This window comes from Argopecten irradians, chromosome 15 (genome assembly GCF_041381155.1).
Source record: "Argopecten irradians isolate NY chromosome 15, Ai_NY, whole genome shotgun sequence".
NCBI lineage: Eukaryota > Metazoa > Mollusca > Bivalvia > Pectinida > Pectinidae > Argopecten > Argopecten irradians.
The window spans coordinates 2,404,264-2,476,352 of record NC_091148.1 but is presented as its reverse complement, the minus strand read 5'-3'; the positions used below and the strand labels follow the sequence as shown (position 1 = coordinate 2,476,352).

Genomic DNA, 72,089 nt, shown 5'->3' with positions numbered 1-72,089 from the left:
GCATAGAAAAAGTATCAAGCAAGCATCCAAAACAAAATATAAACAGAATGATGAGCATAGAAAAAGTATCAAGCAAGTATTTTAAACAAAATATAAACAGAATGATGAGCATAAAGAAAGTGTCAAGCAAGCATCTAAAACAAAATATAAACAGAATAATGAGCATAAAGAAAGTGTAAAGCAAGCATCTAAAACAAAATATAAACAGAATGATGAGCATAGAGAAAGTGTCAAGCAAGCATCTAAAACAAAATATAAACAGAATGATGAGCACGGAGAAAGTGTCAAGCAAGCATTTAAAACAAAATATGAACAGAATGATGAGCATAAAGAAAGTGTAAAGCAAGCATCTAAAACAAAATATAAACAGAATGATGATCACAGAGAAAGTGTCAAGCAAGCATTTAAAACAAAATATGAACAGAATGATGAGCATAAAAGAAAGTGTAAAGCATCTAAAACAAAATATGAACAGATTGATGAGCATAGAGTTTTTGTTTGTTTGATTTATTAACATCCTATTAACAGCTATAAACCACAAAAAGAACTTAAAAGATGAAATATAAAAATGATGAGGAATATTCTGACATTGTAAAAAGTAGAGTGATTGCTTCAAGGAAATTAAAGAATGAGCAGAAGCACAATATAGAATTTGTGACAGCACATTTTAAGAAAGAGATAAGCGAGTATCCTGATCATGTATGTTCTATGGTCTGTTTGTCTCAAGTTGTTGTTCCGAAAGCAATTTGTTCATTGTAATAAAGAAACATATAGAGAAAAAGGAAGAGATATATGATCTTGATGAACTGTGCATTTCTGATGAGTATTTAAGTCCCTGTCCTGAGACAGACACACATAACTGCACAAGTAGATGTAAACTATAGATCTGTTACACATGTTACAGAAAACTCCTTGCAGGTAAAGTACCATCAATGGCTGGAATAAACAACCTTAAATTAAAAAACGAATCAGAGGAACTGAAATGTTTAAATGCAGTTGAAAGACGTTTGATCTCTGACACTATACCATTCATGAGAATGATACCACTGCCAAAAGGAGGTCAGTTTGGAGTTCATGGACATGTTGTATGTGTTCCAACAAACGTAAATAAATCCATCACTGTCTTACCATGGACTGAAAATGAAAACCAGTTGATACGTGTGAAATTAAAGCGGAAATTATCATACAAAGGACACTATAAGTATGAATTTGTAAATACAGCTCGACTTAAAACAACAATACAATTTTTGAAGGAAACAAATAAGTGGTATAGAGATGTAGAAATTGATGAATCATGGGAAAATCCTATTGAAAAGATTTGTGATTATACAGTAGAAGACGGTGTTGTTGTTCAAGATGATAGCATGATTGACAAAACAAGTACAGACAATAATGAGCTGACAGAAGATGAAGATGACACGCAACATGCCATGTCACTAGATACATGTCTCCAACCTGCAGACATAGCTCAAGAAGTCTTAGATCAGTATTTCGATAAGGTTTTTTCTGTTGCACCGTGTGAGAAAAATAACCCAATTAGTGTTTTGATGGAGAAGGGCATAGAAGCAAAAGCATTTCCTGTACTGTTTCCTGATGGCGAGAATGTGTTCAGTGATTAACGTGACACTGGAATAACATTAAGTAGATATTTACACAATGGGTTGATGAATGTTGATAACAGATTTGCTCGAGATACTAATTTTCTGTTCTTTGCTCAATACTTTTTGTTTGTTTGTTTCATTAATTAACGTCCTATTAACAGCTATGGTCATGTAAGGACGGCCTCCCATGCATGCGGTGTGCTGCGTGTATGTTGTGCGAGGTCTGTGTTTTGGGAGACTGCGGTATATTCATGTTGTGTCTTCTTGTATAGTGGAACTGTTGCCCTTTTTATAGTGCTATATCACTGAAGCACAGCTCCTGATGGTGAGAATGTGTTCAATGATGAACGTGACACTGGAATAACATTAAGTAGATATTTACACAATAGGTTGATGAATGTTGATAACAGATTTGCTCAAGATACTAATTTTCTGTTCTTTGCTCAATATATTGTATGTATCTGAACTACAGCAAGTAATATCGAGTGTCTCAATAGCTTTAAGAATTAGAAAAGATGGTCAAAGTATAAACGCAGGCATACTACAGAATCAGGAGCTTGTAGAGGATATCTTGAAAAAAGATGATGGATACAAATTTCTTAGACCAATTAGAGGCACTCCCCCATACTGGCAAGCTACACAGAAATATATATTTGCTATGTTGAGACAACTCGGGCTTCCAACCTGGTTTTGTTAATTTTCCTCAGCTGAAATGAGATGGACAGATATCATTGAATCTATTCTCAAGCAACAAAATGATAAGAGGAATGTTGATGACCTTAACTGGAAATCAAAAAATGATATTTTAAAGAGCAATCCTTTAACTGTTGCTAGAATGTTTGATCACAAGTTTCATAAATTTTTGAAAGAGGTAATGTCAAATGCAGAACCCATTGGTAAAACAAAGACTACTTTTAAAGAGTTGAGTTTCAACAAAGAGGATCACCACACACACATTGTTTATTCTATGTAGAAGATGCTCCAAAACTAGACAAAGATGATGACAGAGAAGTTGTGTAATTTATAGATAAGTATATCACTTGTGAAATGCCAGTAGATTGTCAACTGAAATGTATGACATAGTATCGGAGATAAATAACATACTGATAAGTAGTTTGTAACTCTGGTTTCTCGACATCGCGCAAAATAGCCATGTGAGCTTTTACTGTCCTTCCATACTAAAGTTCAAAAGGTGAAAAACCAGTTCGGTATCAACAGTCTTTACATCATATGCACTTACAGCATCACTCAATAAGAAATCAATAAGATTATCATCCTCATTAGTGGTCATCATAAACATCATCATTCAACATGGAATCACTGTATCATTACTATGCTTATCATTAACACATTACATTTTTCATCCTTATCAATGCTCTTGACTTTGATGTGCCTCGGCCAGGGGACAGAACCCAGAGTCTTCCTCACAGGGGCGAACGCTCAACTCAAGGCCAAAAGTGAAGCGGTGCCGAGGGAGGCATTAGGAAAGATAAAGTCAGTTAGGAAGAAGAGAAAAGATAAGATCCTAGATTTAGTCGCCTTTTACGATCATGCAATAGGGGCAGTAGGTACAATTCTAACGCGCTACCTGCATGGCCGAAAGTGTAATCTACAGCGCACCCCAAGAGCTTTAAACATACCATTCCTAGTCGTTTGTTTCTTACCTGTTGTTTATTCATGTTCAATCTTAATTGTTTTCATCTCTTATTGCGATGGAAGTTCACATATTTGTGCTCTTGATGCTCGCTTCTAATACACTTCTAATTGAGAGGTCGCGGGATCTGAAGATATCAGACCCAGATTCGTCTGACTTGAAGATCGGGACGAGGATAAAGAAAACTTTCCAAGTGGAGGACATATCCGATGAAAGCTTCCAAATCTCGTACGAAAAGATTACGGCGACTTTGTTGTGTTCAGTGGGGAAGGTAAGCAATTTCTGTGTATGATATGCAAATTTTCTGAAGATCATGTTTTATACATTGTTAAAACAATTTATTTAGACAATAAGTCACTGAGAATGAGATTGACCGTCAACATAGAAATGTTGACTCAGGGTTACCTCATCAAGACGTCACATACAAGTGCGTATACAAATCGCAGCAATCATTACTTCTCGTCTTAGTCAGTGGCCATAATACAGTACACAAGCATTGGTTTTACTGTTGAGTGGTTTTTACATTTTTAAACATTATTATTATTATCATATTTCAAATTAATAGCTAACTCCCTGGCGATAATAAACCTGAATAATTGTAAAATCTCTATTTTATCATACAATATACAATGTATCCAGTAGTTTTCAACTGGCATAAAACATATCCATACAATAATAAAAAGAGAATAGTGCAAGGAAATTGTTTGTCTCATGAAATACATGTACATATACTTCATGTACACTATTCCTATACCAGTTGATGAAAGTTGAATGTTGACTTTCTACATTTGTATGCGATATGCAATTGTATAACATGTGACTTACCTAATTCAAATAGAACATTGTTAAAACAACTACGTATTCTAACCAGGCTTTTGTTTAACGCAGAATGCAATGCAGGGCATAATTGAATAATGTCATACTGGTTAAAGCAACTTAAAAATACAAATGGAAGTTAAAAACACTAATGAAAAATGATGATAATTAGAGTTGATGTGATACTTTTTGATGAATTAGAGTGATGTGATACTTTTTAAAACTTTTTTTTTACTTAATTGATACATAAACAACTGAAATGCAAACTGATGGGAATTAAGGAATACGGTCGAGCAACAAAGCTGCTGCTTGGTCCGATGTTTCAGGAGAAAGAGCTGCAAGGGAGATCTGTGTCGGGGTTTGGTAGGAAACCAGCTATCAACAACCTGAAAACAGATGTGTTGTGTGGTAAGATACTCATTAATGATGGGTTTTTTTCTTGATTCATAAGCAGAAACTAGAAAATTACTTTTGCTCCATATTAACATAAAATTAGGGTGTATCCACAACAAGTTTTGCAGATTTATTAAAAAACCATCATGGGCTAATAACTAATTTTTATTTGTTTTCATACGTAATCCAACTCTCTGATTGGCCGATTATTTTTTCTTCATATACTATGAAAAAGAGAATGTCGCGAAAGCCCGACATAATTCTGACGTCACAATAGAGACGTCAACGTTGTGTATTGATTTAGAAAAAAATAATCCATCGGAAAATCAATAGAACGTTGAAATGTGTTTTATGTTATCAAGTAGTCTGAAAATTAATCATAAGCATTGATGTAACTATTTTCTAACTTCATAGGGTTATAAAATAAATTTTGTTTGCAACTTTTTGTGAGAACCCGCTACGCCGATTCAAACAGTCTGGAAACAAATTTTTGTTTGCACAGTTTGCAATCTGTGTTGTGTTGTAAGCTTTAAGTAAAAAAATTTTTATTCTATTTTCAGATATTATTCAACAACTCTAGCACTGCAGTAGGAATAACGTTCATAGAAAGTTGGCAGATATCTTTAAGCCATCATCCTGTCATAGATAACAATAATAAAAAAGTGAAGTGTGTGTTTGGAAGCTCTTTTGCGTCTTTTTTGTGAATTCGAAAAGAAGTGATATAAAACTACGGTGAGGTGTTTGTTGTCTGTTACAAACTGCCATTTTCACAGTTTCCAACAATTCTACGCAATTGCGTAAATATGCTGATGCGGAAATTTTGCAGAATATAACTACGTACTTTCTTAAACAGTATTTCAAGGCAATTATACGCAAGTGCGTAAAAAGGTGATGCACTATTGGAGAAATGGGACCTGTTCCTTTTTCCACATTAGTGCGTAATATATAAATACCAGTGCTCCACATTTGCGTTAAAATTGTATTTTTTATTTGTTTGTTTGTTTGATTAATTTGTTTGATTAATTAACGTCCTATTAACAGCTATAGTCATGTAACATGTAAGGACGGCCTCTCATGTATGCGGTGTTTTGAGTGTATGTTGTGCTAGGTGCGTTTTTGGGGAGACTGCAGTAAATTCATGTTGTGTCTTCTTGTGTAGTGGAACTGTTGCCCTTTTTATAGTGCTATATCACTGAAGCATGCCACCGAAGACACCAAGCAACACACCCCATCCGATCACATTATACTGACAACGGGCGAACCAGTCGTCCCACTCCCGTTATGCTGAGCGCTAAACAGGAACAGAAACTACCACTTTTATAGACTTTGGTGTGTCTCGGCCAGGGGACAGAACCCAGAGCCTTCCTCACAGGGGCGAGCGCTCAACTAAATTAGGCCAATAGTGAGGTGGTGTAAAGGGAGACGTTAGGAAGATTAAAGTAAATTAGGAAGAAAGAAAAGATAAGATCCTTAATTTAGTCGCCTCTCACGATCATGCAATAGGGGCAGCAGGTAAAGTTTGAGAAAATTTGAGAATGGCACGAAACCACAACGTTATCATGATGTCACAGTATTGATTTGGAAAATATAATCCATTGGAAAATCAATGGAACCGTACGTGTAAATGTATATGATGCTATCAAGTACTAGTAGTTCATATGCAGGTGTGTTCTGAACTTAATTCTGCTCGGCCCTCGTATGAATTTGGCCTAAAAAGTTTAAACGGTGCACATGCATATTCAACCACTACTATATGCATATATTAACTTTCATATTCATATTTATTTTTCAATGAAAAGGATTCAGAGGACTTATTTGAAGCACGGCCTGACACTCCAACAAACATGCCTAGTACCGTTGCACACGAGCCACGTCCGCACGGCGGGGACCGTCCTGCAGCCGATACTAGTGACACCGTTTCAAAGATATGTGAGTAAACTCGGAGATTTATGCTAGTCTTTGCTAGACAATTGCTTCTTGATAATTTAAAATACACAATAACTGTACTTGTAAACTAGTATTGCACTATCCAGATAGGTGATTACCCAAGGCTACCTATGATTCTGACCTGTGGATGTCTGGTAGCTACATGTAATCTATATGTTACATCTGGTTAGAGTGTTGTAAATTAATACTTTTAAGAAGCTATACATGTACTTACAGTTGTTCTTCTATTGCAGATTCTATCTGAAATTAATAATTGTTCTAGCTACTGTAGGTTATAGGCTTTTCATTTTAAATTACAGGTAAAATCATAATGCATTCATGGCAATGTGGTAATAATACACATGTATATGATAGGTATATAGGTTTCGAATGTGGGATAAGGGAGTTCAGGGGTATTGTCTTGAAGCATGTTTTGAATGCCGCAAAAGATAGGGACTTGAATTTAACTATAGTCTATGATACATAAACTGTTAATAGCTGTTCTTTTATTGGGTAACATCTTATCCTTAAGCAACTGAAAACATTAAAAACTTCAAAAAAAATCAATTATAATGTTTTATTATTTTAATTAGTGAAAGAACTTGACGATATCAAGAGAATTGTATTGAACCAGAGTTATAGACATGGACAACAGAACCAAAGCCAGGTCAACTTGACTGGTTTCGTTGTGGAACGCTCCCCAATAGATGTATGTATATTACTCAAGCATAGATAAATGTAATTGCTTATTGTAATTGGCAGTGCACACCACTGAACCCTCTAAGCACCCTTCAACATTAACTTATTTCTGTTGATTGTACTTTAAATTTATATTAATGAACAGAAATTATTCTTGTATTATCATATAATAATTCAATTTTGCTTACAAGTATGAAGCTTTTTCATTGGCTTAAAAAAATACTTTATTGCACCTCAGACAGAAATATCCCCAAGTGATTGGCGGAGAGCCGTCGCATGGTGACCCCCTATCACTTTATAGGGGTCAGTAAATTTCATTACGGTGCAATATGGTGGCTCTCACCCTCGCTTCAAAATTTAAGAACATTCTCTTCAACTAAATATACCATTTTATAACTGTAAAGCTGTATATTACCTGCAGTTACTTAAAAATATTAAGTAAATCCTTAAATAATTGTCTTTGTATTGAAATCTATTTTTCTATTAAAATAAATGTCATTGATTTTAAACACCTGCAAATGAAATATGACATGTTTTTGTTGCAGAAGCCGCTCACTGAATATTTGAAGAGACGATTCGTTGTCTACCCCTTCTTAAAGGGGACAGATGAGAAGTTGAAGGTAAAGCTCATATTATAATTTGTATAGAATTGGTATTTAATCGTTGACGCGACATTTTTTGTTATGTAGGTATTTGTAGATGTGTTCATTTCATATGAGATTTTATGAAACGAGTCAAAGAAGTTTTTTTTTTTTACGAGCCTTGGCTAAGCGGATTCACACAGTTTGCAAACAAAATTTCTTTCATACTCCTATGAATTTAAAAAATAGTAACATCAATGCTTAAAGATGCTCCACCGCTGACAAATGGTATTTTTGTCAATATCAAAAACAGGATCAGACGATTTGTCAATTTTCTTCAATTACAAAAGTTACTAATTTTACACCATTACCACCATTGGAAAGTTTGAGCTTCTAATTCCGTGGCACTATATAGAATGAAGTTCTGACTGCGCATGCACCAAAAGCAAAATAATTTTTTTTTTTTTTTTAAATATTTTTTTGCTTTTATTTATAGAAAAAGATAAACAAATTAATGCTTGAGATACATGTATCTCAATCAGCATTAACCGCCAAAACAGCGTGTATCCGGTTCAGTCTCCGGAAAATGACTGAATTTAGAAACCAAACCAAGGCAAAGGTAAGCTAACGCAATTACTCATTAAAATTTCTTTTGTTTTACAAATTGTATTAAAATTTCTTGAAAGATGTACATTTAAGCATAATTACAGTGATCATGTCTGTCTAGCTGTTAACGTTTTCCTTTTTTTTCATTTGTACAATTAACCAAAGGAAGTAGAACATTTTTCTCAAATCTGATAGGATGATTCCATTTGCCATTTAGATATGTTATATTTCATATAGTACAACTCATTGGAACTTGGTTTGTGGATCCACCTAGGTCAGATGAAAAGAATGCGGTGTGTCGCACACCAAATTGAGGTCACAGATATCCTGCATACTTCATCAGATATTCAGTCTGCAGAAATTAAATATTTAAATTATATAACAATATCATGCAAGAAATTACAGCACTTATTTATTGTAGTAATTTAGTAATTACTTATCATTTACTGTGACTAATACGCTATATTTAATATATTTGTATCCAATGAATTAATGCGTTCACTCTTCAATCCCTTTTTATATACGATGTAAATTATGAATACAATACAGTCAAACCTGCCTATAAAAACTACTTATGAGAGCAAGAAAATAAATGTCTTATGATCGCAGATGGTGGGGTAGTTTATGTGACCCATAAATAAACAATTAATTAAAAAGTACCCTTGTAAGGATTTGACAGTATGACCAAGACACATGTCCTTAACAGTTTAGTTATCGTTAGTGATAAGAGTTTATAATTTAATTTCATATGTTAAACTTTATTTCTAATTGGTTACAACTTTGTGGCTATTTTTCCATACATGGAAATAATTGTAAGTAAAGTATCATGGCGTCATACAGTACACACAGAACATTTTCGCGGGATATTTTAAAAGCGTCACGGTATTTGGCCAAACTGGACTAAAGGAAAAGATATCAATGCGCCACAAATGAATTCGTTTTATCCTGCAACTGCTCCACATACTTATGGATAGGATAACTATTGCCAGATAAACTTGTGCTTTATCTGTCAATACAAAATACTTTATCCATCAATACAATCACGAGAATTTGTTTCAAATCTGACGGTACTGGTACTGTTTGCGAATGCCACTTGTGCTTATATATTTTCCATGGTAGTAAATAGGAGTACACTCTCATTTAGTTTAGTGAATGACTCTTTTCCTCCACATTAAAGAAGCGTCTCGCTTCGACCGAAACCAAGTAAATACAATGTATATACCTGGCAATTTGCTTTCGTTTTGAATGTCATAATGGTTGCAGGATAAACATCATCTTGGCTTTCCTAAGTCTAGCAACAAAATAAACCTTTTATTGTAAGATACTATCCGTGTATTCTCTATTGTAAAAATAATTAAAAACATAGAAATTAATGCCTAATTAGTACCTCAATTCAAATATCTTCGCATGTATGAATACTGTCATTTTTTGTCTGTAACTTCATAAACCAAAAAGATATTGAGAATAATATCCTGTCTTGGTCATACTGTCAAATCTTTATTTTTCTGTTAATCATTTATTTCGGGGTCACAGGAACTCCACTACCACCTATGGTCTTGACAGTTAAGTTGTATTTATATATATACACATGTCAACAAATGTGCTAAAATTTACCATTTTAAGCAGATTATCTTTATTATTTGCACATGGTTTCTCAGGCAGCTTTTTCTGTTTGTTAAAATTTTGCTTATTTCAGTTTATTATAACAAAATTTTTTATCTTTCTAAAGCTTTTGAATCCTAGTACACAAAGTACTCATCCTGCTGCAATGAGCTTGCGCCAACTGCAAAATCATCTCTTTCGAAAGTTCAATGCATCTGACGAGGACTGCAAAAGGCTTACCACATGCCTTGTAAGTGTATTAGTGTTTTAGCTCACCTGCCCGAATGGTAATTATATAAGTCCGTCTATCTTGAGGTAATTTTTCCCTTTAAATAACTTCTCCAAACTTAGGGGACTAGGAATTTGGCTTATTGCATGCTGGGACGAAGGAATACTAAGTTTAATAAAAAAAATGACCTTGACCTTCATTCAAGGTCACAGGGGTCAAATAGGCTAAAATCTTTGAATATTTTCAATTCATTAACTTAAGAGTCCTATAGAGACCTGATATTGGGCATGTGACATGCTGTGATAAAGGGCTACCAAGGTTAAAGTAATTTACCTTGACCTTCATTCAAGGTCACAAGGGTCAAATATGCTAAATTCTTGAAATATTTTCTATTTTAAATATTTTCTTTGCAATAAGTAACTTAAAGAGTCCTAGAGACCTGATATTGGACTTGTGACAAGCAAGGATGAAGGGCTACCAAGTTTGTTCGAATAATTTACCTTGACCTTCATTCAAGGTCACAGGGGTCAAATAGGCTAAAATCTTTCAAATCAATTCTGGTTATTCACCAAGAGGCCTAGATATTTGTTATTGTGCCTGGTTATACTGAGATTAATAGCTACCAAGTTTGTTCAAATCCTTGATTTTCATTCAAGGGCACAGGGGTAAAATAAACCAAAATCTTTAAACAACTTCTTGTTATTAACAAAGAGGCCTAGAGACTTCATAATACCTGGGTCATACATGGAAATTATTATTGATTCTCTTATATCTTAAGTAAGTATGCACAAAAATATTGCCCAATATCAGGTGAGTGGTTCTGATCCATTGGGCCTGAAAATAGCAAGTGCCTTGAATTTGTACTTGTTAAAATATCTTTTTACTTATTATTAAATATCTGTATTCAATTACAGTTTTGTTATATGAAATTATTCATTTTAGCATGATGATGTGAAGTGTATAAGTGTATCAACAAGATTATTAGTAAGAACTGTGTGCCCATATTTTCCACCAAAACAATTTTACACAATCATTATATCCTTTTTACAGTTGTCTTTGATAAAAAAACCCACTTGATCAATAAGTAAGTGCATACATATTTCTTTCACTTGATATTCTGATGTACATGTATCTACTTGCAAAAAGCAAGTAAAACAGCCTGAAATTTGAGGCTGCCCTGCCCTTGTTTAGTTCATTGATGCATACTTATACTTTTGTTTTTCATTATTTCCAAAAGGTTTTTTTCCATAAATCAAAGTTGTGGTCTTTAATGAAAAAACAAAACAAACAAAGTTACAAACAAGTTGTTTGTTTACTGTGCAATTTTACTTAGCCAGCAAAACAAAAATTGGTCAACAAGATGGACGACAGGCCACCATCTTGAATTATGATAATTGAAGTTTGTTACGGCTATTTCTCAGAAAGTACTGAAGGAATCTATCACAAATTTCATGTGCAGGTTCCCCAAGGGGTCTAGTTGTGAATATTGCATTTTGGGACCGATCGGTCAACAAAATGGCCAACAGGTAGCCATCTTGGATTTTGATAATTGAAGTTTGTTACTGTTATATATCTCAGAAAGTACTCAAAGGATCTTTCTAAAAGTTCATATGTAGTAAATGTAGGTTAAGTTTGAACAACAGAGAAAAGATCCATCTTGCCATTGTCAGACGTAGATCATTCTTTGGTGGGCGCCAAGATCCCTCTTGGATCTCATGTTGCTAGTGTAAATTAAAAATTCTGTATCACATTATGGCATGTTTTAAAAGTGTTCTATTTTGGGTAGCCTTCCAATTTGGGTAACATCACGTCATATATAAATATATACACTATATATATATATATAAGGGCTAGTCAGATGTTTCATATTTCATTAAGATGTTTCATGTTTTGTTATGCTGGATTTTGAGAATTTTAAGAGGCCCAATGTACCAAAGTAGCTGGGTTAAGATTTTTGTGCATTGTGCAAGTGTTATAAAAATGTTGTCAGTCACAGCCAATGTTGATTAATACAGTTATTTTGAATATAGTGGAACCTAACCTAAATTATATCAACAAATTCTAGAGGCGAGCTTTGCTGTTCTCAAACAGTTGTTGTTAAATTTATTCTGTGTTTTAGATGTGTATGATTTGTGAGCTAATTTACTGTAAGAATGAAATTATTTATAATGTGTGAATGTATAGGCATGAACTAATTTATTGATATTTAGCATTGATATATCAATCATTTTAGCCCTCCATCATCAGATGGTGGGCTATTCAAATTGGCCCTGCAGGTAGGGCGTTAGAATTGTACCTGCTGCCCCTATTGCATGATCGTAAAAGGCGACTAAATTTAGGATCTTATCTTTTCTCTCTCCTACTGACTTTATCTTTCCTAATGCCTCCCTTGGTACCGCCTCACTTTTGGCCTTGAGTTGAGCGCTCGCCCCTGTGAGGAAGGCTCTGGGTTCTGTCCCCTGGCCGAGACACACCAAAGTCTATAAAAGTGGTAGTTTCTGCTCCTGCTTAGCGTTCAGCATACAGGGAGTGGGACGACTGGTTCGCCCGTTGTCAGTATAATGTGACCGGGTGGGGTGTGTTGCTTGGTGTCTTCGGCGGCATGCTTCAGTGATATAGCACTATAAAAAGGGCAACAGTTCCACTATACAAGAAGACACAACACGAACATACCGCAGTCTCCCAAAACACGCACCTCGCACAACATACACGCAACACACCGCATACATGGGAGGCCGTCCTTAAATGACAATAGCTGTTAATAGGACGTTAATAAATCAAACAAACAAACAAACAAATTCAAATCGGTTTTCGTCCGTGGTCCACCGACTGTCTTTCCGTCCATAAAAAAAATTCTTGTTACCGCTATTTCTTAGACTCAGAAATTACTGAATGGATTGTTCTAAAATTTCACATGTAGGTTTTCCTAGGGCCCTAGTTGCGCATATTGCATTTTGGAAACGATCGGTGAACAAGATGGCCGCCAGGCAGCTATCTTGGATTTTGATAGTTAAAGTTTGTTACGGCTATTTCTCAGATAGTACTGAAGGGATTGTTCTCAAATTTTATATGTGGGTTTTCCTAAGGCCCTAGCTAGTTGTGAATATTGCATTTTAGGACTGATCGTAGGTGAACAAGATGACCGACAGGACGTACGCCATCTTGGATTTTGATGATTGAAGTTTGTTACCGCTTTTTTTCTTAGTAAGTCTCAAATTTAATGTGCAGATTTCCCTATGGCAATAGTTGTGCATATTGCATTTTAAAACCGATTGGTGACCAAGATGGCAGACTGTCCGCCATCTTGGATTTTAATGGTTGAATTTTGTTACCGCTATTTCTCAGAAAATACTGAAGCGATCTGTCTCAAATTTTAAATATATTATGCAGTTAAAGTTTGAAAAGCAGAGAAGATCGTCAGACATAGATCATTCTTTGGAGGGCGCCAATATTCCTCTGGTTTAATCTTATAAGGGTATGGAAACAAGTTTTGTTTGCAATAGAAATATATATGTATTATTATGTTATTTATTATTATTTGTCCTTCTCCTAAATTACTTTAATGAAAGAAATTTGGCCAATCAAAAAGTCAATTTAGTATTTAGTACCACTCAATAATGACAGTTACGCTACACACAGCTGACAATGGCAGTGGCATGCTTCTTCTACATGACCCCGGGTTGCTCGTTTAATAGGACGTTAAAATAATAATCAAACAGCAAACAAGGACATATGTCATTCAGATCCCCCGCCTATGGAGACGGTAAAAGACTGAAGTAAGTTGTAAGATAGTGGATGCCTAGAGAGAGTGTATGAAAAATAACCCAGGAAAAAGGAAGTTGAGCTTAAGAAAGAGGGAGTACCTAATATCAAGGTATGAGCTGGGGCTGATTTATTGCAATTGTTGAATCATAGGTATACAGCCTTGACATTTATAGTAGACTATATACACATAAGATGGGTGGAGCGTTTTGCAAAGTAACATTTTTTTTTCCATGTACCATTGAATCATTTTCAGCAATGGTTTCGTCATCGAGGGAACCTTCAATGTATGGTAATGGTCCGCAAAAATTACAACAAAAGTTGAAACACCTAAAAATAGCAAAAGGTACTACTAGACCATATAAAGAATGTGTCTATGAAGTTTCGTGGAAATATCTCTGCTGGTTTTAGAGTTATGCTCCGGAAATGAACCTGCTACAAAAATATGATATTTTCAGCAATGTTTCTATGGTTACAGAAAAAAGCATAAAAAGTGAAAACCTAAAAATAGCAAAAGGTACTACTAGACCATAAGAACAATGTGTCTATGAAGTTTCATGGAAATATCTCTGCTGGTATTAGAGTTGTGCTCCAGAAACGATTCTTACACAAAAATCTGCCATTTCCAGCAATGTTTCCATGGTTACAGAAAAAAGTACAAAAAGTGAAAACCTTAAAATAGCAAAAGGCACTACTAGACTATAAGACTAATGTGCCTATGGAGTTCTGTGCATATATCTCAACCGGTTTTCCAGTTATGCTGCGGAAACGAACCTGGTACAAAAATATGATATTTTCAGCAATGTTTTCCATGGTTACGGAAAAAGTGCAAAAATGAAAACCTAGAAATAGCAAAAGGCACTACTAGACTATCAGAACAATGTGTCTATGAAGTTTCATGGAATAATCTCTGCCGGATTTAGAGTTGTGCTCCGGAAACGATTCTTACGTTGGAAATAATCGGTTTTGTAACAACACTTTGTCATTCAGTGATCGTGAAATTTCAGATCGATTATATCGATGAATCGTTACAGCCCTACTTCGGCGGCATGCTTCAGTGATATAGCACTATAAAAAGGGCAATAGTTCCACTTTACAAGAAGACACAACATAAATATACCGCAGTTTTATAGACTTTGGTGTGTCTCGGCAGGTAGGGCGTAAGAATTGTACCTGCTGCCCCTATTGCATGATCATAAAAGGCGACTAAATTTAGGATCTTATATTTTCTCTTCTTCCTAACTTAATCCTTCCTAATGCCTCCCTTGGCACCGCCTCACTTTTGGCCTCGAGTTGAGCGTTCGCCCCTGTGAGGAAGGCTCTGGGTTCTGTCCCCTGGCCGAGACACACCAAAGTCTATAAAAGTGGTAGTTTCTTCTCCTGCTTAGCGCTCAGCATACAAGGAGTGGGACGACTGGTTCGCCCGTTGTCAGTATTATGTGACCGGGTGGGGTGTGTTGCTTGGTGTCTTCGGCGGCATGCTTCAGTGATATAGCACTATAAAAAGGGCAATAGTTCCACTATACAAGAAGACACAACATGAACATACCGCAGTCTCCCAAAACACGCACCTCGCACAACATACACGCAACACACCGCATACATGGGAGGCCGTCCTTACATGACCATAGCTGTTAATAGGACGTTAATTAATCAAACAACAAAAGAACGTCTCCCTTAAAACCGTCTCACTTTAGGCATTTTTAAATCGCTCGTCCCTCTGAGGTAGGCTTTGGGTTCTGTCCCTTGGCCGAGACACAACAAAGTCTATGAAAGTGGCACTTTTTTTTCCTGCTGAGCACTCAGCATACAGGAAGTAGGACGACAAGTTCGACCGTTACCGGTATAGTGTGACAGGGTGGGGTGTGTTGCTTGGTGTCTTCGGCGGCATTCTGATAAAGTACTATAAAAAGGACAACAGTTCCACTATACAAGAAGGCACAACACGAAGATAATGAAGTCTCAAAACACACACTTCACGCTACATTCACGCTAAAAAACCGGATTCATGGGAGGCCGTCCTTACATGACCTGACTGATCAAATAAACAAAAATATGTTCTCTAGATAAGCAACCAAGAAACTTAACTATCTCACAATATCCTAATGTACTACTGCAGGGCGCTGAAGATATCATCATGTTTTACTCATTTTTAAATCATAAAAAATATTATAACATTACCTGTATATAATGCCCGTCTTGTTTATTAGCTGGGCACCACGCTATGGAACTACTGAATCTGACCTTATGTAAATGGCAAGGGGCGGAGGAAAAAGTAGAAGAAGCTGAAAGAGCAGCATTAGATACTCCGTAAGGCCCGGTCACCAAATCGTAGTTGCAGGGACTGCATCCTGCTGAAAAATATTTCAGAAAGTTCTTACATTTACGAAAAAAAAGTCCGTTTCCTTTTTGAAAACCATTATAATATTATGTGACTAGTAATATTTTTTCTGTCATGATGAAAACGTGTATATATTTCTATGGAAATATAGTTGTGCGACGTGCGTGTTTTGGAAGAGTGCGGTATATTCATGTTGTGTATTTGATGAAATGAGGATATATATAAAGAAATAATGGATACTCGACGAGCTTTGTCAGAGGAAATATATAGGAAAACGAGCGGGACCTTGTAATTATTTCAACGAATAAGCGGTATTGGAGGAATCCGATTTCGAGTTAAAGTGGTTATACTGTATGGTCTTTCCTCAAACCATGGAATGATTGTATATTACCATGGAATGATTGTATATCACCATGCAATGATTGTATGTCACCATGGAATGATTGCATATTACCATGGAATGGTTGCATATTACCATGGAATGATTGTATATCACCATGGAATGATTGTATATCACCATGGAATGATTGCATATTTACTTTAAACATTTGATTTTAGCTTTTCATATACATATTTTCACTGAGATATTTAAAACTCAAACTTATATGCAAATAATTCTATAAATTTTAACTGCAAAATATAAATGTACTAAATAGTCTGGTTATGCATTCGTGAAACATATTGTAATAATGTTGATGACCCCACAAGCTTTAATCCGGAAAACAAAAGTATTAATGAAAGTAACAACAAATAAACAAAATATTGAATTTCCATTGTTACATAATAGACATAACGTTTATCACATTAACAATAAACTCCGAAAAATCTTCTAGTAACGAGATGAAAAGAAATTATCAACGGATTAATATACATTTATTAAAGATGCTCCACCGCTGACAAATGGTATTTTTTCACTATCAAAAACAGGACCAGACGATTTAGTAATTTTCTTCAGTTACAAAAGTTACTTACTTTACACCATTACCACCATTGAAAAGTTTGAGCTTCTAATTTTACTTCAAGTTAAAAATATGAAAAATAATTAATTGCATCCCGAAAAAAATCCGTGGCACTATATCTTATATGGAATGAAGTAATGATTGCGCATGCACCAAAGGCGAAATAAATTATTTATGTATTTTTTGTGTTAATTAGGCATATATATACACGATTGAACACCAATTATTGTTCAAATGATGAATAACATTTATGCTCTGTCGGCGGTGGAGCATCTTTAACAGAAATAAATTTGAAAAATATAATTTCCCATATTTAAAATCCAATTAACATTACCTACCAAAACACAGATTTGCTAATGAAATGAGGTCCAGAAGCTTTAACACAGTCTTCATGGTGAAAATATCCAAGCAAAAATCCACATTCTGCTCAACCATCGCACCAGGCAGGTATCGACTATACCGTCGGAGTTATTGCATCTCATTACATTGCGTATGACTTAATACTCATTTATCCAATCACACGGACCAATCGATAGACGTTTTGTTCTGTGTGTAACAAGTAAGGGTTTTATTGTTATTGATACGTTCATTCCAATGTGTAACATTCCCATCCTCTATATTTTATTTATAAAAGTGAGAGTTTCTACGCCTGCGTGACTGGATGTCTCTAGCAGTATGCTTAAAGATGCTCCACCGCTGACAAATGGTATTTTTTCCACTATCAAAAACAGGAGCAGACGATTTAGTATTTTTCCTTGGTTACAAAAGTAACTAACTTTACACCATTACCACCATTGAAAAGTTTGAGCTTCTAATTTTACTTCAAGTTAAAAATATAAAAAATAATTAATTGCATCCCGAAAAAATTCCGTGGCACTATATCTTATATGGAATGAAGTAATGATTTGCGCATGCACCAAAGGCGAAATACACACGCATACATGGGAGGCCGTCCTTACTTTGGTGTAAGGCTCTGGGTTCTGTCCCCTGGCCGAGACACACCAAAGTCTATAAAAGTGGTAGTTTCTGCTCCTGCTTAGCGTTCAGCATACAGGGAGTTGGACGACTGGTTCGCCCGTTGTCAGTATAATGTGACCGGGTGGGGTGTGTTGCTTGGTGTCTTCGGCGGCATGCTTCAGTGATATAGCACTATAAAAAGGGCAACAGTTCCACTATACAAGAAGACACAACACGAACATACCGCAGTCTCCCAGTACACTCACCTCGCACAACATACACGCAACACACCGTATACATGGGAGGCCGTCCTTACTTGACCATAGCTGTTAATAGGACGTTAATAAATCAAACAAACAAACAAGTGTCTCGGCCAGGGGACAGAACCCAGAGCCTTCCTCACAGGGGCGAACGCTCAACGCAAGGCCAAAAGTGAGGCGGTGCCAAGGAAGGCATTAGGAAAGATAAAGTCAGTTAGGAAGAAGAGAAAAGATAAGATCCTAAATTTAGTCGCCTTTTACGATCATGCAATAGGTGCAGCAGGTACAATTCTAACGCCCTACCTGCAGGGCTCGCCCCTGTGAGGAAGGCTCTGGGTTCTGTCCCCTGGCCGAGACACACCAAAGTCTATAAAAGTGGTAGTTTCTGCTCCTGCTTAGCGCTCAGCATACAGGGAGTGGGACGACTGGTTCGCCCGTTGTCAGTATAATGTGACCGGGTGGAGTGTGTTGCTTGGTGTCTTCGGAGGCATGCTTCAGTGATAAACTATAGCACTATAAAAAGGGCAACCAGTGCCACTATACAAGAAGACACTACATGAATATACCGCAGTCTCCAAAAACACGCACCTCTCACAACATACACGCAACACACAGCATACATGGGAGGCCGGCCTTACATGACCATAGCTGTTAATAGGACGTTAATTAAACAAACAAACAAATTGTATACAATTAGCAATTGTGCCACATTATCATGACTTATGAAAGTTAGTTTTGTTGAATTATAAATTAAAAATCGGTCTAGATTACCATTCTTTAGCTTAATGATCATTTCATATTTAGTGAAATTCAAGATGATTCAACGACACTGTATCTCATCAGGTACACAGCTTCTCATGGAATGAAGGCTCCTGGTGGACACCTTCTCTATAAGTTTTGGCTTAAATGACATTCTTCTCTGTTGTTTCAGAAAAAGCACGGAGTACCCAAATCCTCTTGATATCTGCATAAAAAAGAACAAAAGGTTAAATATAGGTTTTAATTAGGATGGACTCCCCAAGAATCTAATGGCTGAAACTGTGATTTAACATGAGGAAATTTTATATGCAGATGTGCCTGTAACAGGCCTCTGGTATTCCGTCATTTACTACTTCATCAGCAGTGGATTCTACAGTGACAGAAGTCCCTGTTACAGCAATATCTTAATACGAGGATGACGATGTGCCTGTAACACAGGCCTCTGCCATTCCGTCATCTACTACTTCATCAGCAGTGGATTCTACAGTGACAGAAGTCCCTGTTACAGCAATATCTTAATACGAGGATGACGATGTGCCTGTAACACAGGCCTCTGCCATTCCGTCATCTACTACTTCATCAGCAGTGGATTCTACAGTGACAGAAGTCCCTGTTACAGCAATATCTTAATACGAGGATGACGATGTGCCTGTAACACAGGCCTCTGCCATTCCGTCATCTACTACTTCATCAGCAGTGGATTCTACAGTGACAGAAGTCCCTGTTACAGCAATATCTTAATACGAGGATGACGATGTGCCTGTAACACAGGCCTCTGCCATTCCGTCATCTACTACTTCATCAGCAGTGGATTCTACAGTGACAGAAGTCCCTGTTACAGCAATATCTTTATACGAGGATGAAGATATGCAAGTAGCACAGGCCTCTGCCATTCCGTCATCTAAGACTTCATCAGTAGCGGATTCTGCAATGACAGAAGCCCTTGTTACAGCAGTATTATCAATTCCTCATGAAGAGACTCTACAGAGTCCACACTATCTAAGTCTTGGGATTCAATAACTGTTGCAGAAGGGTCTTCTGAATGTTGGCCAGCTTCTCTCTGTATAAAAAAAACAAAGAGCAAGAGTGAAAAATAAATCACAGAAAGTTTAGACACAGGTAAATTCAATGAAGCACGCTAGCGCTTAATGTTGAATTTGCCTCAGTCATTGACATTTAAATTGACTATGGATGCAAACTGAAAGACATTAAACACTTATAATTACATTTGGTTTTAACTTCTGCCTCTACGTCAAGAATGTTCAAACTTAACGGTGAGATCTGTTTTTGAGGAATGCTCATACTTGTAACGGTGAGATCTGTTTTTTAATAATTTGACTTCTGCCTCTACTTGAAGAATGCTCATACTTGTAACGGTGAGATCTCTTTTTGAGTAATTTAACTTCTGCCTCTACTTGAAGAATGCTCATACTTGTAATGGTGAGATCTGTTTTTGAGTAATTTAAACTTCTGCCTCTACTTGAAGAATGCTTATACTTGTAACGGCAAGATCTGTTTTTGAGTAATTTGACTTCTGCATCTACTTGAAGAATGATCATACTTGTAACGATGAGATCTGTTTTTGTGTAATTTGACTTCTGCCTCTACTTGAAGAATGCTCATACTTGTAACGGTGAGATCTGTTTTTGAGTAATTTGACTTCTGCATCTATTTAAAGAATGCTCATACTTGTAACGGTGAGATCTGTTTTTTGAGTAATTTGACTTCTGTCTCTACTTGAAGAATGCTCATACTTGTTCTGATATCTCTGTCCTCTTCGAATTCTTGTGGGATATGTTTTGGACGGAACTTCCTTGTTAGAATAGGTGTGTCATTTCTTGCCAAGCCAAGTCGTATACACCGCTGCTCTATTGATATTTTTCATTTGGTTCCAATATGCTTGTTTCCTCTGATTAAGCTTATTTCTCCACACAGGTAAAAATCGCATCTTCAGTTCTTGTGTACACTTCTTTGTCATTTCCTTGTCATGTGTTGATGTTCTTTTAATATCAGAAGGTGTAAACTGTAGTGATTCTTCAATGGAATCATCCATCTGTGGTACATTTTGTTGATTGTCATCATCTTCATATTTTTTCGTTAATCTGTTTTTATTCATATTATGAAATATGATTGCAGGGTTTTGTTTTGCAATCCAGGGCCCAGTTGTTCAAAATGTGATTAGGTTAATCAATTTTCAAATCGAGATAAAAAAATATATTAATAAAGATTTTTACAAAATTTTATCAGAATCTTAAATTCATTCTTTACTTACTAGTCTGGTGAAGATGTAATCACAAATGTTGCAGTAAATGAAAAATGAAAATTTCACTAATCATGAAATTAGGCTTTGAACAACTGTTGGTTTACGCTCTGTATAAGATATCATATTGAAAGTGTAATATAATTTATAGAACTCTCTGGACCATTGATATCAATATTCTGTGAAAATAGAAATACGATTTGTCATCATACTGTAGGTTGTCATCTAGCGGTCTATGCATGGATGGAGGACCTTTATGTGTGAAGACGCGCAATCATAGTGTGAACTGGGACACCGCAAAAACACTACGCTAGCCATTTTAGGTAATTATTTGTCAAAATATACGAAAATGAATACTGAAATATTAGAAGGAGATAAGGACTTTAACAGTTCAATGTTGGTATTTCACTAGAAGATTCCTCATTGACATCATTTTTCTTCCATTGATACCTGAGATTGTCAAGTGTAATAATAACCCTTTGATTTGTTATCCAGACTGATTTATAAAGTTAAATTAGATATCAGTATGGTAACCTGGGATTTAAAATAGCGTTAGGTTTAGGCATAGGAACACAAATCTTCTGATGTCACTATTATACCAAGTGCACTATATTATTTTGAAGAAACATCATGTGAACCGAATAAATACCCTTGTCGAAATTTTAAAACACAAATTACAATCACCAGAGTGTTTCTCTCATAAAAAAATACTGTAAACCAACTAACTTTCGCGTGCGATTTATTTTCGGAAATTTGTGATCCAGGTAAATTCTTGAAAGTTTATTTCCACAAACTAAAATATACATCATTTACATTAATAGAAATAAGCTTTCAATATCTTAATCCGGAATCTTCCAAAATTTGTTTTTAAATTGAAATTGAGAAATTTGGCGGTCGTGAAAGAAAGTTTGTTTGTGGAAATAATGGTACATCTTAATAATTATGTAAGCGTATTGGCTGTCAGATTTTATGTCTTGCTATATGAGCATTTATGTTAATTAGGCTGTTAGTCTGGTACTGAGAATCATAATGGGTTAGCAAAGAATAGATACTGTTGATTCTCTGATAGGTATATAACAATGATTCCGTCCCAGTATTCCGCGTTAGTAAGCACGCTATATGAAGTTTACAGTATTTAAGGATCGTTCAAGACTCGTTTAAACATTAGTTTCAGATACTAATTATCTCAAATTGTTTCCTTATAAAAATATGTCAACAAATTAGTATTTTTTTTCCACAATTTTTAAGAAATGGCCAATTTGGCGGTTATTTGGAAAAGGTACATTACTTACACTTTGTAGTGTGAAATTTCACCTATTTTTACTTCAATATTTTTACTTAACTCAACTCTGCGACAACAGTTTAAGCTGTAACAAGTTTAGAATTTTTTTTTCACTTTTTAGCAAGAAATGCTGAAAAATAACAAATGTTTATAACGGGACAAAAATCAAGCACACTGTTTCTTTTTCTTTTTAAACTATAAAATATTTGAAAAAAATCGGGGTTTTTTTCGGTGAAGCGTTGTATCTGTCAAAATTGGTAAAAAATGAGGTATTTTCATCTTCAAAATATAGGGGATATGGATAACATGATTATTATTAGACCAGTCAATCTAGCCATAAAAATAGCTGAACCTCAAACTAATTGCAACAGAAGCAACTACGCATTTTTCTTACTCCCTGATATGTAGTAAATGATGTATTAAAATTCCCAAATAATCCCAAACGGGGAAAATTGAAAAATATCAGCTTTTCTAAGACCTATATATAGACGCAGATAAGCACTGTAGATTAAGGGGGTAGGGTAATAAAATTATTCTTTCTGTGAAAGTATTTATATGTACACAGTATATACTTGCAATATCACAATAAAGATAAATTAAACTTTGTTATGATATTTGTTTCTGTAAAAATCATTCTATTATGAAGGTCAAATAAAGGTCAAAACTGACGAATTGGTGAAAAAATGATGAAAAACCAGCAGTGCTTTCAGATTTTCTCTCTTGTAGGTTTATAATGCATTTATATCACTTATACCATTTCCATCTTTGCACAAAGTTAAAATAAATTCATACACACTACAAAATATAACCATGGCAACTATATAATGTCCCATTACGTTGTTAGCTCGCTACTCGGAGCTTACGGAATCACTTTGGTGTCAGTGTCGGCCTTAGAAATCTCATGTTAAGGTTTTGGTTGTGTGTTGTAATATATACTGCTATTTTTAACAACTGACATTAATTTCTACAATATACTTTGATTAAAATTGTTATAATAAGTATGGACAAGCATTTAAAGAAGGATATGCTGAATTTGGAGAATTTCAAGAGGCCCAATTGGCCGAAGTAGGCAGGTTAAGGTTTTGGTGCAAGTGTTGTAATACTGTCATATGTCAGAACTGACATTTATTTCTGCAATAATTTTGGTTTATAATTATGGTATATGGACAATGACTTAAAGGGGGAAATGCTGGATTTTGATAATTTCAAAAAAGGCTCAATGGACCAAAAAGTTAAATTACATAATGACATTGCTATATTTTATACTTTGGCCAAAGGCATTTCTTTGATGAATGTAGTCTAATACCAAGGTTGTATCTTTCCCAGCCTTTCGCACATAAACTTCGAACATTCTTTGTGTTGTCATTGGTAATATAATAGACCTCAGTGGCGTGATAACTAAAGTCACATAAAAATGAACATCAACTACAGAATATCTATTTATTAATTACCATATCCACCGTAATTAGCGCCCATTTTTACTCTTTCCACACTCATGGCACATTAATCTGTCACAGTAAACATACATACGCCTTCTTTCCTTTGATTACGCATTAGTACGTAATGATTCACATGTGGAAGACTCACAAGTTCATGGAATACGATGCCTGTAAGCATCACACAGTTGTACAGTGAACTGCGTTCAAGCGTCCGGAATTGCGTTTTGATCGTTCAAACCACAAATCACATCGTTAAATTCATCGGATGATTGGGGCATTTATATCAACTACAGCGTTAAGGGAGTGGGACGACTGGTTCACCCGTCAGTATAATGTCTTCGGCGGAATGCTTCAGTGATATAGCACTATAAAAAGGCCAAGACTTCCACTATACAACACGAATATACAACAGTCTCCCAAAGCTGCCACCACGCTCTTCATACACACAACACACAGCATACATGGGAGGTCATCCCTACATGATCTTAGGTGTTAATAGGAAGTTAATTTAATCAAACAAACAAGCAAAAACAAACAAACAGACAAACAAATCAATTCCTCCAGAAGAGGGGAGGGGGCGCCAATTACGGCGAATACAGCATGTATATAAAGAACTAAAATGATTAAGAAGCGGAACCTATATATGACGTCAAATTGTTTAAAATGTAATTAGCGGAGTGATGTGGCAGTATTGTCCTTGTACCAATAGCTTACCTTCAAATAATACAGCCTCATATATGCATGTATATTATGGTTTGTGTCATGGGGATTGGTTGTGGTCTACAACATTATGTTGACGTTGTATAAAGTGATATTCTAAAAAAATAAGAACAGTTTATATTTTTGGCGGGAACCCACTGGTTACATTATACCTTAACTTCCATATGTACATGTGTGTAGAAAAGCGAAGTTCAATTTTCATCTATACTTTTAAATAAACTTTAATCAAATCTAATTACAATCAGACTTGGGACCAGAGGAAATAATTCGTTATAACAGAAATTCTATATAAAGTTTCTCAAACTATAAGTTAATTAAAGTCATAGGCCGATTGCATCCTGAATCAACATAGTTATCAAGCTAACTCACAAATTCCGAAGTCAGCAACAATGTCTTCTTTGACAGATTTTCCATTATCGACAATTAATTGTACACTTGTTTGATCGTATTTGATTTTCTATAAATTAATTCCCTTTTTAAACCCCAAGTTTCACTTTAAAACAAGGCTACATCCAATACTTTCTGGGAAAAAATTTGTTATAGAGCAAACATTTTCTTGAAGGGACCACGAAATCACCCCTGTCAAAAGATAATTCGTTATAAGGAAATCCGCTATACGTTTCTCAAAGAAGTATAAAGAGGAGCCATACACCCAAGATTTGAATTTACTTCGTAATAAATAAAAATGCGTATCAAGCAGATTCGTCTTAAGGACGTTTTACTGTACATTGACTTTATTCATCACTCTGTGTATTTACTACTTATTCAGAGCTACATCTAAATGCCCTTTGACATTTGTTTGTTAAAATATTTATTTATTTGCTTGATATTGTTGTTTCTGGTTATTGATAAGAAGATGTAAAAGTATATAACATGATGACTAGTTTTCACTGTATTTTTCAAGTCATTTTTCAATATGTATCCATAAAGAACATGTAGAAGTTGATTATCATATACATGTATGTACATGTAGTTATAGATTAATTGGAAACATACATACATGTACATCCCCAACCTGGCAAGTCCACTTTTTAATTCTGCTTCTTCCAGTTTATTTCTAAATATTTCCTCAAATATATAAATGCTCTGATTGGACATTGTTTTACCGTCTTAGTGAATTTGGTAACCGAACTCCGCTAAAAGAGTTCATACAAAAGTTTTACCATACAATTAACATTTAATTGTGGTTTAAAGGAGCCCCATAGGTCCATTAAATATCGCAGATTTTCATAAAGCTTTATTAGAGCTTTATGCTCCGTTAACTTTAATTGACGTTTGTGCAACATCATATTTTCTGGAAATGACGTCATCATGTTAATGACGGTTTAATGAAGGTTTAATCCTCGATTAACTTTTGATAGACCTTTGAACAACTGGCCCCAGATAAATAAATACATGGAACTAACTGACCATTAGTATCTGTTATATGTAGAGCTATGACACGTATAGTATTAAGAAATAAAATGGCAATAAAGTAAAATAATTACAAAAATAAAAGAAAATAGTACATATAAAATACACAGTTAAAAACAAAAACAATAATGAGGTCACAAAAATCTAAACCACTGTTCGGAATAAGTATTAAATATTGAATTTTATCAGAAATACAAAATGTATGTGTAAAATGGAAATTTTGATCAATATCGCGCTAGTACAAACAGGCTTCCATACTTTTTTCGTCAATGGAACAGGGTTATCAAAACTGGCAAACTTTTAAAACTTAAATACATCGTAATGACAGAACCATTACTCATTAGAGATAAATTAAGGCATACACCGAGTGTCACTGACAAAATATCGAAATTCAGATATGTTTTATTTAACATAAATACAATATTATGTCGTCGTCAAATTGTACTTCCGTCGGGTAGGTTACCGTCACCGATCGCTAACCATTTCAACACTTATAAACATCTGTGAAGTACATGGTACTATGTATAACATAACTGAAAATAATCATGAACTTAGCTCACACTATCATAAAACCTGCCAATGATGCACGATTGTCAATAATCAGCGCTTTTGTTAATGTGAATTGTCCACTCATGCCAACATTGTAGCTCTTTTCCGCCTCCTTTGTGGAACTCTTCCGATCTACGGCGGCCCATACGGGACACATTTACCGGCGGTGTAGATGGCTTTATCAATAGGTAAAATTAACCACTTTCCCCTTATGGGATTTTTTGGGAATTTTTACCAGTTACTTATAGTCGAAATCTAAAAAACATTCCAACAAAAATAATTTCTGTTGCAATTAGTTTGACGTTGAAACCTAGTTTGACTGGACTATATTGTGCTGTTATGAGCACAGATAAAGGATTGCCTGTGTGATAATATTATTTCCTTCATGAAAACATTGTTTTGTCATTTTGTGAATAATCATTCTTATCTGACAACTAATTTGCAAAATATTGCCTTAGTTTGTCGAGTGCATGCTCAAAACAGTGAATGTCCGGTAAAATTACACTTTACGTCAAATAGCTATATTTGATTCATCATTATAGCTCAAATTCAAGCACACCACCTTATTATTTTTATTCCATTTCTTAACTTTGTGTTGCATTTCCAAACAAGAGGGCCTGTATCGCTCACCTGGTTTGTAATGCCAAGTAATGTTCTGAATACAAATTCATTGTTTCATATTTTTGTAATTCATATTTACCCTTCCCCCAAGAATGTTTGCGGCCAAATTTGGTTACAATCCATGCAGAACTCTAGGACAAGTAGCTATTTATAGGATTTACCTCTATTACCCCTATTGGGCCCCGCCCCTCCTGCCCCTGGGGGGTAAGAGCCAAAATTTATACAAGTTCTGTTTCCCTTCACCCAAGGATGTTTGTGGCCAAATTTGGTCACAATCCATGCGGAACTCTTTGACTAGTAGCGATTTAAAATAAATGTTGACGGACGGACGGACGCCGCGCCATGACATAAGCTCACCGGCCCTTCGGGCCAGGTGAGCTAAAAATGTATAATAGATAAAAAAAGATAGTCATTAGATAATTTTGCCTTTTCACACGAGCAGATCCTTAATTGATGCCAAATAACTGTCATTGTATATGTATTAAAACCTCAAAAACAGACATATTGCTTCAGTATTTTGGTTGTAACATGGAGACGATAAAATGTATGATCGACTGAAACTGGAAATCTACATACCCTCAATTCCGTTGCGGGTCATATCAAATAGATGTTAAAGTGAACAGTCGGGCAAGGATGGCTAAAGTCGGTAAAAATGGTGTGAATGTATGCAGTAACATTTCTTATGAAATGGACAAATAAAATCTCTCGTCAAAATCTGTCTGCGTACGAAGAAATTAATTTAAAGTATGGAAATTCTAAAAAGTCCTCCCGGCTTACTATGTCCGTGGTTACATTTCCACGCAGCCTCGCTTTCAACTTTTCTTTACTTTAATGGTCAGAACTGGGAAACTAAGCAGAACTTGACCGTCGTATTAATATGTGAGAACTTTTGGAAGGCCAATGAACGCATTTAGACTGGTTTTCTTTGCCCGACTATTCACTTTAACATAAAGTTAAGAAATGGATTGGGAACGTTTTTACGATGAAGAAAAAAAAATACTAAAATATGTTATGAAGATATCAATTGATTTATGAATTGATGATGTAGTTTGAAATCCTGTTAGATTGAAATAAGGATCGTTTATGAAAAAAGCCCGCGAAATATATAATAACATTTCAATGGGTTCCCGGATAACTTTTTAACTGATTTTGTCGTTAGAAAGTAAGCTAATAAAATGACAATTAAAAAACTCGAAAACAATTCCAATGGACATTTAACAGATTTTCCATATTTAATTAATCAAACAAACAAACAAAAACAATGAGCTTGGGTCATCTGTAATAAATTGGCAAACAGGATGAGAATTGGCATTTGTTTGCATACTGATGAAACAACGTTTCGGTGTTATTTTTGACTATTTCTAAAATAATGTTGGTGAAAATGTGACGTCATTATAGAATGAAAATACGAGATTTTCGGCGATACTAGAAATGACACGGAATTTGAGGTATCTCGGAATAAGGGTTCGACGATACTGAACGACCATTTATATTATATAAAGAATTTGAACTGTGTGGTAGATTAGCTTTGCTTAACAGATTTTATTTCCTCGAAAAAGTGTATTATCATTAAAATTATTATTATTATAGTTCGTAAAATACAACAGAACATATAAGTTTAGAAAAATACATATGTTATGATGAAGTGCATTGACTAACTGAACAGGACAGATCGCTATCAATGTGTTTGGATAATATGCAGAACTAAAAGAAATCTTGTGAGCGATGTATTCACTACTCAAATTATTTTGTAAAAGTTATTCTAATATATTGCGTCCAGAAGATGGTTACAGAGATGCAGCATGGATAGGTTCCACCGACCAAGATACCGAGGGATCATGGGTATGGCTCAACGGGGCCGATCTAAACACTTCATACTGGTCTTTTGTCCAACTCAACAATTACGATGGGTACCTGCCAGACAAGTTCAATGCTGATTGCGCAGCCACAGGGGGATATGGAGGAATTATTGATCTCCATTGCCGTAAGACAATGCCATTCATTTGTCAGAGAATAGATTTAGAGTAACTGTAGTAAATGAGTTTCCGATGTAAAGGAGAAACATCTTAGATTGATAATAGTGTCAAGTGATAAGCATATGCCTTAAACATGTATTCGATGGTAAAAGTTTTGAATGTGCTTGTTTTTTTACAAACGTATGTTAACAATTAAGTGCCGTGTATTCCACTTCATGTTTCATCCGTTTTTACACAATTTGTTCAAGTGTGCAATGTACATGTATTAACAATTATTTGTTTTCATATTAAATCGGACTTTCCGATTGGCCGATTCTTTTTTTAAACCTTTATGAAAGAAAATCTTAGTATAGCTCGAAAATCCGATGTAATCATGACGTCACTATAGAGACATCGACGTTGCGTACTAATTTGGAAAAAAATCATTGGAAAATCCATAAAATCGAACGGTTAAAGTTTCTTGTAATTTTCACTATCATAAACTGTCATAAAACATACATGATAATTGTGATCCATGAAAGCTTCAATATATTATTGACATAGTGGTAAATGTCGCATGAATTATCACACGTTTTGAAAGAACCGCCACAGTCAACGCCTTATTTCAAACTTTCGGGTAACATCGGAAAACCGAGTTACATCTCGTGACCGAGATCGACATTACCCGTATAGATCGAGACCTCCCGAATTGTATCACGTAACCAACATCGGCAATATTAGTACAGATAGAAATAGCCCGGAACAGTTCGAAGATTCCGAGCTTTTTTAAACACGCGACGTGGAAAAAAAGAGGGAAGATAAATATGAAGAAAACTTTATATGCTTTTTTGATGACAGAATCAGATTCTGTGTGAAATGCATTTTTGTATACCTAGCGTTATCAGGCCATGTTAAAATATCTGTAAAAAGAATAACACACTAGTTATCAATAAAGGAAATTAATTCCTTATATTTATATTTCGACCAATCATTTTTTGTACATTTAGTGTTCTGATAAATAAACATTTGATTGGTGTAACAGCCAGTTCATTATAGAATAACAGAACAGTTGGCTTCAATTTAGCGGAAAACATTGTTTTGTCCAGAGAGTAAACAAAAGATAGTTCCACAATAATTTTGTTTTGCTTTACTTTACCTATACAGTATTTCTTAGATTTTTTGTTTTCTGATATATAATTGCAATTTCCGTTATATTCATACATTCGTTAAACGATAAATTTGTCAATGGAGATACATTTAGCCTAATTTGATGTGAACTCACAATACGTGGAGAAGGCATTGTTCCGGTGTGTATTCCTGAGTGGCAACGTCTACGTTTACAGAAGTGTTAACGATTATAACGCGACTTGCTCTTGGGTAGTTGGACAAATACTTCAATTTGTGTATAATGAGTTACATACGTTGCAAGTGATAATGGCGAATAAACCAACCGTAACGTGGTTATCCTTCAAATATGTCGAAACTTGGGGTCCAAATTTCTAGTTTAGGATGCCCGGCTGAAGCAACGAAAGTTCCAAGACAAAAATCATCTTTTTTAAATCTTTTACAAAACTGTAATATTTATACTTAAGACTATATATAGTATATTCATGAAGTTCTTTACAATATATTCATTATATCTACATAATTTATAAAAAGAGAATAAGCTGACTACGTTATTTTATCTAAATTATCAAAATCGATATCTTGAATATCTATGAAGTGTGCATGATATTATATTCCTAGGAAGATGCCGTAGTGATATACACATTATCCAATATTCTGTTTGATATTTTTAGTAACTCGATAGCAAGTGAATATTTGTTTTTAACTACTTGCAAAACTGTTTATATCACAGATGACATTTTGGTATGACAATCGAAAAATTCCTATATAATGATAATTTAATTAAATCAAATTGGAAATTAAAATTAAAAGTTATATTTATAATAGTTTCAATGTAGGCGTAATCTGGAATCAGTGTAGCATCTTTAGATTAAAATATGTCTTCAAAAACTCGAAATTAATAAGTAAGGGGTTTATCTTAAACAAGTTCTGTGCCTGCAACAGTTATTCATTTTGCTCTTCATATTGAAATAAAAGAAGTAGTACAACTGTCTGTTTTTGCCTTAATTCATTATCATCATAACATGCCAATTAACCAGGATGACTATGGAAGTGGACAGTTTCAACCAACTCTTTATTCATGATTGCACAAACTCCCCAGAGGAAGGTGAAAATCTACAAAATACAATAAACTAATTGTCATTAAAATGTACATACATTTCTAGACAGTAAAGTTGAATTTGCCAAAATTGCCAGGATTTGCCAAAATTGCCAGGTTTTGCCAAAATATCCAAAATTGCCAATATGTCCAAAATTACCAATATAATTGCCAAGTACTGACTCTGCCTACCTAGATATTCAAACACTGCTTATCAAAACTTACACTTTAAATTTACAAATCTGAATAATCAACATGACTACTGTACAAACTTTAGTCCTGAATTTATTTATTAAAAAAGTAAATAACGTTTAACCACAAATAACATCACACTGAGGTAATATCCTATTTTAAATTGAATTAAAATGTCAAGAATTTATTACCCAATGTCTTACGTAAAGTGAGAATACTGACAAGATATAAAACCTATGTATGAAATGTATATAAAGCTTATAATGTAATTATAAAAACCTACAACGCTGCATGTATGCCTTTGGGCCTTCAGATATCAACATTCTAAAAAAACATATCTGCAGAATCACAGTTGCAAAATTCTAACAAAATGCGTAAATATCACACAACTACAATTACTAAACAATCTGACATGGGACGGGAAAAGAACTTACTCTGTAGGGGGACCTTTCCTTATAATTTTACGTACAGGAGCACGTTTTTCGTGGCGCCGCCTTATCTTAACCAATACCAAAAGCATCATGGGTAATACCCAGAACCCAGATAGAAACAACAAAAATACTAGAATGGACAAAGAAAGATAACTCGTACTGAATTAGAAGTAATTAAATCAAATTTGCCTTCAGTAACATGACAGGAAGATACTCTGATGCTGAGTTTTATACATGTGTTCATGTGAGTAACTGGAATAGCGTTGTCTTCGTTAGCACGGTAGACATCTTACCATGATATGATGCTTTCACGATCACATGGATATGAGAATTAGTTACAGATTATATACTTATGGACCCACCAGTATGTCCAAATGCCATTTTAGGCGTTTTAGGGGTCTAGATCAAAAATCGATAGAAACAAACTCTACATAGTACTATAAACAAGGAAGGTAGAAAGCTCTCAGACTCAAATTATTCCTAGAGACTTTTTATAACAGGAGATTACAGCGGGGGCCTCGCTTATGCATATTATATCGGCAAATGCCACTATGAATTTTGATTAGACGACCGTGAAGAATTCTGAGTACTGCTTGTCCTAATGGGGCTGCAATCGTCTTAGTGACGCCACGTTGTATAGATGTGTAGGATGATTTTGAAAGGGAAATTATCGCTCTTCCCAACGGTAGTACCGGGTAACCATTGTTATGAAGATGAGCTAAAAATGTCTTTTTAGCCGCATGAAATTTTGAGTCTGGGAGTTTTTTTATCCTTCTCTTGTATAGTACAATGTAGAGTATGATTTTTACCGATATTTGATCTAAACTCCTAAAGCGTCTAAAATGGTTTTATGGCACTCTGGTGGGTCCATGATTATATAATATGTAACTAATCGTCATATCACTGTGTTCACGATGGGCTTACGGGGGCTTTACGTAGTCGTGTCGGATAACTTGTTGTTTCCTTCGTATTGCGTGCGTGATTATATTGTCGCCGATGATTACACGAAGTAAGTATAGGATAAATCACGTGTTTGTGTAGAATAGGCCAGAAAAAACACTCCTATCGAAGGCCCGAGATAGGATGTTTTCTCTGGCCTATTCTACACCAACGAGTGGTTCATCTAACTTAAAAAAAATCAATCCCCTTTTGAACCCCAAGAAATATTGCAACAGTTCAACTATACAACAGTAGGATAGTTGAATAGAACTTAAAATTGGTTACACAGGTTAATCATGGTTATTTTATGGTCTGATGAACACACACAGACAAGGTTTATATATAGGTACACGTGCATTCCATTTGCCATATCACAGTTACAGGGTTATCGAATCAGAATGGATTTAACATGCAGTTATAGTGATAATTAATCATTAGTTACACTTTGTTTGATTATTTTAACGTCCTTTTGACATCATGTAAGGACGGCCTCCCATGTACACAGTGTGTAGCATGTGTAAAGTGCGAGGTGCGTGTTTTGGGAGAGTGCGGTATGATCGTGTCGTGCCGTCTTACCATAATTAAACTGTTGCCCTTTTTATAGTGCTTTATTACTGAAGCATGCCGCCGAAGACATCAAGCAACACATCCCCACCCGGTCACATTATACTGACAACGGGCGAACCAGTCGTCCCACTCCTGTATGCTGAGCGTTAAGCAGGAGCAGAAACTACCACTTTTATAGACTTTTGGTGTGTGTCTCGGCCAGGGGACAGGACCAGAGCCTTCCTCACAGGGGCGAACGCTCAACCCATGTGTGTAGCATGTGCGAGGTGCGTGTGTTTTGGGAGACTGCGGTATGTTCGTGTCGTTTTATAGTGCTATATCACTGAAGCATGCCGCCGAAGACATCAAGCAACACACCCCACCCAGTCCACGTTATACTGACAACGGGCGAACCAGTCGTCCCACCTCCTGTTTGCTGAGCGCTAAGCATCAGTTGCATACAGCGATACAAAAAAAATTCCGTGAATTTTTGTACTTGTGGATATGAAAAAAAAATTTAACATAGAAATACCATATTTTCAGTAATATTTATGATGATGAAACTTTGAAATTCAAAGAGCAAACGTGTTATTGGAATCCAATTCATGATTTGGAACAAAAACACACCTTTATAGAAGAGCAACTTCGCTAGCCAAGGGTATAGGTCCGATTCTCTTTCTATTACCCTTGGCATATCTCACTTCAGAACAGGTGTTTTTGCTTTTCAAAATTCTGATTGGATGCGGCTAGGTTCAGGCGACCAATGAACACGCAGCTTTGATATGTCAACAAAACTGAATTGAAGCGATAGTATAGTGTGACCTACATTTGTATAAAACTATCTATTTAATCAATTAGATGTTTTTATACCAGCCTAAATGAACGTCTTGGAGACGTTGCTCTCCAAACAAATTGGAAAGAACGTGCGTGGTTTATGTTTCACAAATTAAACAATTAAAAGATATACTGCGATCTCGTTACAAAATTGGACATTGCAGAACTTCTGCATGAAACACAAAAAACAACTGGTGTCCGAACTTACTATTAAACAAATGACTCGCACACATGTTCATCTTTGGTATTTTGAATCTGTCGCAAACAACACACGTGTTTCATAGGGCGCTGCCATTTTTTCAACGAGTTTTTTAATTGGTAGCTTATTACGCAAATGGAAAGGGACACAACTGCGGTGATCCAGCAGGTGGCGCAGTGCGAGACCACCCGTGTTCTGAAGTGAGATATGCCAAGGGTAATAGAAAGAGAATCGGACTAATACCCTTGGCTAGCGAAGTTGATAGAAGAGTTGGAAAACATAACTCTAAAATTGGATAGATCTAATTCGACACCTTTACAATCCACTTATTATTTCTTTAATTTCCTCAATAATGAAGATAACATAATAATACAATATAATACATTTAAGTAGCAAAATACAGGTACAAATTACATGACACGAATAGATAAATCCATCCTCAGTAAAAAAGTTGATATATTATCAATAATAGTAATTAATAATTAAAAAACCACAAAGAAAACAAACACAAAAAACATGTTTGTTAATAGTGACATACAGTAAAAAATAATAGAAAAAGGTATGCAAGCACAAAATCAAGGAAATATAATACATCTAATACGATAATTCGAAAAGGATCAGTTCCATGTAAATACATCTAATGTATTTAATTTTATTACATTTACTAAATTTTTGCACTATCGTTCGTATTGTAGTAACATCTTATTTATAAAATATATAGAACACTCAGTTAACTTCATTCTATCAGTAGAATTCATCTGGTAATGTAGGATTCCTCCCAGAAGTATATGAATAAGGTTATAATCTGATAAAGATTGGAGGAACGTGCTTAATTCTGGATCAAACTCCGTACAAATAATACACTATAAATTGTCTCTAAGACTTTCAGTTTTGGAGCAGTGTAGAGCTTTATGTGTTATACGGTCGTTATAAAAAATACCACAAAAACGACACAACTCATAAATATCTGTTTTTCTTATATTAAACACATAACTGAACAATATTAGCTTATCATTCTAAGGTATTCAGGAAATTTCAGACTAATTTACCATAAAATATGTGGAGTAATTACGTTATGAATAAGCATAAATCTAGTAAAATCTGTATCATTTTGCATTTTGTTAAACATTGTGATTTCTTGAAAGTTATAGACAGCGGTATAAAACACTTGACTTCCATTGTGAACGATTTGGAAAAACGGCATCAGAAATAAAATGCGAAAGATAGTTGAACAAATTATATTTACAGAGTATTCTTACGATATCGGGTATGAAGCCATGCTGGCAAGATTTATTCAAATGATTCATAAATAACCGTTTTAGAAATATATTATGAGATATGTACTTACTATTCATTCTACATAGACGACCAGGTAATAAAAGCTTTATAATATTAATATATCCTTCTATGGATGTCCATCCAATTAAGGAATTGGCCATATCAGTTCTAGTTCACATATTAAGACCCTGAATAGATTTTGCAATTAAACTTTGTGTCCTTTCTAATTTAATTAATTCTGTTTTAGATAGTTGCCATAATTTACATTCATATTGGAGCAGATGGAACAATATTTTTTTACATTTATAACATTAGCAACAGTAAGAGGAATTAAGGGTCTTAGGATGAGAACCAGACCTAATAAGTGCCATTGTTCCACTCTTTAGGTTTTTTACATGCAATATCATTGTTTCTTGCTAATGATACAAAATTTAAAATTTTAGAATACCCCACGTCAAACGTGCGTAATACTTTCTACAAGTGGTAAAGGTTTGTTGTTATAGAGGGCACGATGACTTTTATATCAATAAACTATACTCACCACCGTACTTCACATGTCCATAGACAAGGCTGCCACGCCCACCCCAGCTGCTTTACCAATTTTTAGCTTTTTACATATTAGCTGCATCTCTTCAACTGTAAATGAATGCGACAAAAACATGTCTTTTTCTTTAAAAGAATTCTTTCGAATTACGTTTATGTTTAATAATACATCTTGAAAATATTTTTCTTCAAACGAATTCAAAGTTTTATTGTTAAAGAATTTACTTAAATGGTGACCCCATGCATTTACAATATTTTCGGGTTCACGTAGTGTTTCGCCATTGTATTTCATTTCTGTTTGACAACAACCGCACTACTGGTTCTATTTTTAAATAGTTTCCAAAAACAGGTTTTGGTCAACATCACCCGATTTGTCAATTTCAGCAAATTGTTCTTTCATGTAATTATTAAACGCATGACGAAGTCGTCGTCTGAAATCAGTTTTAAGAGATTTATAATCAATGAACGAACGGTCGTTTCCTCTTGGTTGGCCACACGCTTTCCAAAATGACCTCTTGGAAACCATTTCCTTATGAAGTTTCGACAAATCATTGTTCCAATATGGTTTTAAATGTGTTTTCTAAAAATACTTTTATGAATTGACATCTTTGCAGCCTTAGGTAAACAACATTTTATTTCATTATGAAATATGTCGATATCCTCAACATGTATAATATAGTCAGGTATTCTCACATTGTCAAGCAAACAATTTACATAATGTCTGTTAGTGTCAATGGAACCGTCCTTTTCGGCCCTTCGCCAATTAAATTTGATCCATTTAGAACTTTACAAGACTGCTTCGGAATATTCATCGAGCAAATTATAAGATTGTGTTCTGAAACATTGAGTTCGTGATTATCTAAAACCTCACAATGATTGACTAAATCTTGACACCTTGAATCGACAACAATATGGTCGATTGTAGTATAATGACCCGTTGCCGGGTAGTACGTATACGTTGGATGCATTTGTTCGTAACATTTACGGACATCCTATTCGTACTGTTTAGAAAGGACTACATTCGAGAAGATCTATCATTGCTAGCAAACTGACATCTGTTACCTTTTATTTGTATATTCATATCACCAAGCATTACCACTTTTCCCTTTTGTGAATATACTGATACCAAAGATTCTAGAATATCTATATGTTCAAATAAAACGTCAATAGCTCTAAAAGAAGCCTGCATATAAACAGGAAAAAAAAACATAAATATAATCACTGTTTGGTAATTGAACTTCTAGACCTAGAATTCTTGGACTATCGACAAATATTTCTTGCACTATTAGATTATCTTTGAAAAGCAAACATACACCACCTCTGATATTACATCGATATCGGAAAGGGTCGATTTCATCGACAGGTTTAACGTAACAAGAGTAACCAGTGCTTTTGAACGTTTAAAAAAAAGATATTACATTCTCTGACCCAATGTTCTGCAATACCACATACGTCAATGTTGTATTTCTGTAAACAGTTGAGAAGATTCCGGCCATAATTTCTTCAATATTCCAACACATAAAACTGAAGTCATTTGGAGTCATCGTGTTGGTTTTGGAATACAGATCTAGGCAACCACTCTCTGGCACGAACACCTTTCGGACAGAATTAAGGGTCTCCAACACGACTTACCGTGTCATCATCGTCCGCTACGTTTAACTGCGCCGATGCAGTATGTTTCCACGATCGAGTGAAGTACCGTAAGTACGTGCATTTGATTTCATTTTTGTATAAAAAGTCGCGTAGAACATTCTCAGATGCTATTTTCTTGTCCATCCCATGGCTAAAATGGCGTTTGACTCTCTCTTTCCTTTTTGGGTATGAAGCCAACAAATCGAGAGCTAGAAGATATCACCGGAGATGCATTGCATTTCACATGTTGTGTAGTTTCACAGACAGGAAGGAAAATGAACCGGGATCGGGACTGTAGTCCCCATCAAACACTTCTTGTTCACCTCATTTTTTGTCGGATCGGGATCCGATCTGCCTGAAGAAGACGGAGGTGAAACCTCTAGCGTTGGCCAAACATTGTTGTCGATAAAAATTTGTCGACGGGTTGTTCATCGTGAACAATGTGCTCATGTACAACTTCCGGAGCGCGAGTGTTGCTATGCGCAATTTTAGGTGTTGTCTTTGCTGACTTCGTTGGCGAAGACGGTGGTGGTGAAGTAGGAATATGAACTTTAGAAAACTCGCTATTTTACGAAAGTTGAAATATATAATGTTAAATCGACAAACTTATAGTATAGAATATATTAATCTCCTATATTTGTTCCTACTACTTGAATCACGGCTGTGAGGTATGGGATGTGTGTACTCTCGGGAGATGCAGACAAATTAGAAAAACACCTATTAGCAGCTGCTCGTGTAATTACGGGAATTAACCCGGTCTTACACGAGCAGATGATTCTTAGTACATCCTGAAAAACTGGACTGGAACCACTCGCAAATAGAAGATCCATAAAGAAAATCTACAGCTTTTTTACAAAATAAAAAACAATCTAGCACCAAATTACCTAACAGCTCTTCTTCCATCTTTAGTCTCAGAAAATTCTCAATTTAACCTTCGTAATGCCAATAATTTCTCTATACCAAATTAAATCGTTTACAATTAACAAATTCATCCTTTTTCCCCTCTACAATCCAACTTTGGAACCAGTTAGACCTAGGAATTCGACAAAGTGTATCATATTCGGACATTTCAACATTCTCTTCGTAGTTTTAGAGATACTCAAATACCCATTTACTTTCTCATTGGTGATAGAAAAAACATAACAATTTTGCATGCCAGATTAAGAAAACAAAGGGGTCCAGCCCTCTAAATAATGACTTATTTCAAGCTAATTTAATTAATTACAAACACTGTCAATGCGGACATCCTATCGAAGATGCACATCATTTCTTTTTCGTATGCAACAATTATACTAATCAACGCCTAAAATTATTTCATGAGCTAAATGATTTCATCCCGTTTAGACCATGCACCTACTTATATTCGGTAATTCTATTTTATCCGAGCAAGAAAAAAACGAAACTATTTGCCAATCCACCCAGCAGTTTTATTAAAGATACTAATAGATTTAATTAAGAATTATTGCTTTGTTTGTTTTTAATATATTTGACATCATTCTGGTCTCTTTCCCGGCTCGGGTGACAATTTATGTTTGTGATAAGATTTTATAGAAGGATCAGCGAACGATAAGGAGAAAGACATCGAAGGCAACGGTATGTGATAGACATTAGATAGTTTGAATGGCTATGAACAGTGAAATAGTTTAACACCGGTGATTGTCACCTGAGCCGCGATGGACCCATCTACTTTATTAAATATATATATATATATGTAACGATATATGTTACGATATATGTTATATCAATAAACTAACTAACTCTCTCTCTCTCTCTCTCTCCTCTCCATCTCTCTACTCTCTCTCTCTCTCTCTCTGTATATATATTTGTATATAGTTAAGGTCATCCGTTTGTTGTTGTATATAATATATAATAATTGGAGCGGGTCTTAATATAAGTTTGTGAAACTTGTGCCCAATCCTTTTTGTGTATGAATTTACAAATAAAACTATGTTTAAATCAAAAATTGTTACGAAGTTTTTTTCGGGAGCAGCATTCAGCCTTTAACACGCGGTCAAGGTCGTGGTGGTTTACAAATTTGGCCAATAATGTTGCACGGTTTTTTCCATCACGACGCGGGACGTAGACGGTGCACATTTTGGCACGCTGTTTCTCTAGCACTTACTACCTCCGGCTGCTGATCGATGAAGGTTTTGAGAACCTCCTCTGTGTTCTCCTCGTCAACATTGCCTTCACCTGCGATTCCCGAAAATATTAAATCATATTTCATGGAGTGGGTTTGGAGTCGCAGAAATTGCTCTCTGAGCTCGTAGTTCTCCCGTTCGAGATCACTATTCATCGATTCAATGTATGAAACACGATCATCCATTTCATGGTGATGGGCCTCTTCCTTCGCTAGAATGTCGTTATGTCGCTTTACTTTAGAGGCAATATTTGCGAGTTCATCCTTCAATAAACACATACTGGTATCAAGGGTTTCGAACTGGATATTTATATAATCAAGGATATCGCGCTTAGTAAGCTTACTTTTCAATTTTGTCCAGTCTATCGTTCATCAAGTTTATATTTGTGAATATCATTTGCATTGTCACGATTGATGTTGATGACGGCGGCTGGGTGGAGGAGGGCTGAGTAGGAGGCGGCCGAGAAGGAGGAGGCAGTATGGGTGGAGACGTCGATGTGATAAACTGGGGAAATGGTGGCGGGGGCCTGTTAGCTATAGGCTGGCCATTCACTATGGAGTGCACATTAGGTTGAAAGTAAGGTGTACTGTGCGCTACATGTACATGTTCAAGGCACTGGCATCGAGTTTGATAACTGTTGACTGTTTGGAAAATGTTCATTAAAAGTTTCATATCCGGATGGGAGAGAATTATCAATCATTTAAGGACCAAACAATGACCTGTGGGCATCGGACAAAATTTGAGAAGTCTGTAGGTTACCAGTTGGTATACAGGAACCCGACACACCTGACTTGGCTATCTTGCTGCGGGGTCACACCTGAGATAGAGTGTTTACTTCTGTGGCATTTTTTCGACGATTTCCCCATGAACGAGATGACACTATACACCTCATATATATATATATCATTCATAATATCACAGGAAAAGGTTAGAAAAAATGTCAATATGAATTGCCAGCTTTGTGCATACCGACCTGTCCACTCTGTCATGCGACAGCGGCTTCACTAAAAGGAAATTAATTAATACGCAAATTGCCCTGCGAGCGCCGAAGGCGCGAGATTTTGGTGTCTGGGGTCTCCCTCGGGAAAAAAATATTACGGTTAAGATTGACTGTGTTGAGTTTTAGCATGCATTTTGATGAATTTGCGAGAGCCGAAGGCGCGAGAAAATTGGTGTTTGAGGGGTCCGGGGGTCTCCCTCGGGAAAATATATTACGATTAAGAATGGCGGAGATGAGTTTTACAATGTATTTTAATGATTTAAAAGCGCTCATAATATGGTAATTTTTTTAGCTAAAGTTACCTGCATTATATTTATGATAATTGTGAATGTCGTCATCATTATGCAACTCTGCTCGATCTGATCAGGCCAAAAAAAGTTTGTTTAGGGTTACATTTTTTAGTGTTTTTTCACTCTAAAATGATGGCCAGAACTGGAGTCTGAGTACAAAATTCCGACTTTTTAATTTTTTTTTTCGTAGAAAAGTGGAAAAAAAATTAGGGTCGGGGGGTAAAAAAAATTAGGGTCGGTCGGGTAGGCTAAACCAGGGATTTATAAGTGAGAAGGATTCGTGACTCTCTGACTTTACATTACTAAACAACACGCGAGACGCCTATGAAACCGGGAGTAAACGTTTTTCTCAACAAATACTTGTCTTATCGAGTCAAACGAAACACCATTGTAAAGTTTATTAAATTTCACGACGTATATTACTTGCTTTAAAGACGGAATATTTAGAGGATATGTCTTAAATTTTTCGTTGAAAATAATCGACAGCTCATGAAATGACGGCCCCGCTTCAGAGAGTAAGACGGTAACCCTCGCACCCGCAAGCTACATCAGAAAATCAGAAATGTTTCATTACCGATAGATTTTTACAGTTAAAACTATTTGATGCACTTGTGATGCCAATTTTATTATATGCATGGGAAATCTGGGGTTTCGAAAATATTAAGAATATAGAAAAATTACACTTACAATTTTGTAAACGGATTTTAAATGTCCGTATTAGTACACCAAATTATATGGTATACGGTGAATTGGGCAGGTTCCCTTTAGAAATTGAAATAAAAACAAAAATGATTATGTTCTGGCATAAACTCGTAACGGGGGAAACGAAATTTATCTACTACAATGTATAAATTATTGTATAAGTTGCATCAGGACTCCGTATTCAGTTCTAGGTGGTTATTATATATTAGAGATATATTGAATAATACTGGTTTTAATGATATTTGGTCACTTCAACTATCTTGTACAGTTAATAGAAATTATCTTAAAACAATTATGAAACAAAGACTACAAGATATCAATTTATTCAAAAATGGTATCATGAAATTGACAGTTCCTCGCGAGGACAAATGTATTCTTTTTTTAAGTCTCAATTCAATTTTGAACCATACCTTTTGAAACTGAATCATAACCAACGTAAATATCTGTGTAAATTTAGAACTTCTAATTTAAAATTCCCTATAGAGACAGGCAGATGGAACAACATCCCTCGCGAGGAAAGGTTATGTCCTCTCTGTACAAATTGTGTTGGAGATGAGTACCACTATCTATATGTATGTAATCATGAATCTGTTGTAGCATTACGAGAAATTTATATGCCAAGATACTACTTTACTAATCATAATTATCGCAAAATGAAAGGAATGTTTACTATATGCAATACATCTCTATTAAGTAAAGTAAGTAGTTTTATTCAGAGAGTAATTAAGCTTCTTTAAACTATATAAGGAAAAATAGAATTGTTAGTTTCAATGTATTTAAATTTGCCTATTGCTGACTGTGTCCATCTATTATTTCCTTCTTTATTTTCATTTTTATAATTATTATTTTTGTTCCTTTTGACCTCTTGTTGCATATGTACATATATCATGAGTGAATAAAAAATCTTGAAATCTTGAGGCTGCGCCGGCGAATATCAAAGGAAAATCAGTCGTCGCCCAACGTCACGGTCAGTGCACAAACACAAAAGCGCTTGCCTTGGACTTCCCCAAAACCCAGTGTGACTTATCCTTCTCATGTACGTCCTTGGCTAAACAGACATTTTTTTGCCTCATAAATGAAAATCGGCTTCACACCATCGGCACATTGTTGTGTAACTCAAAAACTTGAAATAATGAATTGATTGTCTTGCTAAGACATATAAACAATAGTATAATCCCTTAATCAATTGATAGACATTTGTAGTCTAGTTCATGTACACGTGTATATATAGCATTTTTACTGTTAAATGATTGAACATTATGTGCATTCATGAACGTTTTCTAAAAATGAAGTTCGAAAAATGTGTAGGAGGACCCTTTTTTGTTTCAAATGTGCATTTTTAGAACATTTCAATCGGCGAAAATGGGGGGGGGGGGGGGCAAAAAGACATGTTGACAAAAATTAAATATCCCCTATATTTAAAGGCCCACTACCTTTCCGGAGCAAAATTTAAAGGTGTCTAAAAACATTAATTACAAAAGAATATATATATCGATGGTCTAAGATGAGGTTACAACATGAAGTTTATGCAAGATGTCCTGTGTAATATACCTGATAACAGTTGGGTTTCATTTCGGTGTTTTGCCTTCTGGCGCAGTGATGATCAAACTACCGCGCGGTATTTAGGACGACGGCGGGAAACATAAGACGACCCGCGTTATGAAAATTAACATTTTATCTATCTAAATTGAATTCTTATTGTTCAGAAGGTAATGATAAGTGTAGCATTACCGGTAAGTTGATAACTTTTGCGACTTTTTTTAAAACTATCAATCTCGTTTTACATTTCCATTTTAAAAATTAAAAGCCGTTTCGGAAAGGTAGTGGGCCTTTAATTCATGCTCCCAGATCCAGTGTTGGTTTTAACGGTTAAGGAACGATAACTTCTAACTAACATATACATTCTGGCTGTCACTTCTACGTCGAGGTCTCACATACGCTTTGGTGGTATTGGGACTTATCAAGCGTTAAGATCACATCGATTGTGACTTTCGTCTGCCATTTTGGTTACGAAAACAAGGGCATGAGATCTGGATTATTGAGAAGATGGCAAGCCTCTGCAGATTAACGACGTCACGGATTGCTTCAGGTGAGATAGGGCTTATTTGTGAAACACACATACGGTTGTTTATCTTTTGAACTAATTAAAAAATGTTTATGCTCATTTAGGCTTATGAAAATTAAAACATAATCTTGCGTGCCTGGCTCCTGTACAGTACATACAGACTGCAGACAGTTATGTAACAAAATAGAACTGAATAATTTGATTTCTCAATATCTACTCGAAACTTACCAGGTAAATATGAAAGTTATGTCATAAGCCTACAAAGTTTCTTTTATATAACAATCAAGAACATGGATCATATTCCAATTTACTGCAACACTCGCTAAATTTGAGTGTGATATTGATTATGAAATTGAATTGACAGCTCTGTGATAGATAAGACATACTCGGTGATTTTTCAAGGTATTGTGGGAAAAGTTTTTGTAACAAATTTGGAATTTTTAATCGCAAAAAAAGCACTTTTGGGAAAAGGCTACCCATTACTGAACATGGTATAATAAGTGATTAGATATTGTAAAACAGTAAACTGTTTCATTTTATCAAAAGGTGACGACCATAACAACAGTTTCAGAGTAGTTTTAGATTAAACAACGAGGGAGAGCTATTCGGGTTTTGTTTGTTTTGTAGAGATTTGATTTGTGAATTTTTAATTGTAAATGGGAAAAAAAATAGGGGGGGGGGTGTTGGCTTTGGGAATGGGATCGTTAACCGACCCAAGTTATATAAGGAGAAAAATCACTGATACTGTATCTTATAATACATTTAATTTTGTTATTACCATTGAAAAATGAATTATTGTGTGCTTATTGGATGCATGCATATATATATGCATGTGTCATTGAATTTTTTCTCAAGGTACATGTACCTGTACAGGCTGGGGAACCATCATTTAAAAAAAATGGAGATTTGTTCAATTGATTTCTTAACGTTGTAATTAATGTAGGATTTCTAGGTATCTAAATAATCTTTACCTCATAACAGTTCAGTTTAATAACAGTTCCATCGATTTAAAATCAATTTTATAATAACACCAGTGGTTTTAAAAAGACTGTAACATATCGTGATAATGTCAAGTTATAGAACAAATAATCATAACCTGCCTCCACTCCGTTCCTGGCAGGGTATGAATTCCACCCCTTTGCAGATAGTGTTGCAAGCCCTAATGTGAGACTGATAAAAATATATTTTTCAGATAATGTCCATATGTTTGTAGTAATAGACCAGTACCAATTTCAATTGTAGCTCTAATTATAAGATAACATCATTATCTGTCTTTAACAGTACAATGTTGCAGCTAGGATTTCGTATGCCTATACCTAGACATCAACTTACATTTTTCAATCTGATCATTTCAATTCAAATATGAAAAATTGTTTTATTCTAATATATAATCTCATTAAAATAATATGAAAATATGTATGAATAATGAAAGGAATCCAAAATGCCCACGAGTCTGTCATATGTTAATCGTATTCTTGTATGTTTCAGCTGTACAGAAAGTGCCACAGCTTTCAGTAGCGTGTGTGAGAACTAATACAACAGAAGCAAAGCCTGAAAAGGTATTTGTACTATGTTTGTTCATCAACTTAGAGTCACAAATTCATGACTGGCCAGGGCTGGGGAAAAGTACTCGTCCGCTCGTCTAGACGAGTGGATTTGGCCATCGGACGAGTGAATGTTGACATCACGCTTGTCCGTCGGACGAGTGAAAAATTCTGACAATGACTATATGACCTACACCTTATTAATTATATCGTTTCTCGGTAAATTTATATAGGGTCTGACATTCGTAACGGTTTCTTAAAAATACGACGAAGCAATGATAAGCTTTCGTTTTCTGCATCATTCTAGGAATTCCCGACTTTCGTTTTCAATGCGCATGCGCATGTACAGCATTGTAACATGAATAAATCCGAGGTCTATTGATATCGTAATCAAGAGTCTAGAGGTGTATCGAAAAACAAGATGTCACAGCGAAATTTGCTTCGATCAGTTTTTAGCGACATTCGCCTCAAAAAAATCTTACCAGTAAGCTAATGGAGTTAAAAATAATATATACCTACTACATTGGAAAGTAAGTTAAAATATCGACCCTTTAAAAAGATATCTTTTTTATAAAACACTTGCATACAAAATTGTTTGGGAATTAAATGTTTTGTAGGTCTTCTTGTAAAACTGTCTGTTAGTCATGTTATCCCGAATCGGCATCAATACAGTTCTAACAATCAAATGGATATATCTAAAACCGCTGTAGGCTAATATATACAGTCACATCTACTTATTTATCTGACAAATATTGCGGACAAGTAAAAATGTCATTCGGACGAGTAGATTGTGATGAAGCACTTGTCCGACGGACGAGTACATTTCAAAATTTTTCCGCAGCCCTGCTGGCCATGGGTCAGAGACTAGGAATGATCAAACTTCGAATACTTTTAAGTATGCTATGGCAAGCCTCTGCAGATTAACGACGTCACGGATTGCTTCAGGTGAGATAGGGCTTTTTTGTGAAACACACATACGGTTGTTTATCTTATGAACTAATTAAAAAATGTCTATGCTCATTTAGGCTTATGAAAATTAAAACATAATCTTGCGTGCCTGGCTCCTGTTCAGTACATACAGACTGCAGACAGTTATGTAACAAAATAGAACTGAATAATTTGATTTCTCAATATCTACTCGAAACTTACTAGGTAAATATGAAAGTTATGTCATAAGCCTACAAAGTTTCTTTTATATAACAATCAAGAACATGGATCATATTCCAATTTACTGCAACACTCGCTAAATTTGAGTGTGATATTGATTATGAAATTGAATTGACAGCTCTGTGATAGATAAGACATACTCGGTGATTTTTCAGGGTATTGTGGGAAAAGTTTTTGTAACAAATTTGGAATTTTTAATCGCAAAAAAAGCACTTTTGGGAAAAGGCTACCCATTACTGAACATGGTATAATAAGTGATTAGATATTGTAAAACAGTAAACTGTTTCATTTTATCAAAAGGTGACGACCATAACAACAGTTTCAGAGTAGTTTTAGATTAAACAACGAGGGGAGAGCTATTCGGGTTTTGTTTGTTTTGTAGAGATTTGATTTGGGAATTTTTAATAGTAAATGGGGAAAAAAATAGGGGGGGGGGGTTGGCTTTGGGAATGGGATCGTTAATCGACCCCAGTTATGTAAGGAGAAAAATCACTGATACTGTATCTTATAATACATTTAATTTTGTTATTACCATTGAAAAATGAATTATTGTGTGCTTATTAGATGCATGCATATATATGCATGTGTCATTGAATTTTTTCTCAAGGTACATGTACCTGTACAGGCTGGGGAACCATCATCTTAAAAAAATGGAGATTTTTTCAATTGATTTCTTAACGTTGTAATTAATGTAGGATTTCTAGGTATCTAAATAATCTTTACCTCATAACAGTTCAGTTTAATAACAGTTCCATCGATTTAAAATCAATTTTATAATAACACCAGTGGTTTTAAAAAGACTGTAACATATCGTGATATCAAGTTATAGAACAAATAATCATAACCTGTCTCCACTCTGTTCCTGGCAGGGTATGAATTCCACCCCATTGCAGATAGTGTTGCAAGTCCTAATGTGAGGCTGATAAAAATATATTTTTCCGATAATATCCATATGTTTGTAGTAATAGAACCTGTACCAATTTCAATTGTAGCTCTAAAGATGACATCATTAGCTGTCTTTAACAGTACAATGTTGCAGCTAGGATTTTGTGTGCCTATACCTAGATGTCAACTTATAGGATGTTTCTCAATCTGATCAATTCAATTCAAATATGAAAAATTGTTTTATTGTAATTTATAATCATATCAAAGTAATATAAAAATATGTTTGAATAATGAAAGGAATCCAAAATGTCCACGAGTCTGTCATATATGTTAATCGTATTCTTGTATGCTTCAGCTGTACAGAAAGTGCCACAGCTTTCAGTAGCATGTGTGAGAACTAATACAACAGAAGCAAAGCCTGAAAAGGTACGTACTATGTGTGTTCATTATCAAATTAATGACTGGCCATGGGTCATAGACTAGATTTGATCAAACTCTGAATGCTTTTTAGATATTGAAACATCTGATGGATGGCTATTATTCAAATCGGCTTTTGTCTATGGTCCGTCCTTAAGCTTCTGTCCATCGGTCCTTTGCCTATCCGTCCATTAACAATTCTTGTTATCGCTATTCCTCAGAAAGTACTGCAGGGATCAGTTTTGAATTTCTGATGTAGATTCCCTTAGGGCTCTAGTTGTGCATATTGCATTTTGGGACTGTGATTGGTTAAAAAGATGGCCGACAGGCTGCCAACTTGGATTTTGATTTTTGAAAGTTGAAATTTGTTATTGCTGTTCTTCAGAATGTATAGAAGTGATCTTTCTCAAAGTTCATAAATGGTTTGTAGTTCAAGTTAAAAAGCAGGGAAAGATCCTTCTTTCCATTGTCAGACATAGATCATTCTTTGGTGGGTGCCAAGATCCCTCTGAGATCTCTTGTTGCTTTTAGTTGTTAAACTTTGATATTTCAAATTTTAATATGTTTCCTTGATTTACTCTTTACAGTATAGTAAAGGCACTCATCAAAATTTGAAATCTAGTTTTCTGGACTTGCCTTAAAATCCTGGGGGGGGGGGGGGTGGGCCCACATCAATTTGATTTCAGTGTTTTTTGCTTGGGTCAGAACAGTTGACATAGCTTGAAATTAAAATGTATTTTTTTTTCTTGATCAATATCAATATCTGGAACAGTTTCACCCTCAATCTAATTACCTTTATTACAGACAAAATATGGTCCTTTGAAAGATGAAGACAGAATTTTCACAAATTTATATGGCAGACATGACTGGGGAATCAAAGGAGCCATGGGCCGAGTAAGTAGGACACACAAGCTGCCAGCAGAGTTCAATTTTCAATATAATACATATACCGTATCACATATTGTACTGATTGAAAATTCCACTTACAATATTGAATTCAACCACTTTAGATTTTATGAATCCTAATTTATTCTGTATTTGCATATTACAGAGTTATCTGCAATTGTGGTTAAGGATTGATTGTGACGTCATCTGTTTGCGAGCATAACGTCATACTTTTCGGAGAAAACAACGTAAATTGCACCTATAAAATAATAACGTCACAATGGATACCTATCCCCAAGGGAGCTAACTCTGTAATATGCAAAACGGAATAAATGCTCAATGGATTGATTTGTGAACATATTCATGGTAATGTTAAGTGTTAATTCAGATTTGCTTCTATTTGATATTTTCTTTATATTGATTATTTAATGTAAATCTAGAAGTGGAATTGAAATCTTCACTGTGATTCCTCATGGCCTTGTACATTTTAGGGGGACTGGTACAAAACTAAGGAGATCTTGGATAAGGGACACGATTGGATCCTAAAGGAGGTCACGACCTCGGGGCTGAGAGGTCGTGGAGGGGCAGGTTTCCCTACTGGAATGAAATGGGGATTCATGAACCGGCCCAGTGATGGAAGGTACAGCTTATTGTTACCACCATAGAAACTACATTTGAATTTAAACTAAATTGATTGAAAGGAACATAAAACACTATATTTAATATAGGAAAAGGCCTTAAGTCTGTATATTTTGTTGGGCAAAGCCTTCCTTTAAGGTCAGGTCACTGAAATTTTGTTTTCATAAATTGGTTTAATCATATAACTAAGCAATGTGTAACTTCATTTGTGTTCATAAATGTTGGTATAACAGCCAGGAACAATGATTTAATGTTTGTTTTCAGACCTAAGTACTTGGTAGTAAATGCTGACGAGGGAGAGCCAGGGACGTGTAAGGACAGGGAGATAATGAGGCATGACCCACACAAGCTGGTCGAGGGCTGTCTCATAGCTGGTCGCGCTATGAGGGCTCAGGCAGGTCAGTAAACCAACTCGAATAGTCCTATCTTTGTAATCCTCGTCACCATAACCCTCTATGAGATGTTGTAAGATCCTCATCACCTTGAGGCCATACAAAAAAATATTTGTGTTTCCGGTATCCCAACAGACTCTATAAAATCAGTGCTTAATAAAAAACTTTTTATCAGTTTTGTCCTCGAGCAAACAAATAACAACCTAAATTTTGTTTGGTTATTCACAACATCAAGAATTTTGGTACAAATTCTGTAAATCTAAGAAACAAATAATCTGCTGGAAATCAAATCCATGGTTTATATAAGGTTGACTGAAGTCAACTTCAGTTTTCATTTTGCAAGGCAATCAAATCAACAGTTTAAAACATCTAATGTTGTAGTTGAAGCTTGTGCACTGTTTTTTTTTTTTTTTTCTTAAATTTTTTTCAACCTTCAATCTACAAAACGTGTGAACATTTATCCACCAAAAATATGTTTGCATATATAACATTATTATCAGTATGTCATTTTAAATTTTTCACTGATTAGATATTTACTTATAACTTGGATATTGATAGTTTATTATGCTATTACTAACTGCTTTCTCTTTCTCTACTAGTTCTGTCTTATTGCAGGATATTTAATTCAGGATGATCAGAATATGATTGAATATTGTAGTTAGTGTTATACATTACAGCGTACATCTACATCAGAGGAGAGTTTTACAATGAAGCGTCGAACCTAAATGTGGCTATAAAGGAGGTGAGTCAATCCCTTATATAATCATCTCATCAATACAATACACGTCTAAAATAGTGAAATTCTAATAATTATCTAGAACTTAATGGAAATCTGAAATATATTTCAATAACAATTGGAAGAACTAGGTGTTTTTAGCTCAACTGGCCCGAATGTCACAGACTGAGGGGAATTATTAGAGTCTTTGTGGTAATAACTTAAAAAAAAAAGAACCAGGTGAGTAATACAGGCCCTCTGGGCCTCTTGTAATGAATCATAGGAGTAATTATAGTCTTTACATCAAAATAGCTAGATAACCCAAATGATACAGTGTGGCGGAGATGTTTAACAAATCATGATTTGTTTTAGGCGTACAAAGCTGGATTTATTGGTAAAAATGCCTGTGGTTCTGGCTACGACTTTGACGTGTTTGTTCACCGTGGGGCTGGGGCCTACATCTGTGGAGAGGAGACTGTAAGTATCAGATCAACAGTAGTAATAGAGTGTAAACGATGTAATAGGATTATCTTCCTTTGAAAGGATTATCTCCCTTTGAACAGGTTTCAAGTTTTAATACAAAACTTCTTCGTTACTTTTTAACTATGGTAAGGTCCATGTCCTTAATACGGCCAAGACTTGTTCACGGTCGTGCTAATTTTTAGATTAAGGTTAAAATTGGGGGTGTGGAAAATACATTTTCAATTTTTTTTCACCCCAAAAAATTATCCATTCTGAATACAAGATGGATTCATGGTGAATTCTGCACTCCAGCACTGACATATATACTGGCTTCATTATATAATAGATTGTATAGTTGATTGAAAAAACATTTGTTGTTGATTATTCCCTAAACCTAATTCGTTCATTAAGTAACACACATGTGAGAATCTGTAAGGCTAGAATAATGAGTGTATTGGTGTCTATTTACAGTCACTGATCGAGTCCCTAGAGGGTAAGGCTGGTAAACCCAGACTAAAGCCGCCATTCCCTGCTGATGTTGGTGTGTTCGGCTGTCCTACAACTGTAGCCAATGTCGAGACTGTCGCCGTAGCACCGGTAAGTTTTTTTTTTATTATTAGGTTAACGATCTATTAACAGCCAGGGTCATATAAATATAAGGACGTGCCAGGTTTGTTGGTGGAGGAAAACTGGAGTACCTGCTAAAAAACACTGACCAGTGGTCAGTACCTGGCAACTGCCCCACACGGGATGCAAACCTGCATCCCAGGGGTGAAGGGCTTGTGGTAATATGTCGGGACATCTTAAGCACTCGGCCACAGTGGCCCCTCACCGGTAAGAGGTCAAGTTACTTACTGGTATGAAATGTACACATGTCCGTCAATGATAATCAGTTCTCGGGATTTCTAGGAACGTTCATGGAAAAAAGAAATTGCGAGAATGTCGCTTGTCCTATTTAGACAGCAACCCGGGTACACATTTTCAAACCCCAGATACCTCCCTGACTAGTAACTGGGTACTTGTGAGAGCCCTGGTGCGTTTAGATATACATGTATAAATGAATTTTTGCCTTTAATTGAAAATAAATTAGATTTATTTTCAGGAAAAGGTGGATGAAATATCCCTTAAGACCTTCCACACCTCTTGGAAACTGAAATAATTATGATTATTAGCTCGTCTATTCGAAGAATAGTGGGAGCTAATGTTGTCACCCCGGCGTCGGCGTTAGCGTTGGCGTCCCATTTCACGTTAAAGTTTTTGAGCAAGTTTCTGTTTCGTCAATTGTTTAAGCTTAAGTCATCATAAATGTTTATGATTTTATTCTCCTGATGTGTATGGATGCTGAACGTGATAATACAACCAATTTGGGGCCCTTTAGTTTTTTTTTGAGTCTGTTAATTTGTCATATTTCCATGTTAAAGTTTTTTGAGCAAGTTTCTATTTTGTCAATTGTTTAAGCAAAAGTCATCATAAATGTTTATGATTTTATTTTCCTAATGTGTATGGATGCTGAACGTGATAATACAACCAATTTGGGGCCCTTTAGGGGGTTTTTGAGTCTGTTAATTTGTCATATTTCCATGTTTAAATAGTAAATACTTGAACATCAACTTCTTCTGAATAGGCGAGCTTTGCTGTTCTCCAACAGCTCTTGTATGTAATGTTGAGGCATTGCAAATCTATAAATAGAATCACTATATAGCACAATGATATTGTTTATTTTAGGCCATTTGTAGACGGTCTGGTGACTGGTTTGCTTCATTTGGAAGGGAACGAAACCGTGGTTCAAAGGTAAGGGCAAACTTGGTGCTCATTTCATCATTTTAACAATACTTGGTGTTTAATTGTGTGTGTATGTGTCTAATTAACACAAAAAATAATGAAATAATCTATTTTGCTTTTGGTGTATGCGCCATCAGTACTTTATTTCATATAGGACATAGTGCAAAATTTTCGTCTTGAAGTAAAATTAGAAACTCAAACTTTCCATTGGTGGTAATGGTGTAAAATGAGTAACTTTTGCAAATGAAGAAAAATACTTAATCGTCTGCTTCTGTTTTCGATAGAGAAAAAATACCATTTGTCAGCGGTGGAGCATCTTTAAAGATGCTCCACCGCCGACAGAGCATAAATGATATTAATCACTTGAACGATAATTGGTGTTTAATCGTGTATATATGTCTAATTAACACAAAAAAATAATTTATTTTGCCTTTGGTGCATGCGCAATCAGTACTTAATTCCATATAGGATATAGTGCCATGGAATTTTTTCGGGATGCATTTAATTATTTTTTGTAACTTTAACTTGAAGTGAAATTAGAAGCTCAAACTTTTCAATGGTGGTAATGGTGTAAAGTAAGTAACTCGTGTTTTTGATAATGAAAAAATGTCATTTGTCAGCGGTGGAGCATCTTTAGTATGTCTATAAAAATGCATCCAATTTTACATAATCAGTAATACTTAATGTGACTCTTCAGCTCTTCAACATTTCCGGCCATGTAAATAATCCTACGACTGTTGAGGAGGAAATGTCCATCCCACTACGGGAGCTGATTGAGCGACACGCTGGTGGAGTGATTGGGGGCTGGGATAACCTGCTGGCTGTGATCCCTGGGGGGTCCTCTACACCACTCATACCAAAAAGGTAACCAGCCTGCATGTTTATTGCTGAGATGTTTTGTTTTAGTGGTAAACATCAGAATTATGTAACCCTTCATCACGATCTCTTAGTTCTTTGTTCTATTCTGTCAGTATTTTCATTATGGTGCAGGGTTCTCAATAAGTTTTTAGGTCATCTGACCGAAGGTCAGGATGACCTATTGTCATCGCGTTTCGTCCGTCGTCGTGCGCCGTCCGCCGTCCGCCGTGCGCCGTCCGCCGTGCGTCGTGCGTAAGACTATTTATACAAAAGCCTACTCCTCCTTCATTCTTTGATGGATTTCATCCATATTTGGTTTGAAGCATCATTGGGGAAGGACAATCATATTTTATATAAATGAGCCTGGTCCGACCCCTAGGGGCTGAGAGGTGGGGCACCAAAAGGGCAAATTTTCTTATTTTAAGCTTTAAAATCCTACTCCTCCTTCATCCTTTGATGGATTTCATCCATATTTGGTGTGAAACTTTATTAGGGAAGGACAATCATATTTTATATAAATGAGCTTGGTCCGACCCCTAGGGTCAGAGGGGCAGGACCTCAAAGGGCAAATTTTCTTAATTTTAGCTTTAAAATCCTACTCCTCCTTCATCCTTGGATGGATTTCATCCATATTTGGTGTGAAACTTCATTAGGGAAGGACAATCATATTTTATATAAATGAGCCTGGTCCGACCCCTAGGGTCAGAGGGGCGGGGCCCCAAAAGGGCAAATTTTCTTAATTTTAGCTTTAAAATCCTACTCCTCCTTTATCCTTGGATGGATTTCATCCATATTTGGTTTGAAACATCATTGGGGAAGGACAATCATATTTTATATAAATGAGCCTGATCCAACCTCTAGGGGCTGAGAGGTGGGGCACCAAAAGGGCAAATTTTCTTATTTTAAGCTTTAAAATCCTACTCCTCCTTCATCCTTGGATGGATTTCATCCATATTTGGTTTGAAACTTCATTAGGGAAGGACAATCATATTTTATATAAATGAGCCTGGTCCGACCCCTAGGGGCTGAGGGGTGGGGCTCCAAAAGGGCAAATTTTCTTATTTTAGCTTTAAATTCCTACTCCTCCTTCCTCCTTGGATGGATTTCATCCATATTTGGTGTGAAACTTCATTAGGGACGGACAATCATATTTAATATAAATGAGCCTGGTCCGACCCCTAGGGGCTGAGAGATGGGGCACCAAAAGGGCAAATTTTCTTAATTTTAGCTTTAAAATCCTACTCCTCCTTCATCCTTGGATTTATTTCATCCATATTTGTTGTGAAACTTCATTAGGGAAGGACAATCATATTTTATATAAATGAGCCTGGTCCGACCCCTAGGGTCAGAGGGGCGAGGCCCCAAAAGGGCAAATTTTCTTAATTTTAGCTTTAAAATCCTACTCCTCCTTCATCCTTGGATGGATTTCATCCATATTTGGTTTGAAACATCATTGTGGAAGGACAATCATATTTTATATAAATGAGCCTGGTCCGACCTCTAGGGGCTGAGGGGTGGGGCCCCAAAAGGGCAAATTTTCGTTCTTTTAGCCGGCCCACTTCCTGTTTTCAGGTTTCACTCTGATCTCAATGAAAATTGGTCTATAGGGGTTTTAATTGATGCTGAACAACGTGCAAACATTTTCGTAAATATTATTGTATTCCAAGATGGCCGCTGGCCGACTTCCTGTTTTAAGGTTTCAGTCTCTGATCTTAATGAAAATTGGTCTATAGGGGTTTTAATTGATGCCGAACAACATGCAAACATTTTCGTAAAAAATTTGGTATTTCAAGATGGCTGCTGGCCCACTTCCTGTGTTGGGGTTCATTTCAGATCTCAATGAAAAATTGGTCTAAAGGGGTTTTAATTGATTCAGAAGGGGGAACTTTAGGTGAGGACAATCATATTTTATAAAGGACCAGGCTAAGACCCATGGGGATAGTACGGCGGAGGTCCAAACTGGGAGCTTAGCTGAAATTTGGCTTTAAAATCTGACTCCTTATATTAATCCTTGAATGGGTTACAACCATATATGGATGAAGGGCAACCGAGTTTGTTCAACAAATGACATTTACCTATTTCAGAAACTTACATATTCAACTAAGGAGTTCCTTGTACTATTTATATTAATTGTTAACCACTACTTTATACTGTGACTTTGTTGTTTTGTGCCATGAGTCAGATGACCGTAAAGGCCCATGGGCCTCTTGTTTAATAGATGGTTGATAATTAATTATATGTGGTTGGGGCCACAAGCCTTAGAGGTGGCCAATACTTATTTCTGATTAAAATAGCCGGTTGTAAACAAACAAATAGACAGCTGTTTTTGCCGGTAACCTGCTTTTAACGAGAACACTGTGGTGATTCATTTGTCAGTTTAAATATCTCTGATGGATTTCAATACAATTTCAGTGTGTGTGATGATGTGATGATGGATTTCGATGCTCTGGTACAGGCCCAGACTGGTCTTGGTACAGCAGCCATCATCGTGATGAACAAAGATGCCGACATTGTCAGGTGTATCTCCCGTCTCATAGAGTTCTACAAACACGAGAGCTGTGGACAGGTAAATTTTACATTGTAAGGTGTATCTCACGTCTCATAGAGTTCTACAAACACGAGAGCTGTGGACAGGTAAATATTACATTGTAAGGTGTATCTCACGTCTCATAGAGTTCTACAAACACGAGAGCTGTGGACAGGTAAATATTATATTGTATTTGTAAGGTGTATCTCGCGTCTCATAGAGTTCTACAAACACGAGAGCTGTGGACAGGTAAATATTACATTGTTAGGTGTATCTCACATCTCATAGAGTTCTGCAAACACGAGAGCTGTGGACAGGTAAATCTTACATTGTAAGGCGTATTTCGTGTCTCATAGAGTTCTACAAACACAAGAGCTGTGGACAGGTAAATCTTACATTGTAAGGCGTATTTCGTGTCTCATAGAGTTCTACAAACACAAGAGCTGTGGACAGGTGTATATTACATTGTAGATTATTTACATTGTTGCGTTGTAGACTATTTACACTGTTACATTGTAGATTATTTACAATGTTACAATGTAGATTATTTACACTGTTACATTGTAGATTATTTACATTGTTACATTGTAGATTATTTACAGTTACATTGTAGATTATTTACACTATTACATTGTAGACTATTTATCTTTTTACATTGTAAATGATTTTCCTGTATATCATGGAGATAGTTACATTGTAGATTATTTACACTGATTGTTACATTGCAGTGCACACCTTGTCGAGAAGGAACAGGATGGATGATGAAGATGATGACCAGATTTGGTAATTAACACATACTTTAAAACAGTTGATATTTTTGTCCTGTAACTACTATGTTACATTTATAAGTTCACCATCATCAGATGGTGGGCTATTCATATCGCTTTTCGTCCGTGGTCCGTCTGTCCTTCCGTCTGTTACAATTATTGTAACCACAACAGTGGCCATCTTGAAAACGTATTTTGAACTTCTTAGTTCTACCTGTGCGATTTGGCTGAAACTTGCCTGGAATGACCCTGAAATTATCTTGAAAAAGAGTTGTTACATCTCTGGTTTATCCCAAACTGAAGATGGCTACCATGACACCATATCTAATTAATTTCCTATAAGGCTATTGCCAATGTATTCAGATGACCGTTCAGGCCCTTGGGCCTCTTGTTAGGACATGACCTATAGTCATTATGTTTCATCTGTCATACTGTGCTGCCCACAGTCAGTGTTCGTAAAATGTTCATCCAAATGACTTCTACTCAATAACCAATAAGCCCAGGGTAATCATAATTGGTCTGTAATATACTAAGATGAAGGGCTACCAAGTTTGTTCAAATGAATGACCTTGACCTACTTTTAAGGTCAAAGTCTTCAAATATTTTGGAAACTTCAACTAAGGCGTTCGCTCTATTGCCTTGTCTATTTTTAGCCACTTCTGTTTACTGTGACTGTGTTGTTTTGTACTGTTAGTCAGATGACCATTAAAACCTATCTTTAATGGGTCCTGTCTTCCACAGAGTCTGGGAATGCTCAGCCGGAGGAGATTGACATGCTGTATGAACTAAGTAAACAGATAGAGGGACACACAATATGTGCTTTAGGAGACGGGGCCGCCTGGCCAGTACAGGTAGGATCTCTTAGCATAACAAGGACAAATTATTTACTGTGTAAAGATAACATGTACAGACGATGTCCTGAAAAATATACTGTAATCTAAAATATTTACTGTGATGATGATCTGTACAGACAACGTCCTGAAAAATATACTGTCATCTAAAATATTTACTGTGTAAATATGATCTGTACAGACAACGTCCTGAAAAATATATTGTAATCTAAAATATTTACTGTGATGATGATCTGTACAGACAACGTTCTGAAAAATATACTGTAATCTAAGTTATTGTCAAAGTGATTAATTTTCATGTTATCTTATCGCTCGTGAAATATACCAAATTGAGTAGGAATATCTATAACCTGTGTATATATCATTTTATTTAATGAACTAATGAATAAAATAATCACATTTATTGATTTGATGTTTTTATATACAACCTAAATAATATCTATCTAATTTTTGATAAATGTTCTGTAAAATTTAATTCTAACTAATAAATATGTTTATTTAATTTTAGGGACTTATTCGACATTTTAGACCAGAACTTGAGCGAAGGATGTCAGAATTTGCAAAGAAACAGCAAAAGGCAACAGCATGATACTGCAGACTTTGGTCTGTTATGTCCGTGTACAGATTCTAGTGACAGTCACGCTTGTTGAAGTTTCACCCTGGATATTGTGCTAAGTGGTGTTTTTGATGTAGTAAAGACAAATTTGACTACAAAGACTATTAAGTGTGAATGGATTGTACATTTCGATGACAGATAAATGTAAATATTTTAATATGTACTTTGTGATACTGGTGCGAGTCGCTTTGACCACAGCTGACTACTGTGATTAAAGGCCCAAAATTTATCACGATTGTTACAGTAGTTCTTTTTTTGTCACTTGCAATGTGACCTACCGTATTCAACCCAATAAGCGCCCATGTCCCTATAAGCGCCCCTCCCCATTTTTGAGGCCTTTATTCCAATGTGCCCAGGCATAAAAAAAGACCAAAGCTACACAAAACTTTATAGATTTCCAATAATTTCGTCTTATTAGCACTTTTTCAATTTTTTAAACGCCCTGGGCGCTTATTGGGTCAAATACGGTGTATTATAAAGTATGACAGTGGTCGGTCTGTTCTGTATGAATACCAGAAATAGTGATCGCCGAAATGAGAGATCTTCTTGATAAAGTGACCTAGTTACGATTACAGGCATGTTTTGTGACATATTATCATTGTTACAAAGATGAATGTAAAATGATAAAGGCCTCTCTGAAGACCAACCCATGATAAACAGAGGCCCAGAGGGCCTGTATCGCTCACCTGTTTTTTTTTTACTACTGAAGACCTATGATACAAAAAATGAAGACAATGCTTATAATTACATGATAGTAAATAGATAAAATAAGTGCGGTTATCTCGCTAATTTATGTACTACAGTAGCCTGTGATCAAAACCTACAATTGTCTAGAATTGTATAGAATTTAAAAAATTTGAATGTAAGTGCAAAGGGATTAGTGGCAGATTACAGGATATACAGAGATGTATACAAAAATTATTATTTTATCATATTAGTTGGTTGCAAATATTAAAGACAAAACAACTGAATCTGTTTCGACTAATGTTAAAATTTTGTAGATATACAATCAATACCAGTACATGTACCCTAAAACCTCATTTATAATCTCTTACTTCGGCGATTGTTATTTCTGGAGTTTTATATAGTTGTAGTTTGACCACTGTGATCATTGTTGTGACAGGAGAAATATGTTACCGTGCCTCAAGATCCATCGAGATTTTTCTTGGAACAACTACTTTCTTGAGATTGTTTTCTGGGTGTAACGGTGTGCAGTCATTCATCATTAGCTCCTTTGCTTGATACATATTCCATCTTTGCATATTACAGAGTTAGCTCCCTTGCGGATAGGTATCGATTGTTACGTCATTATTTTGTGAGCGTAGTTCACGTCGTTTTCTCCAAAATGTATGACGTTACACTCGCAAACACATGATGTCACAATCAATACCTACCCGCAAGGGCAGATAACTCTGTAATATGCAAATATGGAATAAATTAAGGTTGCATCGTCAGTAGTTTGAGTTCTAAGTTTATTTGGTTTATAGATAAAAGTCAACACATCAATTTTCACCAAATTTTCTTTTATTTGCTTCACATGACACAGGAATGTCGCATATACATTGTCTTTATCCACATATACGTTAAAATATTAATTTAATAGATTATACAATTATCGACCTATTTTCAGGTGGATACGGTGAGTTATCAACCCGAGTAAGTGATATATCCCGAGGCCAGAGGCCGAGGGTTATATCATTTTCGAGGGTTGATAAATCACTGTATCCACCCGAAAATAGGTCGATAACTGTTTTATTATATGAAATTTACAAGATATTAACCGGGTCTTCAAAAAGACCTTAATTACTACAATAAACAGGATGATATTTAAATGTTCTTTTTTACAAAAGTAGAAGTCTAACAATTACATGTACAGTATATGGTAAATATCCAAATGCTTCTTGCAAACGGTGTAGACTGGTAGAACCGGAATATTGTATCAACTGCAGCCCGTCTGGCATTCTTGATCGTTTTCCATAAATTGAAGTTTGTAGTTGATCACTGTTGATCACAGTAAACTTTCTGCCTTCCGCCATATATGTTGCCGACTATGTATAATGACGTCACAACAGATTAATCTGACGTCATTGAATGAGGGAAACTCCTGTTACGCTATATTTGGGTACGAATCGACGTCAAAAGTGATAATGACATCACATCTCAAGGGAGTTTTCCTCGATCTATTTTTGACACAGGTTACTGGACTCGCGAGAGGTATCTGGACTGCCTCCAGTAACCTCGCATGCTTTTTGCCGCCTATTTCGGGGTTGATATCGCAGTTGATGAATACTTCTGAGAAACGTTTTGGCCAATCAAATTACAGCAAAAGCACCAGTCATATAATAAAACAAAATATGAATTAGAAAGATGAATATCAATAAATAAGTGTATACTGAACTGAAATGAGAGGTAAGCTTACTGGCCGGCTTTAAATACGGCATTACTGAACAAAACAACAGAAATGTACACAGATCTAGCACCAGGTATCCTAAACACAACTACACTGTTTAACCAGACATTTTTCTCCCGATATATAGGTATGTAATACTGTGTCAAGGTCTATAACTCGGCTGGCCATATAACACTACCCAATTCTAGAAAAAGTGTGATTATTAACAAATAATATACAAATGAAAGGTTTAACCCCTTAACTCCCAACTACGCATTTCTACGCATTTTCGTGTCGGTGTTAGAAAAATCGCAATATCTCCCTTATTTGTTGAGCTATCGGGATACTGTTTACATCCTGTAAAACTACAGATAACAGCCGACAACTATTGTTCTGAGAAAAAAATTATTTGGCATCGTCTTTTTTCTCTTTCAATGAGTTAAAAATTCATGCCAACTTAATTCCGAGCATTTTGAAATTGTTGACGTCGTGTGTCAGACGGCGTAACCGCCGGAGCGGAGATCCGACATTGCATCTCGAATTATGCAACAAGTAGCAAGAAATAATACTTGTATTTCACGGATTTTGTAGTTAATAATGTCAATTTTATGTGTGACTAATTTTATTGAAAGAAATCCGTTCTAACATTATTTTTTTCTCGTAGCATTTACATGTAATAAGTACCATGTGTACTACACAGTAAACTTCGACAAAATCCTAATACAAAATAAACAAAATATTTATTTACCATACATACCAAGAAAGCCGAGAAACCACTGGTCAAAATACACAAATTTGTAATTCATTACATGCCGAAATAAGTTTTCTATTGTTTCTACAAATCAGCTAGTAGTTTCGACGGAAATCACGGTCCGGTACAATTTCTAATATGTTGACGTCATCGGTACAAAACAAGCACCTGTGCGATGAAGATGGGCATCGATTCTGAGTTGATTTTCTCAAACGATATAAATATAAGATAAAATTCACACAAGAAACATATTCAATTTATCATTAGAATAACGAGTTTTGAAACATTGTTTGATATTTGACGAAGAACAAGAATTATATGATGCTGACGACAGCGATATCTATTTATAGTAGTAGGGTATTTCCTGACCGGGACAGCCACTTTCGATTTACAACACGGCCATGTGCAGACGTAGGCCTACATGTATGTGGACATTTTACCTAAATAGTTACCAAAACAACATGACCAACCTTCTGATTATGATATTCAGCAAACAAACTTTGAAGTGATATCAACGTTATTGATGATACAAGCCTACATAACAGTTGTTATGAACATACATTGACAGCTGAATTATACTGTAACTGCACCAAGGATTCCAAGGCACATTTATGTTGAGTAAGTATATTTGAATTTCTCTATACAAAATATACAAAATACATTATCATGTTTTGTATTATAAATATACATGTGTACATTGTAGGTACCCCCCCCCCCCATCACACACACACACTTTGTGTCTGTGGGCCTATTGGAATAGCATAACATCTGTTTGTATGGGTTTGTGTGAGTAATTATTACATGAATGAAAATGCTCTGTTATTTTACAAATAAATTCTACAGATTTAGAACATTATTTGATCAATATACAAGATATATATGTTGTCACAGGTCACAATCTATTTCCACCCCTACATGTAGGTGTACAATGTATAGTGTTACTGCACATTCAAGTTGCTAAAATGGTGTTAACATGCATATGTTTAACATGTCTTTGTCCAAATTCAAGCAATACATGAACATTTATGTCATGTCAGATTTTGTTCTAAAATGGAATATACAACAAATATAAATAATTAAGTAGTAGATATACAGTGCATATACACAATTGTATATGGTTTCAGTGATATTTTATGTATAACTGGTAAGATGTATATAAGTAAGTACTGTGTACATGGACCATGTATATATTTTTTAGACGGTATTCAAATTCGCAGTTGATCAATCCCTCAGTTCAAGGTTTACAAACATGTACTCCAATGATCTATCTCTTCATTATTTACTATAGAATACCAGAAATTGATACCCAGAGGATTTATGTACAAGACAAACATATTATATTACATTAGTTAAATTGTGAAGAAAAAGATAAAATAAAAATACATGTAATCTGCACCTGATGCTCAGAGTAACCAGAGTTTCTTCCAACTCTAACACCACATAATAGACATTCTATAGTATGATATATGTCACTTCACTTAGTCTGGCAATAGATCTAGAGTCATTGGAACCAGAATAGTCTTGCTATCCAGATGGAAACTGGAATGGTGATTTTATTTCTAATTTTAAACATTTTAAGAGATTCTGTACCTGGACTTTATATATATGGATGGAATACCTGACCAGATTAAAAACACCAATGTATCTGCAATAGCTGAATAAGATTATTCATACTGTATTTTGTTTTTCAGTCTCTAATATGTCCAAGCCTTTTGAAATGAGAGTAATGTAAAAAAAAAAAATCAAATCTGACATGAATATTTCATCTTCTTTTCAGGATTTTTTTCTTACCTGTTATGATCAGTTATTGAAATATACTGCCAACCAGAAGTTTTAATGGAAGATTAGTGAAACTTTGAGAAATCTGCTAGATTGTATTACTGCAAAGGTAAGAGTAAACATGTTTGTTAACTTCAATTAATCAGAAATGGATCACAGGGACCTGGCACGAATTTTTTAACCAACAGTATACATATATAAATTATAGTATCATAAATATGTATACTCTGTCTGTTGGGTAAAAACAATCCGTGCCAGGTCCCTGTGTCAAGAGTTTTTTGTTTTTTTTTTAAAGGGGGGGGGGGGGGGGGGGGGGGTGGAAACTTATTTTGGATAATTTTTTTTTTATATATATATAAAAAGGTGTTTTCACCATTTCTTATATTCATTATCACACCTTGGAATTTATACCAAAAGTTTTTATCTTTATCAGTCTAAGATCTATTTTTAAGTGTAACTTTCTAAGCTGTAGTGTATTCAATATGAGCAAGATTTAAAAAAAAAAAAAAAAGTATTTAATTACATACATATAACATGTGTACACATGTATTTATACTTAGTTACTTAGAGTGTACCATACATTTCATTTGATGTTTGTACAACCAGGGACTGCCATTCAAATGATTTTATGATTCTGGGTGTTTTTTACAATGTTTGTTTTATTGAAACTTACAGGTACATCAGTTTGGACTACATGTATATGGACATCAGTGGGTGACAACCTTAGGAAGATAACCAAACTCCGGTTATGAAACTGAAACTCAGCCAGTTCATCACCATTTTCCAATCTGCATTATTAAAAATACCATACCTGTATCTGACTTTTGAGTTCTTTCTGATTTAATTCATACAGTTGTGAACTTTTACAAGTTACTGTGTTAAAAAAAACAAAAACATGACAGACACAATATATAGATACATGCACATGGATATTCTATACATAAATAATGCAACCAAAGATACAAGATATATGTATGTGTCTACAATTCTGACAAGTCACAACACACATGTGCATGTATAGATATACGGACACCTCATACTGTGTAATACAGTATTGCCGTAAAAAGAGGTGTCTAAGGCCTGTGGTAGACGCCACATATAAATATATATATATATATATATCTGCAATATGATCAAGACAACATACATGTACATGTATATGTTTGTAAATACAGCAGTGTATCTATGAAATGGACAAGACATATATATACGGTGCAGTGTCTACAAACTAAACAAGACATATCACAGTACATGTATGTACATTTGTATACATGTATATGGGGATTTAGTGGATGGGGGCTCCTGTCTTATAAAATTACAATGGACATGTATATGTAGTAATGTTGATACTGCAATATGGTCAAGACATAAAATATACATGTATAGACACTGCAGTGTACACATATCTACAATATTGTCAAGACATAACACATAGATGTATAGACACTGCAGTGTATCTACAATATGGACTATACATAAAACATACTTGTATAGATACTGCAGTGTATCTACAATATTGACAGTACATAAAACATACATGTTAAGTGTATCTACAATCTAAATAAGACATAAAACATACAATATACATTTACATGTAGATACTGCTGTATGGTCAATACATATACATGTATGTAGACACTGCAGTGTATATACAATAAGGTCAATGCATAAAACATATACATGTATAGACACTGCAGTGTATATACAATAAGGTAAAGACATAACACATACTTGTTTGTAGACAATGTATACAATGTAATATGGTAAAGATACATGTTTGTAGACACTGCATGCAATGTATCTATAATATGGTACATATAAAGACATAATACACAAGTATGTGTATTACATGGTGTCTACAATAATGGCAAAGTATATCACACATATACACACGAATATGCACGCTGCATTTTGTTTGTAAATGCATGCATGTATATTTGGGGGAAAGTGGGGGTTCCTACCATATAAACTTGTCTTTTTGGTTATGAAGCAATATAGGACCGGACATAGAACACACAGATAATAAATGATGAATAGAGATGTTTTTTTTCTATCAATATAAGATATGTACATGCAAATTATCATGAGTGCATGTAAAAGTAAAATACACAATTTTTGTCCATGAAAGCACACTTGTCTACTTGTCTTTTACTCTGAATTGATTTATTTTGTTGATGGATATTGATACTTTTGTGTGGATAAATTAAAGAAACTGACACTATATAAATGGATAAATAGTTGCCTTGTTAACTTAAAATTACTGCAGTATACGTATGTCTTGCATTGCATTTTTTCGCTGAGTACATATATATTTAGACATCTTATCTAAACATCTTGATTTGGGAGAACACACGCATACCTATTTGTAAGTCGTCTTGCTACGATGACAAAGGAAATGATTGATATGAAATAATGTTATACTGGTGATTGTTGGCGTTCCAAAAAAATGAATTGATCTGAGTATGAATATAAATATTTAATGTTGTAAACAGTAACATGTCAAACAAACAATTTTGCAACACAATACATTTTTTTCTATGTGTTATTCGACTGACACCCATGGAAATGGATCTATCAGCGCAAAACTACATTTTTTCGTAGTTTATATTTTGGTTGCCATGGTAACATTTTTACGCAAAAAATAATGATTTGATACTCATTCTGGCCACGTCCTCTTTTGAAATTAATATGAAAGTTTAAAGATTACTAAGCCTGATATATAAATTAAACTTTCTGTAGTTGAAGCAAGACAGGTAAAACACTAATTTTAACATTTTCAAAAATCTTCGGTTTTAAATGTTGTTGGTTTCCATGGTAACATTCAAAATTAAATTGAAAATTATGGCATTCAATAAAATTTTCAACCCTTCTGCAATAATATACTTGATGATCAGGTTGATAAATGGACATTTAAATAACTTTCGTTATCTTAAGAGTGATAAATGTAGGAAACTTTAACTTTTTTGTCAGATTCCAAAGTTTCGGTTGCCATGGTAACATAATTAATGTGAAAACATTATTTTTCTAACAAAATTTGAAAAGGTTGTGATCTAAAGTTTTTAAATATATATGGGTTGATTACCAAAATTGTTGATGCAAAAGGGTGAAAAATCACTTTGAAAGAAAATGTCGGATTTTCGGAAACTCTGCTAAAAATTCTTGGGAGTTAAGGGGTTAAGCCACTATAGGGCCTTCTTCAGTCCAAAATAACACTAACACAATGTGTTCGTCTACATCTATGTTTGTTTACATCTATTGTGCGCAGGTATATTTGCCCGCTTGATGTGTATGGCAGCTATTTCGACCCCTGCAATGTGCACTAAATCAATCCCATTTTAAATAATAAATATTGGACATTGGGTGAAATGAAGTAAATCAAATAAGTAATTGATTGACAAGTAAAAATAAATACATAAGAACCCTAAGTAGTTGATGTAATCAAGCAAAAATTTTTATTAAAGGAAAAAGATTAGATTCCTTAAAAGATCCAAAATCATAAAAGATGACTTGGGAACAAAAATAATCATAATTAAAACTTCAGTACTATACAGCCAAAGCTGTGTCTTAATTTGTCTTACAATCATTGTAAAGCTGGAATGTTCAAAAATAAATAAAAAAAACTGAAAATGTTCACCTTTTTGTGACCAACAATTTAGGGAAACTCTTCAGTAAAAGTTGTCATTAACCTAAACTTTTCCGCGTATATTAAGAATTTGTTTGTCAATGAATAAAAAATAACACTATAGAATGTCACTCAACCACAGACAAAGCAAGATGACTATATAGGTCACCCTTTGTGTCAAATGAGAACCTGGTCTATCAGAGTTACTTCCCTTTATTTCACTCAGCTACTAACAATATGAAAAGAAGGAATGTGACCCCGATAGAATGCAGTCCATGAAACCATAACACAAAATCGTCTATTTATCCAAAGAGGAGACATATCTTACACTACATATCACTATTCCCACTTGGTATACAGTAATTTTAGAGGATATCACATCAATTAACCCATTTGGGGTCATGATCTGGTCACCATTCCATCTGACCAATCAAATCACTTCTTCCTATTCATTGACACTGACAAAACAATTGGCATGCAGAACTATGAGAATCACTTTCATGTCACTATGCATCCTCGATATTCCAGGGGTTCCGATCACTTACGATCTCTACACCTCTGGACTATCTCATAGTAAAATTGGAGGCAACATAATAAAACAGGTAATTTAGTCATTTGATGTACATCAAAAGAGCCGTATAACGGTACACTGTGGTTGACTCTGTGGCTTTGATGTTAGGCGTCGATCTCTCTGTAGTCTTCAAATGAAATATTTGCTTGCCGGTGATTGGTCAAATGTTTTCCACTGAGCTGCCTTCAATTTCACTATGAGATAGTCCAGGGGTGTAGAGATCGTAAGTGATCGGAAGCCCTGGAGTATCGAGGATGGTCACTATGTGACGTATGTCACACATAAATGCCTGCATGTATATATTAGTTAATATAACAACACGTGATGAGATGTAGCCTATATCCTTATGATATGTGATAAATCAATAATTGTATAGTTTTATAATTAATTATTGTTAATGATTAATGTTTCTTATTTAATTGGGTGGTAATTATAAAGGACATGGTGATACATTGATAAAACAAACCTCTGAGAACCAATGGTTTATAAGTTGATTAAACACATAAACATCTTATAGACACCCATCCTCGATACTCCAGGGGTTACGATCACATATGATTTCTACACCCCTGGACTATCTCATAGTAAAACTGGAGGCAACAGAATAGAACAGATAATTTAGCCTTTTGATATATATCAAAAGCGCTGTATAATAGTACATCGTGGTTAACTGTGTGGCTTTGAAGTTATGCGTTGCTCTCTCTGTAGTCTTCAAAGGAAATTTTTGCAGTGATTGGTCAGATATTTTCTTCTGAACTGCCTTCAGATTTACTATGAGATAGTCCAGGGGTGGATATAACGTCAGTTATGGTAACCCCTGGAGTATTGAGGATGATAGACACCTTGACGGGGATTAAAATCACAGTACGTTATATCAGAAACATTTTTTTTTGTTTCTTTATTTTTACGTCCTATTAACAGCCAGGGTCATGTAAGGACGAGCCAGGTTTGTTGGTGGAGGAAAGCCGGAGTACCCGGAGAAAAAACACCGTCAAGCGGTCAGTACCTGGCAACTGCCCCACATGGGATTCGAACAAGCATCCCAGAGGTGGAGGGCTTGTGGTTATATGTCGGGACATCTTAACCACTCGGCCACCGCGGCACTTATATCAGAAACATAATATATACATAGAGATTGAAAACGCCTTCTTTGTCACTGTAAAATCTCAGTCATCACTTGTCATTGTAAAATCTAGTCATCACTTGTCACTGTAAAATATCAGTCATCACTCGTCATTTTAAAATCTCAGTTATCACTCGTCATTGTAAAATCTCAGTCATCACTCGTCATTGTAAAATCTCAGTCATCACTTGTCACTGTAAAATATCAGTCATCACTCGTCATTGTAAAATCTCAGTCATCACTTGTCATTGTAAAATCTGTCATCACTTGTCACTGTAAAATATCAGTCATCACTCGTCATTGTAAAATCTCAGTCATCACTTGTCACTGTAAAATATCAGTCATCACTTGTCACTGTAAAATATCAGTCATCACTCGTCATTGTAAAATCTCAGTCATCACTTGTCACTGTAAAATCTCAGCCATCACTCGTCATTGTAAAATCTCAGTCATCACTCGGCACTGTAAAATCTCAGTCATCACTTGTCATTGTAAAATCTCAGTCATCACTCGTCACTGTAAAATCTCAGTCATCACTTGTCACTGTAAAATATCAGTCATCACTCGTCATTGTAAAATCTCAGTCATCACTCGTCACTGTAAAATCTCAGTCATCACTCGTCACTGTAAAATCTCAGTCATCACTTGTCACTGTAAAATCTCAGTCATCACTTGTCACTGTAAAATCTCAGTCATCACTCGTCACTGTAAAATCTCAGTCATCACTCGTCACTGTAAAATCTCAGTCATCACTCGTCACTGTAAAATCTCAGTCATCACTCGTCACTGTAAAATCTAAGTCATCACTCGTCACTGTAAAATCTCAGTCATCACTCGTCACTGTAAAATCTCAGTCATCACTTGTCACTGTAAAATCTCAGTCATCACTCGTCACTGTAAAATCTAAGTCATCACTCATCACTGTAAAATCTCAGTCATCACTTGTCATTGTAAAATCTCAGTCATCACTCGTCACTGTAAAATCTCAGTCATCACTTGTCATTGTAAAATCTCAGTCATCACTTGTCATTGTAAAATCTCAGTCATCACTTGTCATTGTAAAATCTCAGTCATCACTCGTCACTGTAAAATCTCAGTCATCACTCGTCACTGTAAAATCTCAGTCATCACTCGTCACTGTAAAATCTCAGTCATCACTCGTCATTGTAAAATCTCAGTCATCACTCGTCACTGTAAAATCTCAGTCATCACTCGTCACTGTAAAATCTCAGTCATCACTCGTCACTGTAAAATCTCAGTCATCACTTGTCACTGTAAAATCTCAGTCATCACTTGTCACTGTAAAATCTCAGTCATCACTTGTCACTGTAAAATCTCAGTCATCACTTGTCACTGTAAAATCTCAGTCATCACTCGTCACTGTAAAATCTCAGTCATCACTCGTCACTGTAAAATCTCAGTCATCACTTGTCACTGTAAAATCTCAGTCATCACTCGTCATTGTAAAATCTCAGTCATCACTCATCACTGTAAAATCTCAGTCATCACTCGTCATTGTAAAATCTCAGTCATCACTCGTCACAGTAAAATCTCAGTCATCACTCGTCATTATAAAATCTCAGTCATCACTTGTCATTGTAAAATCTCAGTCATCACTCGTCACTGTAAAATATCAGTCATCACTTGTCACTGTAAAATATCAGTCATCACTCGTCATTGTAAAATCTCAGTCATCACTCGTCACTGTAAAATCTCAGTCATCACTTGTCATTGTAAAATCTCAGTCATCACTCGTCACTGTAAAATCTCAGTCATCACTCGTCATTGTAAAATCTCAGTCATCACTCGTCATTGTAAAATCTCAGTCATCACTTGTCACTGTAAAATCTCAGTCATCACTCGTCACTGTAAAATCTCAGTCATCACTCGTCACTGTAAAATCTCAGTCATCACTTGTCACTGTAAAATCTCAGTCATCACTTGTCACTGTAAAATCTCAGTCATCACTCGTCATTGTAAAATCTCAGTCATCACTCGTCACTGTAAAATCTCAGTCATCACTCGTCACTGTAAAATCTCAGTCATCACTCGTCACTGTAAAATCTCAGTCATCACTCGTCACTGTAAAATCTCAGTCATCACTCGTCACTGTAAAATCTCAGTCATCACTTGTCACTGTAAAATCTCAGTCATCACTTGTCACTGTAAAATCTTAGTCATCACTCGTCACTGTAAAATCTCAGCCATCACTCGTCACTGTAAAATCTCAGTCATCACTTGTCACTGTAAAATCTCAGTCATCACTTGTCACTGTAAAATCTCAGTCATCACTTGTCACTGTAAAATCTTAGTCATCACTCGTCACTGTAAAATCTCAGCCATCACTCGTCACTGTAAAATCTCAGTCATCACTTGTCACTGTAAAATCTCAGTCATCACTTGTCACTGTAAAATCTCAGTCATCACTCGTCACTGTAAAATCTCAGTCATCACTCGTCACTGTAAAATCTCAGTCATCACTCCTCACTGTAAAATCTCAGTCATCACTTGTCACTGTAAAATCTCAGTCATCACTTGTCACTGTAAAATCTCAGTCATCACTTGTCACTGTAAAATCTCAGTCATCACTCGTCACTGTAAAATCTCAGTCATCACTTGTCACTGTAAAATCTCAGTCATCACTCGTCACTGTAAAATCTCAGTCATCACTCGTCACTGTAAAATCTCAGTCATCACTTGTCACTGTAAAATCTCAGTCATCACTTGTCACTGTAAAATCTCAGTCATCACTCGTCACTGTAAAATCTCAGTCATCACTTGTCACTGTAAAATCTCAGTCATCACTCGTCACTGTAAAATCTCAGTCATCACTCGTCACTGTAAAATCTCAGTCATCACTTGTCACTGTCAAATCTCAGTCATCACTCGTCACTATAAAATCTCAGTCATCACTCGTCACTGTAAAATCTCAGTCATCACTCGTCAC

General features: G+C 35.4%; 1 protein-coding gene and 2 long non-coding RNA genes across 5 annotated transcripts; 2 read left to right on the top strand and 1 right to left on the bottom strand.

Moving 5' to 3' along the window:
• Positions 1 to 44,268: 44,268 nt before the first annotated feature.
• Positions 44,269 to 59,136, top strand: LOC138309303 (NADH dehydrogenase [ubiquinone] flavoprotein 1, mitochondrial-like). Of its 3 annotated transcripts, none has more exons than XM_069250484.1 (14): positions 44,269 to 44,424; positions 45,889 to 45,959; positions 49,218 to 49,307; positions 49,790 to 49,938; positions 50,202 to 50,335; positions 51,007 to 51,071; positions 51,417 to 51,521; positions 51,978 to 52,103; positions 53,232 to 53,297; positions 53,986 to 54,152; positions 56,559 to 56,712; positions 57,402 to 57,456; positions 58,182 to 58,291; positions 58,800 to 59,136. In XM_069250484.1, the coding sequence occupies exons 1-14, from the start codon at positions 44,382 to 44,384 to the stop codon at positions 58,878 to 58,880; spliced, it is 1,416 nt and encodes a 471-aa protein (XP_069106585.1). In that variant the 5' UTR covers positions 44,269 to 44,381; the 3' UTR covers positions 58,881 to 59,136. The 3 variants fall into 3 exon arrangements, with proteins under 3 accessions (XP_069106585.1, XP_069106584.1, XP_069106583.1); XM_069250483.1 differs by lacking the exon at positions 45,889 to 45,959 and adding an exon at positions 48,352 to 48,422 and having other exon boundaries at positions 44,315 to 44,424; XM_069250482.1 differs by lacking the exons at positions 44,269 to 44,424; positions 45,889 to 45,959 and adding exons at positions 46,847 to 46,889; positions 48,352 to 48,422.
• Positions 59,137 to 60,413: 1,277 nt separating this feature from the next.
• Positions 60,414 to 62,192, bottom strand: LOC138309306 (uncharacterized). Its single transcript, XR_011206238.1, has 2 exons — positions 62,054 to 62,192; positions 60,414 to 61,199 (listed from the first exon to the last, which is right to left on the bottom strand). It is a non-coding gene; the product is annotated as an uncharacterized lncRNA (long non-coding RNA).
• A 217-nt stretch (positions 62,193 to 62,409) lies between these two features.
• LOC138309305 (uncharacterized) lies at positions 62,410 to 64,642 on the top strand. The gene is made up of 3 exons (XR_011206237.1): positions 62,410 to 62,665; positions 63,825 to 63,935; positions 64,502 to 64,642. It is a non-coding gene; the product is annotated as an uncharacterized lncRNA (long non-coding RNA).
• Positions 64,643 to 72,089: the final 7,447 nt, after the last annotated feature.

Excerpts from the sequence above, each read along its gene's own strand:
- LOC138309303 (XM_069250484.1), top strand. The coding sequence starts at position 44,382 with ATGGCAAGCCTCTGCAGATTAACGACGTCACGGATTGCTTCAG. Across the intron at positions 51,072-51,416 it reads TAAATGTGGCTATAAAGGAG|GCGTACAAAGCTGGATTTAT; the intron begins GTGAGTCAATCC and ends GATTTGTTTTAG. Across the intron at positions 53,298-53,985 it reads AACGAAACCGTGGTTCAAAG|CTCTTCAACATTTCCGGCCA; the intron begins GTAAGGGCAAAC and ends GTGACTCTTCAG.